General features: G+C 39.8%; 2 protein-coding genes across 10 annotated transcripts; both read left to right on the top strand.

Moving 5' to 3' along the window:
- The first annotated feature begins 14658 nt into the window (after window positions 1–14658).
- On the top strand, window positions 14659–28499 carry CCDC112 (coiled-coil domain containing 112). 4 transcript variants are annotated; one of them, XM_080371379.1, is made up of 10 exons: window positions 14659–17100; window positions 17742–17857; window positions 20137–20258; window positions 22461–22550; window positions 23814–23889; window positions 24462–24846; window positions 25657–26073; window positions 26809–26904; window positions 28153–28276; window positions 28354–28499. In XM_080371379.1, the coding sequence occupies exons 1-9, from the start codon at window positions 17050–17052 to the stop codon at window positions 28273–28275; spliced, it is 1476 nt and encodes a 491-aa protein (XP_080227505.1). In that variant the 5' UTR covers window positions 14659–17049; the 3' UTR covers window position 28276; window positions 28354–28499. The 4 variants fall into 4 exon arrangements, with proteins under 4 accessions (XP_080227505.1, XP_080227504.1, XP_080227507.1 ...); XM_080371378.1 differs by having other exon boundaries at window positions 14660–17100; window positions 28153–28271; XM_080371381.1 differs by having other exon boundaries at window positions 17059–17179; window positions 28153–28271.
- Window positions 28386–67053, top strand: PGGT1B (protein geranylgeranyltransferase type I subunit beta). Of its 6 annotated transcripts, none has more exons than XM_080371385.1 (10): window positions 28386–28505; window positions 35015–35133; window positions 42587–42654; window positions 48530–48681; window positions 52036–52168; window positions 57768–57813; window positions 59399–59583; window positions 59860–59968; window positions 65475–65514; window positions 66079–67053. In XM_080371385.1, exons 2-10 carry the CDS (start codon window positions 35052–35054, stop codon window positions 66230–66232), a joined length of 969 nt encoding a protein of 322 aa, XP_080227511.1. In that variant the 5' UTR covers window positions 28386–28505; window positions 35015–35051; the 3' UTR covers window positions 66233–67053. The 6 variants fall into 6 exon arrangements, 5 of the variants coding, with proteins under 5 accessions (XP_080227511.1, XP_080227510.1, XP_080227508.1 ...); XR_013924763.1 differs by lacking the exons at window positions 28386–28505; window positions 65475–65514 and adding exons at window positions 28536–28881; window positions 63751–64029 and having other exon boundaries at window positions 66079–66209; XM_080371382.1 differs by lacking the exon at window positions 28386–28505 and adding an exon at window positions 28536–28881.
- Window positions 67054–71475: the final 4422 nt, after the last annotated feature.

The raw sequence follows: 71475 nt of genomic DNA, 5'->3' as shown, positions 1-71475 counted from the left end.
AGACCCTTCCTGTGAGTCTCCTAAATAACTTTTTTTTTTTTTTTACCACATAAGACCATCTGTCTTCCAGTGCAGCCCAAGACATACTCAGCAATTTCTATGCTGGTTTAGAACAAGTCAATTTCTGGATGGAAACATAGGAAAACACATACTTCAAACTAAACACTAAATGTGTGCTTAAGATTTTCTCTCATGGTAAGTCTTCATGTTTCCCCATTAGCTGAGGATGTTTCCTTTGTTGGAAAATTAGTTTTTAAATCCTTCCTTTTTCTATACAAAATAAATGTATCTAGTCAAGAATAAATACGTAGCCACCCTGCGTAGGCCTGTGACATGTTCTTTACGAAGCTGTAAGCCTCTTCAGAAAATGTACAGGCTAGACTGCAGGGCAGTACCTACCAGCTTGCTTTCATGGGGACCATCTGTGATGCTCTCAGAGGTAAGCTGTCCACTGTCAGACCTCTGCTGTCTGCAGCTGAAACCTCTGGCCACTACAAACAGGCAGCAAGCATTTACAGCTTTACTACTATGATATTTCAGAACTGATGACTTCTTTCTGCCTCTGTGACTTTCTTCCCTGGTAGACAGTAATTTCTCAGTATATACACTGGAAAGGGTATTAAAGGCATATGGGAAACAGAACCTGTACATCTTTTTTAAGTCATGGTCACCCTTCATTAACAAAGAGACAGTTCACCACAGTCTGAAGCTGTACGGGCAGCTGTAACAGATGAGATTATTATTATTATTATTACTGCTATTATTATTGCTATTATTATCAGCATTGATACTACGATTATTCAAAGTAATGTTTCTCAAACACTTTCCAGCTATTACTCCTGTCTAAGGATCTGCTGCAGTAATGAAATGAGCATCACTTTGTCTAGAGCATGTGGGATCAGGCCTTCATGATATGTTCTCCTGTGCCACAACATTTGAGGCAGTGCTTGAAGAGCCCTGGCTCTTTTTTTTTTGGTCTCATTCACACTGCATCTGCCTATATAATCATCAGCTCTCTTCGTCGCTGCAGTATATCCATTCTTCAGCTAAAATTAAACTATCTCTAAACTAATCAAAGAGAAATTAGTTAGTGTAACACCTCAGGCCTCAGTCTTCAAATAGGATTTCTGGCAGATCTGTGCTTGCCTGAGATGCACCCTGCTGCAGCTGCATTGCTGTAGGTAACACACCCTTAAGTGTATGGTTTCTAGCGGGTTGCTACCAGACCAACTGTGTAGAAGTCAACAGGAGAACACCAACCAAAAAAGGTGTGATTAAATCACAGTTAGCCCACTGTGTGCAGGAAATGCTGGGAGGCCAGAAAGTGGAATATATACCCAAAAGTTAAAATCCTGATATTGGCTAGTCAAGCTGATGGAAGATACTGGGCATATTTGCAGCTTCCTAGGCCAGCAAAAAAACTGAGCTAAAGTAAATCATTACATGTCTTCTGTGAACTGCACTCAATCCAAGGAAATAAAAATAAACCATATTCAACTAATGCCTCCATTAATTTGCCATAAGTAATTTATATTTTACTTAGGAACAGGTTTGGCCTCCTAACTTTTTGCTCTGCTGGCACTTGGGCTCTGAGCTTGAAGAGACAGCCTGGGCTGTTCCCTGAAGCAGTGGATAGACACTCTGTATGTAAGTTCTCCTTAATACAGAAATCTATTTTTTCCTGATATTTCTTTTCAGAAATTGATTTGTTTCTTGATTTAACTTATTTTCTTGTTCTTTCTAAAAAATAAGGCAGGAAACCTGCCCCCTCTTTTCAACTTTTCTTCCAGATGTTAAAAAAATCTTCATAGTTTTTATAAATTCAGGCTTTCGTGGTTCCTTTGGAAATGCTGAAATTTGCATAGGAAGAAAAGAAACAAGAATTCTTGTTGCTTCCATTATGACTGAAATGCATCAGACCTTTTGTTACTCTGACGGTGCAACAAGTCACTTAGAGGCTGGTTAGCGAAGCCCTCACAGAAAGTAAGAGTGAAAGATCCTTTGCTGTTAGGAATGGAGTCAAAAAGAGAAATTGTGTGGGTTTTGTCCCCAAAAATCTTTTTGCACAGAAACACTGGTGACAGGAACATTCCTCAAAGTGCAAAGGGTTTGTTCTGGGAAGATTTGCTCTTTTTAACATTTCAGAGCTCCACTTTCCCTTCGGAAAACTGTCATTTTTGCAGATTAACCATTTGCTGAAGGACCCGCATATCTTATCTGCAAACTCAATCCAACCATCACTGAAGTTCCAGGATTTACTACTAACATTAGAAGACACACAGGATTTCAGGCGCCTGGGCTGGAGTCGGGTGAGAACAGTCTGAATGTCTCCCTGTGTTTCCCACAGACAGCCTTTGGACAGGAACTCATGCTCTTTTCAGCTCTACTTTTTAGGCAGTACCATGTTTGATCTAAGTTCTGAAGGCTGCAAATGGATTTTCACTTGACCAGTATCCGTGCCTTGTCTCCCTCAGGAAGTTTTACCATTCAAATGTTTGCCAGTCTATAAGCCCAAGCCAGAAAAATACCAAGCCAAAAAAAGTATCTTCTTCCTGTCAAGCCTTGCAGTGTAGAGCAGCTCCAACAAATAGGGACCCCATCTTCACTAGTGTCTTTGCTGAATGCTGCAGTACAGACAAAAGCAAGAGGAAGAGCATGGAGCTAAAACTACCGGAATTTATCTTTCTCCTTGTTAGCCCAAAGAGATCTGAGAACACCTCTTCAGCCAAAATCCTTTGAACAATCAAGGATAATTTGAATAGGGTCCAATCTAAAAAATTCCTACTGTAACTACACATTTAACAATTTTTATTATTTTGTGCCCACAAAATGAAGTATTGGAACTGTATGAGGGCATTGACAAGTTTACCTATTTGGAGAACAATATTTCCCAGAAGAACAAAGCCTTTTAAGGCACCAGATGGTAAAATAAAAAGCTAAGTATTTTTCTGTCAAAGAGATCAATAAGCTAAATTAAAAAGATGCCATTCATAGCAGAAGTTACATGATGCAGAGGACAACAGTGGAGTACTTTTCTGCAAACATCTGTTAGATGCATTGGCCTGTAAGGGGATACCTGGCAAGCATGTCTGCAATGCATTCATCAGCTCTGGCAGCTATTTTGAGCCTTGCAAGGGGGCAGCCGTGTGTTTCCAGGTGGTCACCATCCCAAGAACAGATTCCCACCACAACTCCAACACTACAGCCCTTCAGCAAGGCACTCTCTGGATTTGTCCCTGTGTTACCTTCCAAGTGACAGTGGACACTCTGCTGCATGATGGTTATTCCGCCTTGAGCTTTGGTTGTGTTTTACCAGCAGCCTTACCTTTTCTTATTTCCCTCTCATCTAGCCCCTCAGAAACTCATTCATTACCACTAAGTCACATGCTAGAGCAGGGGGCAAGTCTTGTCTTCTATGAACTGCCTCATGTGACCCTGGTATCATCATCCTGTTAGGACAATAACTTCTGTTGTTGACTCATTTAATGCATTTAACATTTTAGTGCATATTTTACATCTTAGTGTATTTTTAAACTGCAACAGTAAAAACAAATAAAAACTAGAAAACAGATACATGTATTTATGTACATAATTTGAGCTGCTGCTCAAACATTGTGATATATGATGTATTTTAGAGCAGACATTACAGAACCACATTGATTTTGTATAGATACCATGGAAGAACAATAAAGTGTGCTAATATTCTTCTAGAAAAGTTTCTGGAAGATATTTAATATATTGACAAAAGCCAAGAAAATGCCCTCAAGGCTAATGAAACAGACACCTTGGAGAGCAGAATTTAATCTTCCTCTTCCTGATTCACATTGTACTATTCCAGGTATTTTATTCTTACATTTATACAGACAGAACTTTAAAATGTATTTAGAAACCAAACTTTTGCTGATATCAGCAAGAGTTAGAGGCCTGTACATTTCTGGATTGTGCATAAAACTTCCATAAAGTGAAAATGCAATCTATTGGTTTAATTCAACATTAGATTAGTAATTAATTTCTGTATCAATATTAGATTACTTCTTATTTTTGTTTTGCAAAAGACAGCTAAGATTTTTTTCAGCTTTAATAATTTATGTTTATCTTTATGTTGGATTGTACCTTACCTAAAACATAAACAGTATATACTCTGGTCTGCTAATAATTTAGGCAATTATGAAGATAACAGAAGTTAAGTTCCCTAATTCCATATGCACCAAAAGTGTTCACTGTTTGGTTTATGGCTATGCCATTAATATTTTTGGAGTGCACAGTGTTCTTGACCAGTTCTGTGAGCAATGTTTAAAATTCGTAATATAGATCCATCTCTGGCTTTTAGACAACTGGCTTTTGCGCAGCCATTTCAAATGAAAATGTAACATTAACTCCTTTAAACCAGCTTTTAAATTATATCCACTATGAGTACTGATGCAAATCTAGGGAAATTTAACAGTATTGCTATTACTAGTCTTTATAATTAGGGAGGCATCTACTTCAGTTTAAATGGGAAGAGTCTGGTTTTGGAACAAAAGAGACCGAGTTGTTGTACTCTCCACAGTGCAGGTTTGGATAGAAATGACGCCTATGATTTAGGCCCAGATTAACGTAATTTTTCAAAAGGCTTGTGCATACAATATGCCCAAACACACTTAAAAACTGTATTTCTGTATTTGATAAGGATATTAATCCTTATCTGTTTAAGATAAGAATTTTGATCCTCATATGCTCTTAGTATGACATGGCATATCTGAGACTCACTGAATACTGTCCATATTTTGCAAGTAAACAGTAAATACTTCTTTTTCAAGTGAAGTCCAAAATGTTACATCCCAATAACTTTTAATCACTATAATAGAAGATATTTGAATTTAATTATGTTATACTTCCAGTAGCAGGCCACTTTTATAAAATAACAGAGTGAAATGTGAACCAGTATAACGCACACGTTATGTTTGTAAAGATAGACGTTGCTTCTGTTATATAGGTGTATGCACAGACAGTGTGGGGAAGGGCACATTCTAAAACTCCAGATAAATACTGAGAGTTTGGTGTAAAGACTTGACAAAAAGGGCAGTTTAGCACTCTGTCCATTTTTTAAGTGCTTTGTGCCTAGTTTTACAATCTGGTTCAGGAAATAGGTTTGAATATTCAGGGCATCCAACTCTGGGCACCCAGCTGTCATGTCACCACACCAGCCGTGTACAGGATTGCCCCAAGCCAGGACAGCATGGGGGAACTGCATAGGCAGTGCTCATGCCTCCCAGTCAATACTCAGTCAATGGCAGACATGTGCAGACAGTCAGAACGAAAATGTCCTCAGGACTGGAGGATGAGAGAAAATGGCACTTACTTACAGAAAACAGGTAGGTTTGATACTTTTTGCTGAGCTCTGACAGCAGCTGCCATCTCAGGTGCTTCCCACAGAAAGCTTTCCACACATGACGAGGAATGCTTAGACCACTCGGTGCTGGAACTGCCATGTAAGATAGCTACAACATAGGTCTGAGGTGTGCCCATTCAGTACAGTTTTGTATCACATTTACCTGTGGACACCATCTTTTATGCAAGACCTTTATGGTCAGATGGATGTTATCTCAGAAGTGTGTATTGAGAAGTATGGCCTGACTCACTGACAATCACCAACCACACTATGATTGAAACCTTCAAAATTTTGTAGTTTTAAATAAAAAGTATTTGGAAGAACTTGATGTTTGTGTTTTGAATTAATATTAATTCCTGTGCATTAAGTCTCAGGAGTTGCACTGAGATTACGCAAGCATCTGTAGATTCCCTTGCCACTGGTCTTTCCTCTAATTGCCGGTTGTGATCCAAGCAGTTATCTTTCTTTTTCTCTCGTTGCTCCTCTGGGGTCTTTATAGAGAAGACTTCAATGTTTCTGGCACACCAGACACAGCAGTATAAGGAAAGCACCTTGATATTGTACAATAAAGAGAAATAAGTTAGAGCTGTTAGATAAGGAATGATTGCTAAGCATGTTTTCAGGAGTGTTTAAAATCAGAACATATATATCTATCAGTAGGTTTCCACAAGATTGTGTCTTGAGGCTAGCAGTCAGTGATGCGGTAAGGACTGTGTAATATATTCCTCAGTACCTTGGAATCTGAGCCCACGAATATTTGTTTTATGAGGGACCTACTCAACCACGACAAGTTATCTATGCATGTACCTGGTTATGAGATTTGGCAATTGGATGAGGATTTAATACTGATGGACACTGCATGTGACATGACACAGCACACAGGCACAAGCTCAGTCTGAATGGGTGTCTGCACAGCTATCAAGCAGCTCCTATCCCCCCCAGGTTGTCCAGCAGCAGTGGTAGGGTACTGTCAGCATCTGCTGCCTCATCCACCTGTCTGATAAATGCAAAACTATGTAAAAGCTGTATGAAATGAAAGGGTTAAAATACATTTTGGTCACCTCACATCTGTATATTTCTGAGACTAAGCTGCGACATGACACTTAGAGCCCAATTTGAAAGGCCCAGCATTTCCTTTTGACTTCATGGTTGTGGACACACCACCATGCCTGCCCCTTTACCTTTGCTGGAACCTGTATCAGTGCAAACACGCTAGGAGCAATTGTGATGTGAAAACCAGCCTGGCAGTCAGATGCTCACATCACATTAATGGCACCCAAAGGGAGACTGAGGGCAGGATGGAAAGGCTAACTGTGGATGCTGGTCTATAGCTAAACCCTGCTCCCCATGAGGGTAACTCATCAAGCTAGATCCCCATCTAATTCAGCTCTTTCCACGTTATGTGGTCTCCTGCACTTCCAAACAAGCATACCCCCAAGCTGCTTGTCCTGAACCTGCAGACGGGGAATGGAAGAGACACAATGTCAGCTCTTTGCCACCTGGGACACGGGTGCACTGCAAGATCCTTCTGTCATCATAGCTGGCTTTGCAAGAAGACACAAACTGACCTTAATGCATGGCAGGATCTAATGCCACAGGCACAAAAGTAGAGTGTTAGGATTGCTTTTGTTTTGAAGAGGTACTGAAGTGTATGTGAATATGCTGATGTGCTGATAGATGTCTCCAACACAAACATCATGTTAAAGCCATGAATTTCTCTGCAGTAGAATTCTCCAAGTGAGGGAACTTTTCAAACAACCTTACATCAGCATTGCCAGAGAGTTAGTATACTTAATCACATGCTCATTTGCCACGAGTATCCCTGGGTTCTAGCAAATGGTGCACTCATTCGAGTGCTCAGTGTATTGCTGTGACAGAAAAACAACTGCTAACAAACAAACAAAACCCCAAAAAGGTCAGCAGAGGTCTAGTTAGAAAAAAGGACAATTCCTCTTATGCACAGCAGGGACCAGACAGCTCATAGTACCCTGTCATAAACATTAATTATCCTCACTGCTGCAGGATACTATTGGGATACTAAAGGTTCTCAACAGGGTGGCATACACTGATAGTATAATCTGACTTGCAGGAATATTCAGGATCCAGATTTCCTCTCCCTAAAAGAAAACACAATTAATGGGAATAGCTCTTGACACATGTCAGGGCAGGATGGAAGAGACAGCACATATCAATCTTACTGGAGTTCTTCAACAAAACAATACAATCACACTGGGAAAGAAAAAAAAGATTAACTTAAGCTTGGAAATAGAGAAAATTGCCTGAGAAGTTCTGTCACAGCGTGTAACAGTTTGCTTAATGGTGTGATTGTGTAGTGAATTCATTTTCAAGGAAAATGTTGAACTTGAGGGATGTTTTCCAGCTTTATCCCGTACCAGTCTAGAATACGCTACCAAATGGACAATTGTGTACTCCAGGGTTTAATAACTCTCTCAGCGTAAGACTCAGCTAAATATATGTAAAGGTTACCAATCTGTATATTGTTTCCCTTGGGTAGTAACTATCATTTATTTATAGGGCACTTACAGTGCATGTGCATTGCTTTACAGGCATATGCTTTTTGACAAGAGAAAAGCCCTGCCACCCTGCAGCTCATTGTGGGTTCCACCTGTGGGTACTGAAGTGACCACTCAGCTAGAAGGCAAGGAAGAGAGTGGTAGGGGCCAAAGTGGCTTTAAGCAATCTTTTGTGCTGGCTCAGATCTGGGGATTACCCATCTGAGTGGAGTTTGGAAGTGTTCTGTGATGTGGGAAGTGGTTGGTACATGTGAATAATACCCATGTGAAACACAGGAAAAAATGCAAATCTGTGAATGTTACTGTTAGCCGTGGTACTTAACAGCTTACATGATCACACACCTCTTTGACAGCTGGCTTTGTAAGCATACTACTCTCACCAGCATTTAAACCACTTGTAATCTCACCTTGACCTTTAGATTTTGGGCCATGCTCATACACAGCTAAAGCCATCTAATTATCCTGAACTGTCTGTTGATGAATTATCCTTGCAAATTCCCCTAACAGACCCATCTGCTTGTATTATTCTGGAACTATGCAATATACTGCTGTGTTGGGTTGACCTTGGCTGGATTCCAGGTGCCCACCAAGCCACTCTGTCACTTCCTGCATCAGCAAAACAGGGTGGGGCGGGGGAGAAAAGAAGATGCAAAATAACCTTGTGGGTCAAGATATAAGTCACGCACACGGAAGCTAAGGAAAACAGAAGATGTTATTTTCTATTTCCCATCAGCAGGTGACGTTCAGCCATGTCCCGGGAAGCAGGGCTTCAGTACCTGTAGCAGTTGCTCCAGAAGACAAACACCCCAAATAACAAATGCCCCCGCTTCCTCCTCCTTTCTCTTAGCTTTTGTATCTGAGCCGATGTCGTATGGTGTGGAATATTGCATTGGTCACTTTGGGTCAGCTGTCCTGGCTGTGTCCCCTCCCAAGGTCTTGCCCACCCCCAGCCCACTGGTGAAGGGGGGAAGGTCAGAGAACAGCCCTGCTGCTGCGGGACGCTGCCCAGCAGTGGTCAGAACACCGCTGTGTTATCAGCACCCTTCTAGCTACCAGTACAAGCACGGCCCTACGAGGGCTGCGGCGGGGCTCAGCCAGGCCCCATACAACTACATTAAATATTTTTCCCCAGCCTGCTAGACAGCTCTGTAACATATTGCCAAGTCTCTCACTTTCCTCATGCCTCTCATCTCCCAGAAGTATGTATGGCAGGCTACTTCCTCTCACAGGTGTAATCAGCAGCATTAACCTTACTTAGACACCTCACTAAGGGGAAAAGCTTGTTTTATGGCTTCCTGCATTTCCTTATGAATTGCCTGAAGCATGGCTCAGCCTGATACAAAAGCTAGTTTGTAAGGGGAAAGGAAGAATACCTCACCTTCTCTGTTGTGCCCCCCAATGTTGTTTTTCTCAGCCAAACATATTTCTGTGGATTATCTAACTAAGGGCTGCTGTGACCTGCAGGCTTGCAGTCCTGCCAAGGATAGGATATTACATGCATGCTCTACATATGTTTTCACAGGTGGGTTTTTTTCTAAATTATAGATTTTACAGGTGTAACTAAAATGCAGATGTGACTATTTGATGTTGTGTGCTGCAAAGTGAGCAGTTAACTGAAAGCTGACATGCAGTTCTCAACACTGTCATTCCTATCATATGTGGCAATACTGCAGTGCTATCCACACAAGCTCCCCAAGCTCTACACACCAGAGTGCATGTTCCAGTGTAGGGACTAGTGGTGCTTCTGTGACTTGCCTCAGGTCCCCTGAGCAGCTGTGCTGGAGGCAGGAGTGACATACTCTGAATCCCTGTCACCGTTCCAGGCCCACTGCATTGCCATGCCTGCACCATGAGCTATTCCACTCCAGCTGCCTCCAGCACCTTGCATACTTGATATCACATTATGCACGTAAGAATACTCTTCACCTACATGCAATTGACTGTGTTTAATAGATTTTGATAGTCCATTCATTACCACTGAAAGTAACAGCTTACATCTTGCTATTCTGCCAACAGGCAGCGACTAATCAAAATCGTTTTGCTTTAACTTTCTGCTTTCAAAAGGACAAAATTCTGACATCCCAAGAAAAGCAAAAAACCCAAATAGGAAAGAATAAACAATATAAGAACATAATACAATTACTGACCCTGGGATACTTACTGATTCTAGTGCTTTTAACTATAATCAGTTTATTAACACAACACTTGACTGACATTGAAGGTTTCCAAGAGAAGAGTACTACTAATATTCCTCAGATTCATTTTCACTTTTGGGTCACTTCAAATCTCTTATAACTTTTATCTACTGCAGACAGAAATCAATAATGGCTGTGTTGATCCTTCTAAGAGAGTTAGGTAGTAGTAGCAATCCAAGAAAAAAAAATACTTGTCACTTTATGCTTCTTGTTGGCCAAATATATAAGGACTCAGTGTCTTTAAACACACCTGCAAATCATCTACACAGAGCATTTTCCAGGTTCTCATCACAGCCTCAGCTTCCTGGAGCTATGCTTGGAACCACAAGACTAGTGTCGTGGAGGGTCAAAAGGTATTACTGCAGGTACAGTTTTGTAGGAATGGTATGCAGGCTAGCAGATCAGTCCCTGTAACTGGTAGTTTCTCCTTGCCCTGCTGTCTCATCTGTTTCTGCTTCTACAGTTTTTCCACTGGAGCTCTTCTGGCTCTAAATATTGCTTTAAAATCCAGGAAAATGAAAATTAAGACAATAGTGTAAATGAAGAGCTTTAAAGCCTCCTGAGCAACCCTGTTTCCTCTCACACTCCTTGTGAATGCTGCGTCTTTAGTATTTGTGGTTAAGATCTGACCACAGGAAGTCCTAAAACCTGCAGGCAGTGTTAAAAGCCTGAAAAACCTGTCCAAAACTTTAGCAAAAAGCATGAAGTTAGACAGAAATGGTGTTTGTGTCAACCTGTTCACACAGCAACATTTCTACTGACTTCACTGGGGCAAACAAGAGAGCAGAAGCCACAAGCACTTACCCTAGTGCCACACAACTCAAGCTGCGTGCTCCACATGAGAGATACCATGAAAGATCAATGGGAACGGTGCTGAGGTCTTCACCTATCTTTTCCTCTAAAATAGTACCAAAATTCTATCTTATAGCACAAAAACTTACTGCATCTTTTGCCCAACACTTATTTGACCTAATATTGATATAGACAGGTACATGCTTGCAGAGATATTGGAGAAATTAGAGGCAATGTTTGATGTCGTCTGGAAGGTGTTTCACTTTGATAAATGGATGTTGGTCAAATACTCAGTGAATGTGAATAAAATTTGCTAGCCAACTGCTTGTTACAAAAATAGATCTGTGAAATACAAAATGTTTAACTCTGTCCTACTGAATGTACAATATGTGAAACTGGGGTAGCTTTATGGTGGCCATGAAAATAGTAATTGTTGTCACTATTTCAAGTTTATTTTTTAATCTAATTTGGACAGTATGACTGTTTTTGCTGTAAATGGACTTTTTATGTTTTCTCTTTCTGATCTGCAAAGTCTTGTTTCCATGTTAACAAGCAGTGAGTGTGTCTTGCATCTTCCAGCCATATACCCAGCATAAAGGAGGCAAAAATTGTGACTGTAATTGACATATGTGTGTTGCTGTACTGGTTATGCAGTTACAGTTCCAAGTCACACACATGCTCAGTTAGCTGCTTAAGTGTAAGGACTTACAGGAACTACAAATGAAAAATGTAGAAGTCCAGCATTCTAAAAACATAGCTTTTTAATTCTGATTAAAAATTTAATTCTTATTACTAATTTAATCACTTTACTCTCATAGTGAGCTGTAGGGACTAGAACTGAGAAAAATAAAAGTAATCATAAAAGTTTAGAGCTCTAATGCACCCATTATGAAATCAGTGTCAAAACTCTTATACTCTTCCAGTTATAGCAATGCCAGGCCACACACCTGTGACAGACCAAGTGACTCTATTTGTGTATGGCAGTTTTGCTTTTGTGAACAAATATTCCTGCACTTGCTCCTAGTAACCACATCTTTGCCAGCCAGCCATTTTCCTCATACACCTAGGAACCCCTCTCTTTTCTGCAGGGCACACTTCCCTAGAGAACCTTCATTATGTTGGTAATGCATTCTCATCTGCCTCAAACTTATTTGAGGTTTCTGGAGTGCTGCTGAGAGTGGCCTGAGTTAGTAGACTCTTGGTCTTTATGTGACGGGAAGAAGAAAATCTCCTGACAGCCCAGGTCTTTGCAGAAGCCACAGAAAAGGCCAATAAAAAGCCATAAGAATGTTTATTGCACTTGACTGCATTAATAACCAGTTACTGACAAGTAGCACAGGAGCTGATAAATTAAAAACTCATGATGAAAAAGTGGCAGAGACAGCTGCTGAATAAGGTCTTGAAGCCCCAGCATGACTGATGCTGTCAGCAGTGTGACCTATGCAGTGTGCCAGTTTCAAACACAAGCAGCTGCTAAGGTTGTTGATTGAATATACAAATGCGTACCAGGGACAGCATCCAACTTTTTGCTGTGTTAAGGTTTGGCCAAAACTAAAACTTTCTGTAATTTTGCCAGAGCACATTTCTGTCCTCTGCTTGCCAGACCTAAGAAGGAAGGAATTTTGGAAGACTGGGACATGAACTTAAGACTATCACCTTCATCACATTCAGAATGATTTTAAGAAAACCTTTGAGGCTTAAGTAATACATTAGAAAACATTTGTGTTTTACTGGCCTGCCTTCAATCTCTTTTTCTTTGTTTATTTCAAGTACATTTGCAGGAACCATTCTCTTTTTTTTTTTTTTTCTCCTTTTATAACAGGAAAGGGAGATGAACAAGAAGAGCCGAGAATGGAAGATGATGTGAAAATACATGAGGAAATTTTAGAGAATGGAAAAAACAGAAGGAAGGAATTGGAGGAAAAAGGAAGGAATGGGATGAATTATTAAGACCTCAGATTCAGTTGTCATTTACACTTATAAATCAGGAGTGAAGAACACTAAAATGATGTGTTCATTTGGAACACTTGAATTTGTCACACAGATTTGTTAAGTTTTTTCATTTCCCTTCTGGCCTTCCACTTCTAGTGTGAAATCTGGACTTGAATCAGGATTCAAATAAAGGTTTACTTTCTTGAAAGACATAATCTGTGTTTTACAGAAAGGAAAGGAGATGGTAGTTTAGAAGAGCAGTTGTTCCTATGGCCATTATGAATACAGCTTTTTTATATACCTAATTTCTATATTCTTCTACAAGCATTTACAAAAGCTAAGCAACTGACTCCAGGCCTCTTTCTATATCTTGTGCTTTTAGTTTCTTTGGAGTTGCCTTCTACACAGAACAAAACATGAAAGCCAAGCACAGGTTTATTCAAAAATGAGTTAGGGTGAGTGGAATAGGCACTCGTGGGGAACAGAAAAGGGATCTTCTGTCTAGCCTGGAGTTCCTCAGCATCTGGGCCAAGTCAGGCATGGCAGAAGGTACTGGGGGACACTGACACTGGGGTGTGGCTGCAAAGCAACAAATCTTGCATGTCTAGGCTGTCAGAGCTGCTAGCACTCCAGGACCGTTCTCTGGAGAGAAAGGGAGAAGCAATGACCACTCTCTGACCCCATCAAATAAAGGGGAGCTGATGGGGCCAGGTACGATCATCCTGTAAAGAGGGCTTCATAGACAGTCAAAGGGCTGAATGCAGGCCAAGTTACCTGTAGACAGTAAAAGTTTACTGTTGGTTTCTAGAAAGGAAAAATACAGAATCTAGGCCTTTAGTAGCTATCAGGTGCTTCTCAGATGACACCTGGTGGACAGAAACTGAAGAGGTGAAAGCAGACTGCTTTCACAGCGCAGAAATACCAACGCTGCTTGCATCTGCACTACCGCATTTACTGCCGGTGTACCTATCAGGTGCCCTCCCTGCTCTGTTTATACCCCACCAGAGTGCATTATTATAGCACCCCAGAATAAGCACATACCAACTATGTACCTGTAATTGCTATTTTTTGCACTTGCTTCCATTTTTTTTATATTCTATTCTGACACATGAGTCTGAGGCTAGACTATAATGGAGACATCGTTTTCAGAAACAAAAATACAAGGAAAGCCTATGTTGTTAGCAGCAACTGGGTGCTTTTATAGGCTAACTAGACAATTTTATGAATGTCTCACAAGTGGATAGTTGTACGCATAGGGTTAAAGGCGGTGATTTTTATTGACCATCAGTTTACTCTTTTTCAAACCACTTCCAGTTTGCTCCTCTAATGCTGGCTGTCTTTCCTGCTTGATACTTTACAACTGCCCTAGTGCATTCCCGTTGAGGATGCAGAGATAAAGCACCAATTTAAAAAAAAAAACCAAAAACAAAAACAAACACCACCACTCTGAAGAGAAACATCTACTTAGAAAAGTCTTTCTTCTGGAGATTTGCATCCAGTGAGTGGATGCTTATGCCTCCTGGTAAGACAGGTGGTTTCCTCCTCAAGGATCTCATGTACAGGAATATGATGTTACTGTGCAGTTCTTTTTCTCTATTTGACTTGGAAGGTTTCAGGGAAATGGGAGGTACTGCTGAACTAATACGGTGACAGACGAGGCCTCTTTCATAAAGATAATACGCTGCTGTGATCAGTTCTTCAATTGCTAGCATTACACCTCCCAGGTTAACAGGGCTTTTTATGTTATTTGAGGGGTTTTGTTCTATGTATACCCAATTCCTCTAAATTTGAGGGGTTTTGTTCTATGTATACCCAATTCCTCTAAATTTTAACAGCTTTATTTTTTCTGTGTATATTTCCATGCTTTAGTTTTGTGCAAAATCTTGAAAGATTTTATGAAGAACATCATACACAGTAGTCAGTGATTTAATAACTTCAAACACCAAATGAAGCTGAGAAAAAAATGTGGGAGAGGTCAGGATTACCATATGTAATCATCTACCTTGTTTCTTCTGGATCTAGATTACCTGTTTACAAAAGGGACACAGAGGCCACTCAACAGTTGTGGCATTGTACATGGCCTGGCTGGAATGGAGTCAACATTCCCCACTGCAGTCCACATATGGCTCTGCTTGTGTTTGTAGCTAGAACAGTGCTGATAAGCGCTCCAGTGTCTGGGCTATGGCTGATCAGCGCTCACACAGCATCAGGGCTGTCTCTCCAGCACCACCCCTCTTAAGGCCCAGGGCAAGAGGCTGGGAGGGAACACAGCTGGGACAGCTGACCCAAACTGACCAAAGGGATATTCCATACCATATGATGTCATGCTCAGCAATAAAACCTAAGAGAAAGGGTGGGGGGCATTTGTTATTAAAGTGTTTGCCTCCTAAAGCAACCGCTACATGTACTGTGACAATACTTCCCAGTAAGTGGCTGGCCACCACCTGCTGATAGGAAGAAGAGAATGAACCTTTTTGCTTTCCTTTGCTTCTGGGTTCAGCCTTTGCTTTTATTCATTAAACTGCCTTTACCTCAACCCATGAGGTTTTAATCTTATTTTCTCCCCGTCCTGCTGAGGAGGGAGAGTGATACAGGAGTTTGGTGGGCACCTGGTGGCTAGCCAACACCAACCCACCACAGGCATATCTTGGCTTAGATGAGTCCTGCTCCACAGAGAGAATGAAGTAACATTCTGGCCCAGCTGAAAGCCAGGGTTCATCTTTATACAGCTTGATGCTTGACCTCCCCCAGTGTTCAGACCCAGAACTAGCCAAGCCTAGCCCTGCTCCAATACCTGAAACATCTCTGCACGTGGTTTCTAGGGCATCCCTGTAAAGTCCTCAGGATTCTGAGTAACTCATGAGTACACAGATTGACCATCCAGAAATTGGTGAACTATGTAACAGTATCTGAATTACACCATGACTGGAGTCACCTTGCTAAAATGCTTGTTGAAAACAGGTGCTTGCTGTGGAGCTGTGCTGACCAGTTATCAGTGGAAACTTTGGAAGTGCTGACAGTCACCAAAGGAAAGCAAATGCAAACAAGTTCTAGAAGACAGTTTTTTCTCTGGCGTCCAATCGTAATGGACAAGACAAAGACAATTTTGAAAGACTGCTGTGGAGAAAATACTTTTACAAGCCATTTCAGGTAGCAATCTGTGAGAACAATCTTGCTTAATCTACGCTGATTACTATTTTCAGGTTTTGAAATGTTCTCCTTTACTTGTTAATTCCTATTCAGTAAATACAAAGAAATCAAATGTAAGCACAGTCATAACATACAGAAGAAAAATATATCAGGAAAGTGCTCTTAAAAACATCAATTAGGCAACAAAATGCCCTCAGCTTAGGCCATTTGTTTAGCATCTGTGGATGCTTTTGTGCTCTGCAGCTGGGAAAACACCAGTTGGTAGAATCTCTTTAGCTAGAACTGCCACTGCATGATTAAGATTATTTCTATTCTGCAGAAATGCTAACTGGCAACTCATTAAAAGTTTGATTGGTATATGTGAGTGAAAAACAGTATCTTGAGAGTCCCAAAAATGTATGGAATAATGCAAAAGTCCTTATTTTCTCTCAGGTTAATGAGGATAAATGAGACCAGGCCCATTAGCAAGCATGCTCCATGAATTTAGAAAGGGCAAAAAAAAAAGTGTTAAGCCATATATGCAAGACAGTTAATCGGTCATAGTCAACTTAGAGCCATACACGGCTCTTCCCAACTAACAATTAACCTTAGAAGAGCAGGCCAGGGTGCCACCCTACAGGTTTGACGCATCCCTGCGGGCATGGCTCCTCAGCAGCCCGCCAGCCAGGCCCACTGCCCACTGGCTCCGCCGCCGGTGACCGTGCCGGGACGCCAGCATGCAATGCCCAACCCGCGGCCCCTGAATTTCAAGACAACTCACGGGGCTCTGCCAGCACCGGACAAGAGCGTGGGGCCTTCGAGGCCTTTCACCGCCCCACACCCGCACCGCCGCGGCCGCCGGCAGCCGCTGAGCACTTCCCCCTCCCAGGCGGCCGCTCGCCTCACACACGCACTGCCCGGCTCGGACAACGCCGGGCAGACCCTCTGCGCCTAAAGCACGCCTTTTTCCTGTCGAAATCCCAGGATTTCAGGAGGGTTGCACCGAGGACACGCCGGGCGCGGCGCCGGCCGCCCCTCAGCACCACCGGCGGGGCGGGGCGGGGCGGGGCGAGGCGCCGCCGGGGCCGCCGTCAACATGGCGGCGTCCGCCATGGCCCCGGGCGCGGCGCCCGCACGGCAGCGGCAGGTAAAGGCCGCGGGGCGGCCGGCCGGGGTCCCGCCGTGTGGGCCCGCGGGGGGGCTCCTGCCTGGTGTGAGGTGTAGGGGTAAACGTTAAATGTACACCTGTGGGAACAGCGCGGGTTTGTGGGGCCGGCCTCAAAATGGCAGCTTTGCAACCTGAGCAGGCGGCTTCCTCATCCGCGTTCGGAGCAGTGGTTGTGTTAAGGATGCTCGGGGCTGCAGCGAATGTAAGAGTTGGCAGTTTGCAGGAGTTATTAAGCATTTTTTCAGAAGTTAAGCAACGGCTTTTCTCGGACAAGATGAAATGGGGGTAATCCACTTAGTGTAGATCACATGCCGGTGGTCAGGCAGGTGGGTGACCAAGCCATCAGGGGTGATGGCCCTGAGGCAGAGCCGCTGCCCGGGCTTGGTGCTGCGGCATGGTGAGCAGCCTGTCTGCACTCTCCATTTTTCTGTTGAAAAATGCATTTTTGTATACAGTCATCACTAGTTTTACACCTATGTGGCTTAAAATTACTTGAAATGCACAGGTATAAAACTGAAGTAATGCTGTTACTCTGCACTGTGGTGTTGTCTGCTTAAAAGTAATGAGTGATTAAAAAATAAATACTGTTTTTCAGTAACACTTGATTTTGTTATGCACAGAATGACAGCTGTTCCAGTACTGCAGGTGCTGGTCAACAGTTTCAGAACTGGAAGATGAAAGCTGCACGAGCTAAAAAAGTTGAATTTGTAAGAACTGCAGAAAAGCTAAAAACTCAGTAAGTTAAACACTTAATCATAAGTATATTTTCATGTGGTTCTGGAGGTTATAACCCAAGGTTCGAAGTAAGAAGTTACGGTAATGAAACCTTTAGGCTAAGATTTCTTTTTGAGCTCCAGTGAGCTCAGGCGCATTATTGTGGTGGTTGCAGGAGTTCAGGATGGGCTCATGAGCTCCAGAATGCCCTGTTGTTGTAATTACCATTTGGACTTTCGTCAGTCATCTTCTTTGGTAAACCACTGCTGCACTAGATGCACAGAAATTAAAGTGCACGTGGCATAACTGAGTTCTCGGTTTTTCTGCTCAGCTGTGCTTACCCTTCTAAGGACCTAAAGCCCTTAAGACATACCACCAAAAGGGGAATTGCAGCACTGGCCTGGTTTCAGGTGGGGTAGAGTTAATTTTCTTCTTAACAGTTGGTGCAGCGCTGTGCTTTGGATTTGGTGTGGGAATAATGTTGATAATATACTCATGGTTTTAGTTGTTGCTAGGTGATGTTTAAACTCAGTCAAGGACTTCTCAGTTTCTTAGGCCCTGCCAGCAAGAGGGCCGGAGGGGTACAAGAAGATTGGAGGGGACACAGCCAGGACAGCTGATCTGAACTACCCAAAGGGATATTCCATACCATATGATGTGACATCATGCTCAGTATATAAAGCTGGGGAAGAAGGAAACAGGGGGATGTGGGGAATTACAGTATTTGTCTTCCCAAGTAACTGTTACACGTTATGGAGCCCTGCTTTGTTTTGCTTTGCTTGTGTGGTTTTTGCTTTACCTATTAAACTTTCTTCATCTCAACCCACGAGTTTTCTCACTTTTACCCTTCTGATTCTCTTCCCCATCCCACTCGGGGGAGGGAGCGAGTGGCTGTGTGGAGCTTAGTTGCCAGCTGGGACAAGCAGCATTACAACAGCTTCCTCAGAGAACACTGAAAGCACTTCACCTGGAATATCTAGGCCACTGCTTTGTACAGTTGGGGTTCAAGACAGCTTGAACATGAAAGTGATTTAAATCTGTTTCCCCTCATCTTGACTAAGTGCTGTAACTACACTGGCAGCTGAAAGAACAGGGAAGTTTCCTCTGGAATGGATGAACTTTATGAGGAAAAGCTGGTATAGCCACCTGGCTGAAGGAGAGCTTTGTAGTTATGAATACTGAATAAATAGTGACACTTAAGTCTCACAGCAGTGTTTTACACTGTCTGGCTAATCAAGCTTTTCCTTGGTTATTCTGGATGCTGGGTTATGTCTCAAAAATTGACTGATGGATAATGTAGACATTCCTATGCAGCTTCAAACAAGGTATGCCATTTAACTATGGCACATTGTCCTTCTGTTGTGCTTTGAAGGCTTCTAGTGCACCATGTGGGGAGATTTAGCACTTGGGTCTGGTCTGTGAATGCACTTGGGTCTGGTCTGTGAATTCCCATGGACAGCAAAGTATTTAAACAGTGAACCATAAACTGCACTGTATAGGAGTTTGAACCATATAGCAGCAACAGTCAGCTGAAGAACCAGGCTACTACTGAGAGAGTTTCTTGGGCTGTCGGTAGATTTGCTTATAGTTGGGAAACCTGCCAGATGTCTCTACTCTGGCACCAGTGTCCTCAGGACTGCAGTCGTTTTGCATGTGCTGTTCTGTAAGTCAAACCTTAGTATACTGCCTGGTTGTAGTAAGGGAAAGCACATCCTGCTTGGAGTTGTGCTCTGAAGCTTCAGACCTTAGTAAGAAAGTATAAGTCACCTGTAGCTCTCTGTACTGTACATAAAACAGTCAGCAAGTAAGGTAGCGGCTTTAATATCTTTAATACCAAAGTTATTTAACTGTAATTAAGTTGAATTTTCAGTTGCACTGGTACTAGTTAACGAGTGTTAAGGCTGAGGGAATGTACTTGTTTTGTCAGTGGTGGGGCTCCATCTATGTGTGTAACTGCATTAATACAGCCTGTCTATCCCTGCGCTTTCCAACGACAATTGTCAAAAGGCTGCCAGATAGGAAGCGTACAGATGAAGTTTCAGGCCATTTCAGCATGTGAACCACTGCCTGCCAGCAAAGTAATTCCCTTGTTGACTTCTTCACATTCTTGAGTTACTTTGGTGTGTAGTCTTTTAACTGGAGAAAAATTGTCCTTGAGAACAGCTGGAGGAACAAACCAGTGATTTGTATAAAATCTAAGACAGCCCTGTTGACACAGCCTCAGGTGGATACTAACACCGGGAAATCTTGGGGCTTTGCTAACTTTATGTCTTACTCAGAATGGCAACCTTTTTTTTCCAGGCTTGCAAATATAGAAAAAGGAAAAAATGGACATCTTTACAATAGGAGGAGTAATTTCAGGGTAGAATACAGCATGCTAAAGGAACTGGAACATAGCATGACTGTCAGCAGGACAACTGAAAGTAAGTTGCCGCGATTGAGAGACGGGATGCAGCTTGATGCAAGCAAATGTCACTTTAATTAGCCTAATATCATGATTATATATACACACAAGCAATTGTTACATCTTATTCTGATTGGTCCAAAAACTTGCTTATTCTATAACTGTGTGGCAACTCGCGCAAAGATCTCACGCTAGCTATTTAGCAATTCAGCAACACTTAAAGACAACAATGTCTGCAGTTCTTGCACCACTTCCTTGGGCAAGCTGACAAACCAACCGCCTTACTCCTTGTATAGTCTCAACTTGATACTTAGTCCCTGTTTCTGTACCCTTCAGTAATTTCTCATGTCCCTTATCACCAGGCCCTGTGACCCAAAAGCTGGAGCACATTCCTTTCAACTAACTGATTGTTCCTTATGGTCCTTTTCCCAGGCCCCCTCCTGCTGTAAGTGGGGTCTTATTTAGGTTTTTTGTTTGCTTTTTTTTACTTTACTGTTTGTTTAAATGGTTTCATAATCAGTAGTACAGAGAGACTAGCTCAGGTGGAAGGCAGATGCTGATAAAAGTGTAGTACTTCACCATGTGTACTGCTTATAAAGAAGACTTCCACAATTCACTTGCAAAACTCAGAAGCATAAACATTTTGGGCCTTCCGTGTCCTTAACTGTTTTCTTCTAATCCTGAATGTATCTGATACCACTCACAACAACTTTGGTGGAAAGTTACTGGCTTGGAAACTTTGAATCAATTTTGTGTGTATATTTCAAGATCTAATGTAGTCTAGCTAAAGTACAAGAAATATACATTTGCTGCTACAGAAGTTTTCACTCACTAATTGCTGCCTTTAAATGTATTTCTAAAGAGTTCTATGTTTGCATTTTTCAAATTCATCGGTAATAAATATTAATAGTCTAAATGGTCCTGTGAGATGGCGAACAGCCTGACCTACAGTATCTGTTCCGTTTATGAACCAAGTAAGTACTCCAGGGAAAAAATGGGACTCCCTGGTCACAGTACCTACATTCTTTCCAAAGTAATCAAATAAACTATTCTATGCCTTCTGATACAGAAGATCAAAACAAAATAAGTTGAAGAAAGGAAAGGACATGTAAAGATAACTAAAAACATACTTGCCTTACAAATGTGTATGTGTCCTAATGTGCATCTTTTAATTAAGAAAACTTATATCCTTTACATCTTGCAATCCTTAAGAAATTTAAGTATTACTGAAGAATGACTAAGATAAAAAGTTCAGAAAATTTTACAGGGGTAAGAAAGGATCTTGGAAGTATGGATGAAGATACTGGTGTGAGATAGTAAAGAGGACAGAGATGAGAGGCGTAAGGCACTGCGTGTGACATGTGAAGGAGTGTTAGCATATGATCTTTTAGGGTGTGTACTACAACCCCCAAACTTCCCATTTACTATGTTTAAGGTCTTTCGGCACGATCTGTGTGCTTTTACGCTCTCTGTGGTCTCAGCAGGAACTAGTAGGGTGATGTCGTAGCTGCGTTTTGTTACATTTAAGTCTTGGACTCTTCTACCCCTTCCTTAAACCTAATCTTTTAGGACAGAAGATCCAGCTCCTTAGTACCTAAGATGTATCCAGAACTACATCTTCATCAATATCGTATTTATGGACGTAGGAGAAGCCAAGTGGTAACAAAGCAAATAAGTGCATGCATGCGTGGAGTACATGAAAACATTGATTCTACTTTAGTTAATACAGCAAATAAATAAATTTTGCCGAAGTAGTACATTCACATACGCTTCCCAAATTTGCTTTCTTTTCATTGATGAGTGTTTTGAAGCCTAGGTCAGAGTCTCTGTCAAAATTCTAGATGAGTTGTCATCTGCCTAGGCAATATTCTCCAAATTCTAGTCACCTGATAAAAGGTTTTGAAAAACAAATAACCATATCAAACTGATCTAATCTAGATATGACTATCCTGTTGACCCCATTAGAAATAAGAGCTACTAATTTTAAAATCTGTTGCCACCATGTGGAGAGATACATGACCCGTGCAGTCAGCTACATGCAGTTACAGTCATGTTAAAAGGCTTAGTGTTACAGCCGTTTCTTATGATGGAACAGAATTCGTGTCCCTGCTTAGATGAAATCCCCGGTTTATTTTGGACACTTATTGCCCTTGTTCTTGTATTGAGTTTAATACACAAATAAACTGTTAGAATTATCAGCACTTTATTTTTTGTTTGACAGAAGCTAAAATCCTGCAGCAGCTGTCAAAAATACAAAATAATGTGAAGACACTTCAGCAACAATTAAAAGATGTGAAGCCTACCCCAGGATGTAAGTTGTGATGACAGATTTAAAAATGTTTTTCCCTGTAGATAGATTTCTTGCATAGCTGGGCTTGTGAACCTGCTGCAGACTTGGGATACTCCTCCAGTCTGCTTTTCCAGAAATCTGGGAAGAGAAGAACACAGAAGTTTAAGAAATGGTGAAAGATTGTGCAGTCTGTGTGGAAACTGAGAAAAATCCTCTGTCTTAGAAGTGGTGTTGGTTTGTTTCTTTACGCTGTTGATAACCAGGTATTTTATCTATGTAACTCTTTGCCTTATGTAAAATAAAGTTAGTATTCTAGTGCCATTCAGATATAGCTCTCTTTCGTCTGGTAAGAGGTCACAGAGCGGTGTCAACAGGGAACTTATTTTTAGCCATCCACATGACTTGAAGTGTAAGTTGGAATATTCTATGAAAAGTGCTGAAACAACTCATCCCGTTGGGTTGTTTTGAAACTTTTGGAAAATAGGCACTGAAAGGGCTTTCTGATGCTAGATAAAGTAAGTCTCATGTCATTTCTTCAGTGTCTATTCTATAAAAAAATACATTATGTTTTTAAGCTGTCAGCAAAGATACTGAGAACTAACAAGGAATGAAAGCTGAACTAAGTTTTTGATGATGTAACTGTATTAATTTAGTTTATTATCTTCTAAAGCCAGGTTAGTTAAACTATGTGTTTAATATATGTCCGTAGAGATATGCTCATTTCAAAACAGTTTTTAAAACTTTTTTCTACCATTGCAAAATATATCTTCTCTAGCAGCTGTCTTACTGTCTTTCTTCGTATCAGGGCTACAGCATGCTGACAATACAGGACAAAGTCTTTGATGTTTCTTTGTCAGCTTTGTAAAAGTATGTTAAATAGGATTGCTACAGCCTGGTATAAATGAAAAATTTGCGTGTACTTCTTAAGTCACTACCTGCATTGTTAGAAAAAAACAAAAGTGGAAAGTTTTTAGGATAAGGCTGTCTTATGTTGTGCAACAGTTGAATGTTACTCAGAATCAGACTTGTTTAATGGAAATAAACATTTATACTGGCATTTGCATCTAGTTAGCTAAATCACTGTGAAATCACACATTTTGAATAAATGAGAGCCTGTCTTCTAAGACAACGTGTTTAGGATGGAAATGCATGCTTTTTTTGTAGACTGAATTAAAAGTGTCCTGTAAGTCTCTGCAATTGCCTACATTTCTGGATAGTGCTGAATTAGTGGTAAATATTATAGACTTCTAAAGTTATATGCTCGTTTCTTCTTTTCCTTTTTAGTTGTTGACAGGCTCAAGGAAATGATGGAAGAAGTTGAAAATGCAATCAGTGCTTTTAAAGAGGAACAGAGGCAAACGTATGTTTAGACATACTTCAGCTACAAGAGAAAGTGCTTTCATAAGACACAATGAAAACTTTGCATTAATCAAGTAAACTGTTCTTTTGATTTATTCTTTTGCTAGTGATCCTGTGGTATGTAAATCAAAACTCAAGCTATCAATGTTAGAATCTTGATAAACAGCCTTTTAGCTGTTTATATAGCTATTGGAGTGATCCAGTATAAGAATAATTTGCTTATGAGAAAGGCTGAAGATGACATTGTGGGGGTTTTGTTGTTGCTGTGGTTTTGGGTTTTATGTGGGTGCCCCCCACCCCCCCTTTCTCTCTGCTGGTGTCAGGAGGGGATTGAGTTAGTTGTTTAAGTGCCATAAATGTGTGCTTTCATTAAAAGGGTAACTTAATTCTGATTGTGTAGTACTTTATTATGGGATCATTACAATCGTGCTGCCATTTGTGCTATCCTTTCAGTTCTTAATCTTTGAAGAATAGGTTTTGTCTGGCATTGAACAATTCCAGAATTCATTTTTGGTGAATGTACAATGAATACTGATTTTTTTTCTTACATTTCAGTGTTTGTTCTCTTTTCAGATATGAACAGCTTTTAAAGGAGGAAAAAACTGCCATTAATGAGCTCAGTGTCTTTGAGAGAAAAGTGTGGGCATCAGGCAGCTCAACAACAGAAAAAGTTCTGAAATTACTATCACCCAGGGCCTCAGTTGGTGAAACACTGGAAAATCATCTACCTGAAGAAGTAGTAGAGTTTGAAAGATTTCTTCAGCGAACAGGAGGACGGCAAGGAGGCTGGGATGATTATGATCACCAAAATTTTCTGAAAGTATGGACAAAACACAAAGGAAGGCTATCTTACATGGATGAAGCCCTTGGGTATCTCTGCGGAAGAACAAAAAAGGATATTGAACAGCATGACAAATGGTATCAAGAATTTCTAATTTTACAGGAAAGAAAGAAAGAGGTAAAATAACCCATCTAGGGCTTTTGTAACTTTAAGAAAAAGGACTTATTTTTAAAATGTATATATATCTTATTTTTGTATTTGCCTCGCTGGTGGTGGTGCTAGGTGGATTTCTATTATAGTTGATGGTATACAAGTGAAGTCCTTAGCATCCACAATTTGCCAAAAATATTTGTCTTGAAGAACTACCAATAAGCACAGACTTAACAACACACTGAAATGGACTGTGTATTGCCAAAGTATATTATAAATGCTTTTGGTGGCAACAGTCCAGAAGTTTATATGCCAATCCCAGAGCATTAAGTGATCCTGTGTGAAATTGCAGTCTTTGCGGCATCTGTCCTTAAGTCTGTCCCACTGTAGGGGTAGTATACATATGCCATACTGACATACAGAATTATGATTTCTTCCAGAACTGTATCTGAGTAATAAAAGACACACTGACAGAGTTATAAAATAGTAGGTGGATTTTTTAACTTGAAGAAAAAAATGAAGACCTGAAATATGATTGCATTAAAAAAAGCATATTGCGCTAACATTCGCAACTACCCAAAGTTAGTATGAATGCCACAACTTAAATAATTTTAGCATGCATGTATTAAACTTCCCTGTGTGATCCATAAAATAGGGGAAAAATACTGTGAGAAGGCAGCCGTAGGTGCTTCATTGCCTTAAGTTTTGCCCTTGGCAGACTTTTAATTCTTATATGTGGTTCGTGTCCTTGGAAGGTATGTTTTCATCTGACTTAGTCAATGGGAATGCGTGGAATTTTCATGAAGACCCTTTTTTCCCCCTGGTATTCTCTTGCAGTCAATTAGGAAGTGGAAAGAAAAGCAGCAGCAAGAAAAAGAAGGAAACTTGAAGGAGAAAAAGAAATCAGAAAAAATGCTCAAGGAAGAATGGCTACAGCATGAAGAAGCTCAGAAGCAAAAAGTGGAAAAAGAAAGAAAAAGACAAAAAGCAGCAACTGAAGCATGGAAGAAACAGAAAGCAATAGCATTTGCAATGGAGCAAGCATCACAACTGAAAATCGAAGAAGAGAAGGAGAAAAAGCAACAAAAAGAATGCCAGCGTCAATGCCACATTAAGTTACTGTTGGAAAGATACACCCTGCAGAAGAAAGAAAAGGAGAAACTTGAAAAGCTTGAAAAGGAGAAGAGAGAGGAAGCTGAAAAGAAGGAAAGGAAGAGAATTGCTGCAGAAGAAATAACTAAGTTTCAAGAGCGTGTGCGTAATTACATATCCATTTGTGCACATTGTTTGAAATATGTCTGCTTCCTCCTACAATATAATCTGTTAAACACTTTATAACATCTAAGTTTCATTTATGTAAATCTATTTTTGATTCACTATGATATAACAGCATCTGTTACGTACAAGAAACGCTATGAAACTATTTTAGACAAAGATGTTCCTTTTCCTCTAATGTCAGGATGATTCAAGCCACATGTTTATTTCTACATATAGAAGTGGTTTTATTTAGTTTAATGTGAAAATGTTTGGGGAAAACCAGCTTGGGCTGCATTGCTCTCCACGCTACAGAAAAAGTCGGAAGACCTTGTTGTTCTAGCCACACATGAAATAAAGAGATGTTTCAATGTCCTGCAGGTTTCACTAGCTGTAAGGTCAAGTTAGATCCTATATCTATGTAAATCTGGTTATTGGAGAACTGATATTATTGTCAGCATTCACATTTATATATTTCACGTTTATATATATAATTCTTATAAGCAGAGATTCTTCAACTACTATAATCCTTTTTTTTTACCAAAACTGTAACTATCATTTATGCAGGACAAGTGATAGCAAGTAGTGTAAATTTATTCTGTACTATGACAAAATAATGTAAAGACAAAAAAAAATTTAGATGTGAAAAACCTGCACATGTACTTTCAGAGAGCTTGTTTTACTTCCAAAGAAAGCTTGCTTTTACATTTCTAATATTTTTCTAATATGTTTCAGGATCTACATAAACTGGAGCTAAGGATTCTACAAAAACAAGCTAAAGAAGTAGAGAAACAAGAAAAAGAAAAAAGATTGGCAAAGTTAAGCGAGAAGGTAACCGGTGGGTTGACCTTGGCTGGATTCCAGGTGCCCACCAAGCCACTCTGTCACTTCCTGCATCAGCAAAACAGGGTGGGGCGGGGGAGAAAAGAAGATGCAAAATAACCTTGTGGGTCAAGATATAAGTCACACACACGGAAGCTAAGGAAAACAGAAGATGTTATTTTCTATTTCCCATCAGCAGGTGACGTTCAGCCATGTCCCGGGAAGCAGGGCTTCAGTACCTGTAGCAGTTGCTCCAGAAGACAAACACCCCAAATAACAAATGCCCCCGCTTCCTCCTCCTTTCTCTTAGCTTTTGTATCTGAGCCGATGTCGTATGGTGTGGAATATTGCATTGGTCACTTTGGGTCAGCTGTCCTGGCTGTGTCCCCTCCCAAGGTCTTGCCCACCCTCAGCCCACTGGTGAAGGGGGGAAGGTCAGAGAACAGCCCTGCTGCTGCGGGACGCTGCCCAGCAGTGGTCAGAACACCGCTGTGTTATCAGCACCCTTCTAGCTACCAGTACAAGCACGGCCCTACGAGGGCTGCGGCGGGGCTCAGCCGGGCCCCATACAGTAACTTACCTTTTTTTTTGTTTTAATCTGAGGTGTGTGCAGCTTGGTTGGTTAAACAACCTTTTCCCTCATGGATCTAAAAAGTAGTTATTTTATTTATCTAAATGGTTGACAAAGAAAAAAAATAATCAGTCATGTTTGTTATCAGGAGTCAAAAATCCAACAGGCATAGTTCTTCTGTTCAGAAGAAAAGAAAAAAACAAACAACCCAACCCAACCCAAACCAAACCAAAACAACAACAAAAAACAAATGCAAGTATTTATTTTCCTCCCAGCAGTATTTATTCTGGGAGGATGTATGTATGTATACATGTATGTATATATATGTATGCCTATAGGTCATACAGATGAGCTGCAATATGGGTGGTGGGTTTTAGTTTTTAAAATTTTCTACCATCAGTTAAATGAGCAGGCTGGCTTCCAGAAGAGTTTTGGGAACAGCGTTTGGGTTCTTAAAGAGTTTAACCTTTTAAATTACTGAAGTTTAATGAAAGCAAGCAGTTGTTGCCTCTCTACTGATTTCACGTTTCTGCTGTTTCCTGTGATAGTGTGGAGGGAAAAGTCTTGTTAGCCAGATGCGTTTCATTTACTCTGCGCCTCTTCGTATGATGAAGGCCTAATGACTGTATGTGGTGCATTCTGTGATCAATGAAAATGACCGGTTTGTCTGTTTGTTTCACTCTGAGGTCGAGATTCATGTCACCAGAGACCAGACCAGGCTGTACAGACCTACCAAGGGCTGGGAGGAACGCATGAAGGAGACGGTGCCATCTGCCTCAGAGCCGCAGTCCCGTATTCCTCACAGGTAAGGCGGGTACGATGGATGCGTTACGTGACAAAGGCACAGTTATATATGAGCTCCTCATGCTTTTTTGCCTCGTTTTCAGAGCTATCCCACCCTGGAGACAAGGGTTATAGATGAGCTGCTGCCTTTCCCCCTCACTGGGGGATGACTTCCTTGACTGCGAAGCGGCCTGCAGCCCTCGGGAGTTGTCACAAACCATGCTTGACACAATGACGTATATTACCCATGTATTTGGTGTGTGTGTGATTTGAAACGTCACCTATCAGACTGGGAGGGTTTGCCTGAGGGCATATTCCCGTGTGCATTAAAAGCGCCTTTCCCCGCCGGTTCCCGCCGCACGCACCCACGGGGGACGGGGCACGCCGCGGTGACGTCGCTGCGGAGCGAGTGACGCAGTCCGGGCGCGACCGAGTGCGCGCGCGGGCGGCGCCAAGATGGCGGCAGCGGAGCCGGAGCCGTGCCCGGGGGAGCCGGAGCCGTGCCCGGGGGAGCCGGAGCCGTGCCCGGGGGAGCCGGAGCGGCTGGAATTCCTGCGGGAGCGGCATGTGCGCTTCTTCCAGCGGTGCCTGCAGGTCCTGCCCGAGCGCTACTCGACCCTGGAGACTAGCAGGTTAGCGGGGCCGTGCTTCGGGGCCGCCGAGCCCCGTCGCCCTCGGGCTGGCGGCCGGGGTGTGGGCGCGCCCCCGTCGCCCTCGAGCTGCGGCGTGGGAAGGCGGGACAGAGCCCGTTGCATTTCGCTCGGCAGCCCCGTCTCGTCCCGGGGAGGTGGCGGCTCTTCCCTCTCGGACGGGCGGTGGCGTTGACGGGAAACCCCCCCTCCGCCCCGGAGAGGCGACGGCGGGCAGGCTGCAGCTCAGCACCGTGCCGGCCGCCGTGGCCCAAAGGAAGGCGCTGCCTATAGATCCGCCCACCAGCAGACGGCTCGTAAAATAGAGGTGTTGGTGTAGGGGTTTGGGCTGTGCTCGCCTGAACTCCCCGACATCCGTGAGGGGAGACTCATGGTCCTTTCAGTCCACATTCAGGCCTGTGATTCGCTTCTTGTAATCCACCCTGGAAGGCGATTTTGAAATAAATTACTTAAGCCTTTTGTAGCTTGTAATCAGCATGTGGAAAGTTTTTGTTTATGTAACAGGAATAGTTAACTTTATACTAGCTAGTGAAGATGTAAAAGTACTAGTGAAGTATGTGCCTTGCTTTGAATTAGGCTGACATGACAAGCCTGTAATGGCTTCTGAATGCATTTATTTCAGATTCTTAAGGTAGTCAGTTACATCTGAGGCACAAAAGGATCAGTAACTTGATTCTTGGGCTGCACTTGATAAAAAACTTCGAGATATGTAGAGGGTTTGGTATCTTACTGAACCACTAAACGCATGGGATGCTTTTCGCTTTGTAATCTGCAAGTCCTGCTGTGAAGAATGCTTAACGGCTTTGATCTTCATGCTAAATCAAGCATCATTTCAGTTGAGAGTACAAGCAAAAACTTGGCAAAAACGTGTAAGGACTAGTATGGATAGTGCCAGACTGTGTGTGGAATAGTACATAACTTAATGCTCAAAAGGAAGGTTATAAATTTTCTTTCAGAGTGTTACAAATACCGTACCCAAGAAAACTCTCCAAATCAAGTGACAGTTGAGAAAGACGACATTCGTTTATTGCAATGCTGGGTGCAGGGAAGATCTTTCCTCCTAACATGCACACCAAGCTACTCAAGGGTACACATTGTATACCATAGAGTATTTGCATACTCATTGTAACCAGTCTGTCAGTGAATGACAAGTTTCTTGCTTTTCATGCAAATTAGTACACATCTCAGATAGCTCTATTGATGCTTTTTACCATACTCCCCAAGGCGGGGGGTGAGGGTGGGGGGAGCTGTTTGAGTCGTAGGTCCGGATCTCCCACTGCCACAATTACTTTTGTCCTACTTCCAACTAACTTTCTGTTGGTGTGTGTGGATTGGAACACTTTATCAGTTTGTCTCTTCTTAGGGCCAGAGCTTTCTCACTTGAAGGTATCTTTTGCACAGCATAGAGGGCAGTGTTCTTTTCGCTTTCTGTCTTTGTTTCCCGACCTTGTGACATCAGCAAAAGGGGGGGAGCTGGTTCTTTGTTCTTTCTAAGTAAATTGTGTAAGTCTTTGGTATCAAGAGGTATAAATCATTATTCATTAAGAATTAGATGATATTTCAATGTACTTTGTCGTTTATTTTAAACAGAAAAAGGAAGTCTGGGCATGCTATACTCTTACCTCTTTCTAGGCATTAAGAGTTACAGTAACACGCAGACATACCAGAGTCCTAACACAAAAGGCCAACCTTAGTCACACTGACATACGGAGAAAGGCCAAAGAAATGGCATTTGTTCAACCAAGAGGAGGGAGGATCCCATCACAGTCTCCTATTACTGAGAAGCTAGTTACAAAGAAAGGTGAAGGTGTACCTTTCACAAGAGATCACAGTGATGGGGCAAGAGGCTATGGTAGTGAGGTGCTTCACAGAAAAATGTCTGGATGTAAGAAAAATGTTCTTCACTGTTAGAGCAGTTAACCCCAAAGAGGTTATTCAGTGAAGCGGTGGAGTCTCCCTTGAACAGTTGACTTGTCAGGATCTTGGGACCTCTCATCTAAAGCCCCACATTCTGCAGAAGGTGACATCAGTGGTCCCCAGAAGCCCTTGTCAACCTAGACATTTCTGTTCTGTGATTTACAATGCCAAGCTGTTGCAGTTTGCCACTGAGCTGAAACAGAGAGTCTAGTTTACATGTGGTCTTCCCCAGTCTTACTGAATAATCCTAACAGGAATGCAGATTGTTTTGAGAACTCTTGAGAAATTAATGTGCTGTCTGAGCTTAAATTTAATGTGTGGTCATAGTAATTGCAATACATTAAATGACCAGTGCCCAATGTATTGTACATAATGGCTGTGCAGGACTGAAAAAACTGATTTCTGAAAATTGGAACCATCAGTCTGAAACTATTACAGGATGCCTAAGTTTTTGATTAACGAGCAGTCTAAGTCTTCAATTAAAATAAAAATTGTCATTGTCTAAAATCATGCATGTTTTGAATTCGTGAAGTTTTTACTCAGCCAGAGTTTTTTTTACTCCTGTTATACTGATTTTTAGATCGGTGTTCTGCAGGTGTGCGTACATGTCTGTTAACAAGCGGGGAATTGAACCATAAATGTGTCATCCCCCAGTTTCACCTTAGAGGTGCTTTTTGTGTGTTTTGTTGTTGTTGTTTGCCTTTTTGACAAGTTCAAGCAAGGTCAAAGAGTTCAGCAATCCTCCTTGAGCTGGTACTGCTGCAGAAATAAATACTTTTGCTCTTTTAGTCTTACTTTCCTTGTTCCTGCATTTATGTGGTTCCATGGTGAATTAGATAGGGAAACTCAAGTAAATTAAAGAGAGGCTTGTAAAAAAAAAAATCAATAATTTGTCAGTGAATTAGTTTTGGCTCACTGCACCAGAAACAACTGCATTTGTTGTCATCAGGCAGGGTGTAGAGGATGAAATTCTCCACAGAGTGCTGGGCTGCTCTGACTTGAGCTGTAATTTGTCAAACAGTAAGGAAGTAGATGCAAAGTTAAAGAAATCTGGGCTTACATTTGTTACTCAACTTACTGGCTCAAAGCCTGCATAAATATTTTTGTCTGTAGTTACTGCATGTAGCATCAGCAACAGTAGTTTTTAAGTGATCTGATTGGTAGTTTCGTACATACTGATTGTCAGTACTGTGACATTTTGCAAGGAGAGTGCAAGCCGCCTAGTCTCTGAAGTCTTTCAGGTTGCTCCCTGCTGCCCTTTTTGGCACGCTTCTTCAGTTTCTCAAATCGGTCACTTCAGATGCTTTCTGAATTTTGCTGAGAAACTATAGTCTTTGTCCATGCCTGAAGATGAAGAGCCTTGAATCTGTCATCAGAAATGTCTTTACTCGCTTGTCTTGGAGGGGAACTTAATACAAATCATACCTATATTGTAAGCTTTCAGTAGGTCAGTTAACAAATAAATTTCAGCCGTCAAGCTTTGATACTTGACTTCCTAAATTAATACATGTGCAGTAACTAAAGTGGTAGAAGGCATGAAGAAAAGATACAGCAAAAATTATGCCAAACGTCGGGGTTGTCTTAAGGGCTGCTCTCTGTTGCAGTTGCTATGTAGAAAGTTTTTACACTTGATGGTGTGTGTCAGCTAAGGTGCTGCAAAGAATTGTCTTTGTTAGTCTTGGAACATGTGTGTGTTAATTTTCTGTGAGGCAGAACAGCTTATAGAGTAAGGATGCAGCATATAGGTGGCTATATCAGGACCTGTCAATGTCCAGTGGTGCCAGATGTTCTGGCCCATCATATATGAATTCCAACACACTGTATGGGCTGTTCCTTAGTCTGCTGGTACTATTAACACAGAGAATCAACTGAAACCTAACAGTATGTTAAACCACTGTTTACATTAATTTATCTGACATACGTATTTTTAAGTATGAATGAGATTTATTGTCTGTCTTGTCTGTATAGTCTTGTGGATTTGGACCTAGTTTGCAGCAGTTTCTAGTGCTGAAGTTGGCATGTTTGTGCCTCATTGGAAGTAGCTCTAGCTGCGTAACATGGTGTGAAAATGTCTTTAAGTACTTTCAGTAAAATATTGCCAAACTTACTGTTTGTGAAAATAGGAAAATATGTGCAAGGTTTCAAAGAAATAATTTACTGTAACTGAACAGTGTGGGTTTTTTTTTATAAAAGTAGTAGTTTTACTTGAAATGGTTATTATGCGGAGACAGTTTGGGTTACACAGATCTGGTCAATGGCAAAAGTTAGTATAAGCCTTGAAGTATTAATTTTGCAGCTTGAAAGACAATTTTTTAGTCATCAGATGGCTTAAAAGATACTCGTTCCACTTAAAAAAACCTTTGTGTGCAACATACTTTTTTGGGCTTTCTGTACTCAGAATTTTTATTTGTTACAAGAATAGTAAAGAGACATTTCAGAATCCAGTGATTACAGAATAAGTTTACACTTCTGCTACAAATACTTGCAGTAATGGATCTGCACGCTATTCCATGTTTGATATTTTTTTTTAATTATTTTATTTTTTGTTTTTGCAGGGACCTTAGAGCTGCATGGAGGGATTTTTTGAAAAAGGAATGTTAGTGTTCAATATCCAAGCATATTATAAATTAAAACCTTTTGTTTGTAAGAGTGGTGTGAAAAACAATGTAAAAGCTGAGGGTCAAAGTAAAAGATAGTGTAAAAGCAAGTAACCTCAGTTTAACAGTACATCATTCAACTGAATTGTGGCCACTGCTTGTGCTATGTAATCCCAGATGATAACAGTTTTGAAGTAGAAGTTGTTGACTTAAATTCTGCTTGGGAATGGCCAGATAATGATATAGCAGCTGGTCAGGCCACTGGTAGGAGTGTCACCCTTTGACATTGTGCCATTGTATTGAGATTAGCGTTTGCTGCATTATTTTTCTGTGATTTAATCAGAAGAATTCTTTTGGAGGTGTGTTTTAGGTTGACTCACATCACCATTTTTTCTTGGTCTTACTATTTGTGGTTCTGATGCAGAACCACATGCAGAAATTAAGTGGTTGTAGAGACTTCTGTCTACATCTGTCTCCTCGTCTTCAGAGGTACCTAATACTTATGGTCAGGGTGGCTCACCAGCTTGTGAGGTAATTGGAGATTATAAATCAGTCTGCTAATGAAAGCTGGCATTAACTTTTGGGTTTCTTTAGCATGCTGAACTGTAGTTCATGCCTGTGTAGCAGCTGCTTCACAATCCATCATCTTATCTGGTGAAAGGAGAGCAAGAATTTCTAGAAGGAGAAGCAGATGCAAGTGTGGGTGGCAAAATATACATCCAGCTAATTTTAACCTGAGTCAGAATTTCCAAGGTACCATCACATGAACATTTTCTCTCTTAGGAAGCTATCTGAAGTTCCTAACCCAGTGCTGTTGCTTCAGTGCTTTGTTAGAGCAAGTAGTGCAACTGTTCGAGGGGCCGTGCTGTAAGCTAGGTGACTGCAGTGGTTTGAGGTAAAAAAAACTAACTCCAAGGTATTAGATAACAGTTAAGGTAGAACACTTTTATGGAAGGAAACGAGCTGTGGGCAGGAAGGACATTCAGCATACTAGCTACTTCACTCCTGTAATGGATACTTGGAGTTGGTGTGTTTAATCTACGATTAAGTTAGTCAGTTATCTAGGCTCCTTTATACCAAAGGACAAGAAATAAGTACCTCTAGATGGTAATTCATACTTTGTGCCTATTTATACATTGACTGGTTACAAAGGAAGCCTTGCTGGTTGACAACTAACTTCTAAGCCTACAAAACTGGGTTTGGGACACAATGAGAGGCAGCTTACTGTAGTTCAGGGTTACCTTGCACTTACTGCGTATTTAGGGATTGATTCATCAGGGAGAGCTAGGGGTCCATATGTTAACAACCTAGTTTAGTTTGTCGTATGTTTTTTTCAGGTAAGCAGCCCTTAGTTTAATGTCTGAATTGGCATGTTATTACTATATAAAAGGAGGCGTGGCTTACATGAAAAGAGAAATGTTTGTACTACAAATAACATAATTTTGTCCAGTAGATAAATTTCACACTTTCTGAGCTAGTCTCTATGCGTTGCACCACTATCATAGGCTGAGAATTCTCAGATATATCTGTTTCTGCAACTGTTTGTTAATTTCCCCATGATATTTATGGTGGGAAGTGTAAGTCTTATCTTTTTCTTTTAGGTTGACAATTGCATTTTTCGCACTCTCTGGTCTGGATATGTTGGATTCCTTAGATGTGGTGAACAAAGATGATATAATAGAATGGATTTATTCCCTGCAGGTCCTTCCCACAGAAGACAGTGAGTGAGTTTTTAGTTTTTTTTTAATTTATATTAACACCTTTACTTTTGCTTTTCACCTTGGGGAATAGTGGATGGATCTTGGTTTTTATAAAATACAAGGCTGATTTTCCTGAAGGAAGAGTTGCACCTTTAAGCATCTGAGAGGATGTTTCACCTGGTTCTGAAAGAAATGCATATGTTTAAGTATTACAAGTCTAATGGTGATAATATTGACTTCTGCTAATTGTAGCTATGCCAGGAGCTCTGAGCACAGGCATGGTTGTTTGGAACAGGTTTTGGAAAATGGGAGATGTAAGGTTAAGCAAAACGGATAAAACAGTTCCTGCTTTAAAATGAAAAATCTGTCCCTTAGATCTGTGAAGGTTAAGTTCACGTAAGGTTTTTAGAAGGAGTAATGCTGTTGCTACATCGCAGCTGTGCTCAGATTGGAAGGTGCATAGCAGATCCAAGCCGGAGAGGGAGCTCGTGTGCCTTTCCTTGACAGAAGTCAAGGAGATGCTGTTTCTGTGGGCTAGTTGGTATTGCCGACTTCTTTCTGTGGCAGCGCAGGTGAAAGGCTAGTAGTAGTGGAGGAGTGGAGTGGGTGAGGCACCTGCTGCTTTATGGAAGGTGGTGCTGGCGTGTTAAGTGCTGCTGTGGTGATAGCTCCAGGCTGGGTGCTAGAGAAGAGGTAATTCCTGTTGCCAGTCTAAAATCGTGAACATGCGCTTTGTATGTTGCATGGTTGTAGAAAGAAGATTGTGTGTTTCCTTATATCTAATCTAATTATATATTACAAATTAGGTCTTTTCCCCTAAAAAAAGTTTTATTAAATGAAAGCATTTTTATTAAGTACGCATGTGGAAGTCAAGATTGCTGATGCTTTATTTTTACAGTTATAAGAAGATCTGTTCTGGAGACTTACAAACAATCAGATTCAGCCCAGGCACTAGTTTTATTAGATCTGGGTTTCCTTGTGTTATGTTCCAGGACTGATTATAGAAAATTAGAGGATTGGATCACATGATTATTCCGACAATGTTTTTGATCATGAGGAGATTCCTGTCCTTTAGCAGTAAAAAAAATATCCAGGGTGTACATGCTTTGGTTTTAGGAGTTAGTAATTTTCTGATCTTTATCCCAGTCTTCAGGAATGTATTCTGGAAGAACAGTGAAGATTGCAGGAACAGAGAATGGAACAGGCATTTTTTGTTTGGCTTTGATAGTATGCAGTAATTCTCAGGGGGGACTTAGCCAGTGTTTGGAGTAGTCCCATTGTCAAGAGCCTCCTAGGGAGGGCAGTATGAATCTCAGCATGCAGGTGTGGAAGCTAACACTCCAGGGCAAAACTGAGATGTGCTGCTTTTTCTAGCTATCATCCCATCATATAGCTACAGGAGAGTAGTTCTGAGGAGGGTGCTTTTGACAGTGCATTCTGTGCTTTTAAATTATCAGTCTCTCCTTTTCACCAAACTTCCCACCAATCCTGATCTTTATATGACATGTAAAAGCTCTGTTCTTCTTATTATCTTACGCTTTTGGTAATAACACTACTCTGTCTGGTCACTTGACTGCTAAAACTTCAGCATTATTTTTACTCTTCTTTTTTCCTTTGTCTAATGGACAATAGATGGTGCAAAGCGTAAATGATACAAAAAGCAGCAAGTTGGTTATTGGATGAAAAAATGTACAGAAGGGAATGTATACCTTCCTGTAACATCTACTTTCAATAAATGTATTGATTTTCACTTCTTTAATTCTGGGTGTATGCAACGTTTGTTAACTAGTAGCCTCCCAGCAGTAGAGCTCTAGCTCCATCTTTAGCCCCTTAGAAGAAGTAGCTGACTCTGATAGACTGCAACAGTGAAGTTTTTTGTTTCAGAATGCTTGTGCATCTCTAGTTAAAGAGAATGGTTGCTAGCTTGATGCATCAGAATCCTGCGAGGTAAAAAAAACCCCACAACTTTACTCTGTGTTTAAAGAAAGATCCTATTGCAGCTTATTTTACATGCATGCTGGTAAACCTCTCATTCTGTGGAAAAGTGATTTTTAAGCATCTAAATTACAACACTGTTTTACAATATAGTTTCTGGAATGATGAATTCCAGTAATCTTCCCTTAAGTACCTATATTGTATTTAATACAAGTATTTTTATTTGTTTATTTATTTATTTATTTAGTTATTATTTATTTAATACAATTAATTTTGGCTCTGGGACTGAAAACCTGTTTAAAACTTACATTTTAAATTGGAATATATTTTTACAGAATCTTGGGATTTGTTCTTGATCATATCACTGTTTGAATTCCTAAAATGAGGAGCAAGACAATACCCGTAATTCTCATCAGAAAAATAAATTTCTCTGCTGTTCAGGTTTGTACCTCCAAAGGTTCCATATCCATAGCACTTCAGTTGATTTTTATGTAAACCACTTTTTTAAGATGGAAAATTCACTATTTTTTTTTTGAGAACTACTGCTACCTTACAGTTGCTTTTCCAATGGATGGGAGACAGAGCAGTTGATATTCTGAAAAATTACTATCTGTTAATTTTTATCAGTGACTGTTATCTTAGGTGTACTGGCTGGGATATAATTCATTTTTTCCATGACAGCCTGAATGCTGCTGTGTTTTGGGTTCATGGTTAAAACAGTGTTGGCAATACACTGGTGTTTTAGCTGTTGCTGAGCAGTGCCTGCACAACGTCAAGGGTGTCTCTTCCCCCCCCACCCCCCTCTGCACTCCTTCTCCCCCACCAGATACAGCCAGGGGACACAACCAGGACAGCTGACCCCAAATGACCTGGGGGATACTCTGTACCATCTGCCATCGTGTTCAGCAGTAAAAGCTCCAGGAAAGGAGAAGGGGGGTGATGTTTGTGGTTGCGGTATTTGTCTTCCTGAATAACCCTTGCATATGCTGAGGCCCTGCGTTCTGGGAAGTGGCTAAACACCTACGTGGCTGATGGGAAGTAGTGAATGAATTCATCCTTTCCTTTGCTTGTGCCCACAGCTTCTGCTTTGCCTATCAAACTGTCTCTGAATCTGTGAGCCTTCTCCCCTTATCTGTTTTCTTGCCCTCCAACAGGACAGGGATGTGAGTAGGTGGCCATGTGAGTGTTTAACTTGTTGGGGTCAATCCACTGCAGCAGGGCATTACAGAACCTGGTAGAAAATTCAGAATTTGGTGGTTTAGAATACTGCTTAGATAGGGTCTCACAATATGCTGTCATAGTTTTAGGTAACATGTTTGTGTTTACAGGTGTGTGATATGTGTGATGGTTAATGAAAGCTCTATTCAAAGTTTGTAGCCTTTGTAATTTTTATGTGGAACTAAAGCTCATGAATGCAAAGTGGTGACATCTTGATCTTGCTTAGTAAGAAAGCAGATACATACTCTGTGAGCCTAATTGAAATGCTAAAAGTTAAGACCTGTCAGGATAGAATATATTTCTTCTGTGGGTTTATTGTAACTGTGATTCAAACAAATAATGTGCTTTAGGTACCATAATTCCAGCTCAAATGTTGTAGAGAGAGACTCAATACCAAATCTAATTAGAAGGAATGGCATGCCACTGATGCCTCACACAGAAACCTGCCATCTTTAGCTGAATGCTTGGTCTCATTGCTGTCTTCTGCTTATTTGAAAGGCCCCTGCATTCTGTAACTCGTGCAAAACAGTTTGGCTTTATATTTCATAGATTTGGGGTATTGTTACTTTTCCTTCACTTTTAGTAAATGCTCTGCTTAGGTGCATGTCTAATACATGTTTCTGTTTTGTGTGCACTGCAGAAAGACATCACTGTGTTTGCCTTTAGAAAGAATCTGAAATCTTGCATAAAAACTTTATTCTTTTTGTTTTTTTCATTTTGAGGAGGGTGGTGCTCTTCTACAAGCTTTATCAGAAATTATACGTGTTTAGACTAAGACATACTTTTAAAAGTGTTACTGAAATTGGAAAAGGGTTGACAAAAGACCCTGTTTCAACTGCTTGTTCTTAAGATTCTTGTCAGAATAGAGCTTTACTGTTTTTCCTCTCATAAAGCAGCTACTAGACAGAATTTCAAAATTGTTTTAACTATCCCATTTTCTTGCAGGTCACATTTAAAACCAGTTCAGCACTTTTGAAAGAGTGAATCTGGAGCTCTGTACTAAAGTAATCTAATTACAGACACAGTGGGGGCAAGCTCCTTGGCTATATTCATCCACCATCCTTCTCCATAGAAACACTGACACTTGTTTGACCCTGCTTGAGAGCTGGTTTAGTTTGTTCAAGTGGCAGAAAAGCATGCATTTATTTATCTAACAGAAGGTTAGCTTTGTGTCATCTTGGTGAGCTGTGGTGGCTGGAAGTGCTATGCCAGTCCAGGAGAAGATTGTACTTTTTGACAACTGGATGCTTCACTAGCTTTGCTGTACTGAAGAAATGGCACCAAAAGGACTAAGGCAAATTTCATTTATGAGTTTGAACCCCCAGGACCTGTGCATAGCAAGCTGAAAACCATTACACCACATCCGGGACCTAAAACTTTCTTCTGCAGAGTCTAAATTTAGATTTGTAGTAATGGTTCTTGTTTACTTGTGTGTCAGTACTGAAAAAAAATGGATAAAATGTTGTTGACTGTTTTTGAGATCACTGTTACATATGAACTTTCTAATCATGAGTTTCTTGAACAGATATACGAATTTTCCTCCAACATAACATAACATTCTTTAATGGCTACATTTGAAGTATTTATCTGGAGGCATAATGGACTTCCACTTTAGAGAATGCAACTCTGCATTTCATGACATATTCTGGTGCTCTGATTTATAAGAATAATTATTTTTTTAACCCTAGTTCAGTAAGAATTGCTTATACTTACTTTTATCTGAATGTACTGACTCTGTCAGCCTATGTTAAAGCTGTGTTGTTGGGGTTTTTTTATAGTAAAATTTTAAAGATGTATGTAAGCTTGCTTCTGTACTTAGCAAAATGAGAAAAGCTTTGGAACCAGAGGAATGCATAGGTAACATGAATGGGAAGAAGTAGTGGTAAAAATTACCAATCTTCCCATGCGAGAAAAATCATAAAGACATAAATAACAAAAATTTCCTGCCCATAACAAACGAGCTCCCAGGATAAGCCGTCTCTGGTTGTCACTTGAAGCTTTGTTACATGTCTTAAGGACTTTCTGGCATGCGCACACATGAGTAACGTGATTTTCTTCACAGGGAAGTTTCAGCTTTTCTGGTTTGGGCAATGGGTCAGTTTTCTTTAGTTCTGTTTCAAATGTGAAAAGCATTTCCAGGTATGTTTTGTTCTGCTTGCGATAGTCACGCAGCAGTTAATGAAACATTTATTACTTTCTGCTCTGTATTAAAATCCTTTCAGAAGGTGGTTAAATATGCTTAACTCTGAAAGTGAACACCAGGTGGTGCCACTTCGTAACTGCAGGTACACTTGGTGTTTCAGCATGCTGCAGCCGAGTTAATCATCCCAGCAATTTTTTACAAGGGACATAAACTATGATTATATCCTTTTTTCTTTTTTTTCCAATGAGGACATGTTTATTTTCTAATTTCTGATTCTGACAGTCTGTTGTTCAGGAAAGTAGGCAGGAGTTTGACTGGCACTACTAAGCTGTTACGTAAAGTAAGAAGTTCAAATATTTTGCAATAAAATCGCAAAACCAGCTTCACAGAAGGTGAGGTGATGTGCATAAACTGGAAGACAGTGGTTTTTCCCTAATTTCCCTTTGGTTCCCATTTGGTTTTGAACTTGTATGTTGACAGGAAAAAAATATTGGAGAGGTTACATCGAAGTACTGGAGTTAGAAACGAGCTGTTTTCACTTCCTGTTTTAACATTTCCTTTATAAGTCAGCATTCTGGTTTTTAATACAAGAATTTTAATGGAAATTTAGCAATTCACTTGTAGAGCAGAAGGTCTAGGAAACATCTATTGCATGCACATTAATGGCAAAGGTTTTTTTGTTTGGAGGAGGGGATAAAATTCCCTCTAAAGATTGTGCAGTATTAAGGGTATTGAAAAGCCATGCAGTTCTTCTGTTTCTCCTAGGAGCCAGTGTGTGAAGTCTAGGCTGGGAGGTTAGAAGTCACTGATGTAAAGAGTCAAAATAGATTTTAAATCAATGATAGCAAAACAGCTAAAAATCCAGCATTTTAAAATTACCAGTGCTGGTTTTTTAGTTGGTAGCTGTTTAGTAGTACAACAGAAGTTTTAAAATATTGCATGAAAATTGAACAGCTAAAGGGAATAATAGATCCTGATTTCATTCATGTACTTTGTTTTTAATTTCTTCTTTTCATAGCAGCTGTCAATTCAGAAGCCTACCAAAGTGACCTGCTAACAGCACACTGCATTTGGGTTTCATACTGCCATTTCTACCTTGAAATAAATTGAAGTGCTTAGACTAGTAAAAGCTTCTAGCTTAAAGGTTGCATACATGCAGAATTTATTTAAAATTACAAGCTGATGTTTTGATAAATTATATCAGAACTGGTAAGACCACATTACATAGTAATATTTTTAGGACTTTCCACTTAACTTTCTTGTTTGGTTAGTCTGGTGCAATTTTCCCTGATCTCCATGAGGATTTTTAGATTGAAGGCTGAAGAGCTGAAAAAAAAGGGGGGGAGGGTTGGGGAGAGAATTTTGGAACACCCAAGTGCTGTTGAGTCACAGCAGTCATTAGACTTTTACTTTCAGAGGCTGAGGAGAAAAGTAATTGATTTTTGCTATGCAGAAGCAGATCTGAGCCCTGCAAACCTGTGCTTACCTCTAGACAGTGTGTGGTGCACACTTCTGTATATTGCTTGCTCAGGTATTGTGACATACTTAAAACAAGTTACACTGAATCACTAACAGAAACGTTTGATAGCTAGTGTTCTTGTATACCTGTGTTTTGGGTGAGAGAAAAATGGCTTCAAGTAAAAATTTGCCTTTCATACCGTTTTAACTATTTCACTCTGACAATATTGAGTTTGATCACTGCAAGCTTAAAACTGTGAACAGTTTGTTTGTACTTGTACATGTTGCAAAGTATCTTAAAACAATTCTGCTTGGAAACAGATGGTATTACCAGGCAGGAATCCAGAAAGGAAAAAAATCTGTTACCGCAGGGCACTTTTCCAGGGGAGCAATCCTTTTTTATATTTTTTTTTTGAGCATGAAAGGCAATTCTGTGCTGATATGAACGCTGTATTTCCACCAATAAAAAAAAAAATCTGCTGCTTTGTCATTATAGCAGAAAGTTTGCTTGTGGTTTCCTTTGTTTTGGTTTGTTGTTTTTTTTATTAATCAGAGTGATAACAAACTGAGGTCGGGAACATACTGACAGACACATGCAAACTCTAGTAATAACTGTGAATAGTGTTAAACTAACAGATCTTGATCTGGACTACAGAGTTGTGGTTTATAAATGAGTGTTTCAGCAAAGCAAGTTAGTTGAGTCTTTTTATCTTTTCCAGGATCAAACTTGAATCGCTGTGGATTCAGAGGCTCTTCATATTTAGGGATGCCATTCAATCCCTCCAAGGTCAGTTAACTCTGTGTGTGTGAAATATTTTCAATTACACGGTAAATGATCTTGTGTGTTTTATAATGTTAACTGCACAATTACAGAATATCTGGAAGGCATGGATTTTTGCACTGTTAATACACTGAAATGTTTGCAGAGTTTTTAAGAAACATGCATAGGAAACGTACTATACTAAAATGGTACAATTTCCAGAGCAGTGAAGAAACTGACAGAAATTGTCTCAGTGCATTCTGCCCCTTCTCTGATCTGTTACTGAAGTAAGGAAGCTTCTCTAACTCAGGAACTATTACCTGGTAGAGAAGGGCAGAATGAGTCCTATTAAGTGAAGCAGCACACGCTGTTCTTCAGTATTCCTTTTCCTGTGACGAAACATGCATATTTGGTTGTACCTGGTATCTGATCAAACATAGGCAAGACTTTGTTCATCCCAGTTTGTCATGACTGGAAGAGAGGATGCTTTGAAGCCCACAGAACTGAGGTTCAAGACAGAGAAATCTGTGTATGAAAAGAAAGTGCCGTTAATACAGGAGAGAAAAGAGGTTCGCAGAGGCTGATAAAGATGGTGCAGAAGGTCTGATATGGTTGGAAGAGGGAAGCCGAAGCCAGTGTGTGGGAAGGGCTGCCCAGGGAAGTGGTTGAGTTACCATCCCTAGAGGTATCTAAAAGACATGTAGATGTGGCACTTAAGTACATGGCTTAGTGGTGGACTTGGCAGTGCTAGGTTAATGGTTGGCCTCTATGATCTTAAAGGTCTTTTCTAACCTAAACAGTTCTATGATTCTAAGGACTGCGAAAGAGACACAGTAGTTTTGTCTGGTGTTGGAAAGTGAAGAGTCAAATCTCACTAAAGTGTGGATAAAAGATCTGGAAGAGCACTGAAATATCACCAAGTATTTTATTTTTGTAGTGGACAGATAGCAAGATTTTACATATAAATGAATGAATGAATCTTCAGATCTGAAATTGAAAGCAGGGATGGACATCAGATACCCTAATAGCTGTAGCTGAGTGTAAAAACATTTGAACTAACGAGTATGAAGGTAGTGCAGCAGCCTGTTTTGGCCTTATTTTTGTTTTACTCTTTAACAGCATAACTTTATGCTTCTGAACAACTTGTTGGAATTTTAATCTACATTGGAATAATAACTGCGTGTGCCTCTTAGCATAGCAAGTCAGCCAAGTACTCATAACAGTAATATTCAGGGGTTGGGCTTTCTGACAAGGGGAAAAAAATTGCAAAGAGTGTTTATGTTTCTGCACTGGGTTGCTGCAGCAGCATGTGACAGGCAAGGTAATTTGTCTCTTTGTTTGCTTTGGTATTTATTCTGTTTCACACTACAGATTGTGTCTCAGTGAGCTCACACTGTAGTAGCAAGATGAATTCATAATCTGTTTTAATTGGAATTAGCCTCAGTGGCAATCCAACCACCCACTGAGCTTGAAGGAAAAAAGGAAAACTTCTGCTTAAAACCTTAAGCAATTTAGGTTTATATATAGTGGTGACTTACTAGGATGCTTTGTTAAAATGTGAAGACAAAATAGTATGAAAGAATTTCAGTATAATTGTGTAAAAAAACCCATACAATTATTCTCAGAAGGAAGATGGTAAGTCATCTAAAGTAGTTGAGGTTACTATTGGTGGCATAACATTATAAGCATTGTAAAATGAATAAAGATATAATTTTATCAAACTGAGATGATACAAACGTATCAGTCATGTTTCCTGAAAGGTTTGGGTCAGAGCTGTGTGGTGTATTAAATCAGTGTGTGCTTTTGGGAACCTTTTTCAAATCTTCTCCAGTTTATAAAGCTTGAGGAGTAAGTTACGGATGTAGTTCTGAGCTCTTGTAAAGGCCCCTGAAAACAAAAAAGTCCATGAGATTGGCAAAGCATCATTATACCTTCCCAGTGCTTTCCAGTGTTTTAATTTAACTCTCAACTTCCAATAGTACATGCTTCATACTTAAATATTCTCTTTTCAGGAAGTGTGTTGTAACCCATAGGTGTCTTATAATGTGTTAGCCAATTTACAGAAGGGACAAAGAGGTGGAATCATATAACCTGTGGACATTAGCTGCAAGGCCATTATCTCTAGAAAACTGTTTGCAGGATGTGCTTTTTATTCAAACTTGCAATACTTTTTTCATTGCATCTACATTACAAGGATGAGAACTGCTTGATTTAGTGGCATACAAAGGTTTAAAGTATTTCCAGCACTGTTGCCCTGAAATGTTCTGAAATAACTCGGGAAGACTTGGAATTCCACTGCAATGACTTTGAATTATGTTTAGGGTCTTGTCATTTTTCTTTATTCATCATTTTATAATGTTCTATTAAATCTATGTCTTGAAAAAGTATTTTTTAAAAAGCCTGGAAGTGTTTGGGGTTTGCATTGACAATTACTATTTATTACATGCCACTACAGTGTTTTCATTCTTGAGATATGAGAAAGGTACCATACTGGAGGTAGCCAAATGTCCTCTGTCACTAGGGACCCTTCAAAATAATAGAAGAAAGCAAGGGATATATTAGAATTTACAACTTCACTAAATTGTTACCAGGATAGCTCATTTGCGTTCGGTTTGGGGTTTTTTTAGATGTTACCTTTTCAATGTTTGATGGTGTTGTTTATGCAGATCATTGGGACTTTATGAAAAGTAAGGCAAAAACATAGCCACTTGACCCTCTCAGCACACACAACCTTAGAAAGTCTTAACTGTAAATTAAAGCTAAGAGTGCTGCTTCTATCACTGCATTTAAACATGAATCATTTAAAATTGGATAACAGTTTTCTGAAATGGCTCCAGGTTCTGTAGTCTCTCTTGATTTGGTGTTACTGGAGTTGAAACTAGCTTTTCAATTTAGGGGTGAACAGTCTCCTTAGTCTTTTGGATGAACCTAGGTCTTTTCAATCTCTTAAAAGTGTTACAAATCGGTTTTAGGGGCTAGATTGAAAGCAAATACCTGGAACTTTTATCCAAGATGTCAGTAAATAACATATGTTTTCACTTAGGGAAAAAAAGATCTGTTTCATGTTCCTGACATAGCATTGTATTTTCTTGAGGTTCAAACAATCCATGCTTGTAACATGGGTGCCTGGTGTGAGAAGAAAGTTTTTTGAAAGTGGGACCCTGCCTGTGTGGGAATATGTTGAGTATTTAATTTAGCTTTCTTTATTAGTGTTTGGAGAGGTCTTGCCCATGCTTCTGCAGCAGAGAGGGTTCCTTAGGCCTCTCTGCAGTGGTCAGCAGGAATTGCTGGTGACCATGAGTTATGTTTAATTAGCCTTTCTGGATAATGTGGTAGGGAACATCATCACATCACTGAACCAGATTTAAATGTTTGAAAGCTTCCCCTCAGCTTGCATCTTTAAGTGTTAGTTCTTTCATGGAAGGCTCAGACTGTGGAGACCATGACAGTAACGCCCATAGAGTAGAACCAGTTTACTCCATCGCTGAGATCCAAGTTAAATCTATTTTCTGTGTGACCTGAAACATAACTATCCCAAAAGGTAAGTGTCTAGAGAGAACAGGACCTGGACATATCCCCGTTGTTGTCTTCTCAGAGTATGTCTGCACCAGTGTATTGGTTCCGATCAGCAGAGAGCACTTTATAAGAGCAGTTTAATGTGCTCGCTTCAAAAGAGTGAGACACACAAACTAGGCTCCTTTTGAATGGAACTGAACCAGAAGGGGCACTCTGAATGAGCTTCTCCATTAGTGGGCTGTCAGTCCATGGAGCCAGACTACAGCTGGCACAAACTGTGGAATGCAGTGTGCACACCAGTACTGCGGTACCTACTGTTGTGCCTTCCAGACCCACACCTGTTGCATTACTTCTTCATGTACACATAACCTTCATTATGTGTATATTTCTTCTGATGGATTATTTTTAAGTGTTTAACAATCCATCAACAATTGGATTGAACAGTTGGACAGAAGGTATTCTGAAAAGAAGATATTTGGTTGTTAGATTGAAAATTCCTGAAATTGGTACAATAAGCCAAATTGTTTCTTCTGGGATTAGAGCCTGGCATCCATGCAAGTTAGAAAAATATGTTTCATCGCTACAGTAGCTTTTTCTAAGCTCTTTGAGGGCGTAACTGTCCTCAGTGTGGGGTGCCCTGTGGGCAAGTCTGTCCGGGATTGGTGCACCTCTTCTACAAGGAAAGGCTGAGAGAACTGTGAATGTTCAGCCTGGAGAAGAGGCGGCTTAGGGGAGATCTCATCAGTGTATATACATACCTGCAGGGAGGGTCCAAAGAGGTTGTAGCCAAGCTCTTTTCAGTGGTGCCTGCTGATAGGACCAGAGAGGCAATGGGCACAGACTGAAACACTGGAGGTTTCCTCTGAACATCAGGAAACACTTTTTCACTGTGAGGGTGACTGAGCACTGGCACAGGTTGCCCAGGGAGGTAGTGGTCTCCATCCTTGGAGATAATCAAAGGTCATCTGGACATGGTCCTGGGCACCCAGCTCTAGGTGGCCCTGCTTGAGCATGGGGTTGGACCGGATGACCTCCAGAGGTCCTGGCCAACCACCACCACTGTGTGTTTATTATGTGTGTGTGACCGGGGGATGCTCAGGGCAGGAGACAGTGATGGGGGCACTGGCAACTCAGGGGTAGGAGTGGGAGTTGTTGAGAATGTGTACCCTTCTCAGCAGAGAGTCCAGAGCTGGAAATGAGGGAGAGGAAATGCAGCTCTCTGTGCCCACTCCCTTGTTCTCCTGCTCTGTTGCATAGCTAGAGCTTTTTCAGTGCTGCCCCATCCACTTTCACCTTGTTTTCTGCCTCCCTTTCCCAACTGTGATCCCCTAGTGTAACAACAGTCCTTTGCTGTCTAGTAAGTAGTAAGTATTTTTCTTCTAATTTTTCATTAGAAGCAAAGCTTTTTGGCTTTGGAAGTAAATGTGACTTGCCTGAAAAATACCAATTACACATAACGTAATCTTAAATTTGGGTTTATATTGCTTTTTGCATGTGTTTTTGGATGAATTGCAAAATAAAGATGGCAACTGACTAGGCAGTAATGCTAGTAAAATGTAATTTAGAAACTGGTTTGTTTCTGCTACTCAGTATTGAAATAGCTTTCATCCTTTTTAAAATAGTTGTCTTCCAGTTGCTCCAAGTTGAACCATCCCAAGTATCCACAGTCATCTTGTTACATGTGGTTTCTGTTTTACTGAAGTGGTACAGTCCAGGATGTTCCTGTAAAATACTAGAAGGAAAAATAATAATTTTAGCACAGCTGTGTCAATCCCCCACCCATTATTGTGATTTGTGTCATGTGACTAGCCAGCATTTAACTCATATTTTAGCTTCTCAGTTGATACTTGCCATGTAAATACTTTGTTTAAGCTCTGATTATTGTTTTAGAATAAGAGATGAAAGTAGATGAGAGGCTAATGTGGTATTGCTTCAATTGACAGAGAGATTACTAATAATCCCTCACACTGCTTCCTACTTGTAGATCATTAGATTGTAAAATCTTTGTTGAAGGGACCTCCAGAGGTCTGGCTGTTTAACAATACTCACCCAGCTGCCAGGAAGCTAATGCCCAGTGGTGTGTCAGGATAAGCTTAGGTACAGGTGAGCACATCCCATATTTTTGCTTAACTCCTGCATAAATACCACTCTTGGCAAAACTTTCTTCCAAAGGTTCCTACTGAGCAACTGTTCACAAGGGTAGCAGAGCTGTGCAATAGCTGGGTTTGATTAGAGAAGCTAAGTGGGATGCCTTCTGTTTAACCATAATGAGCGAAGGGAAAAGGACTTTGTTTACCTCTTAATTTTTTAAAGAAAAGAATGCTTGACTGTAATGTTGGATCTCAGGATGTTTAAATATTTTTTTTTTTTTCCCCCTTTTTTCTAGGGTCTGGGTATATTTCATCCCTATGATAGTGGTCACATAGCAATGACTTACACAGGTCTGTCCTGTCTGGTTATTCTTGGAGATGATTTAAGTCGAGTCAATAAAGATGCCATACTGGCAGGGCTGAGAGCTCTCCAGCTGGAGGATGGAAGGTAAAAGATATTTTATATTCTGCAACTCTTCAAAAGGTTAATAGAAAACTCAGATGTGGAATGAAACATAAGAAATGTGGGTTTCATGAAAGTAGCTATATAATAGTTTTCTTTCAATTAGAAGATATATTGGTGGGTAATCAGTATCAGTCATAGAACACATACTAGTTTGCAGGACCAAACAGCACTTCGTATGTAGATTTGCTTTTATATTGTAGAATGATGGTATTTGCTTGTAACTGTAGATATTTATTACTGGAAAGCTAATAGGTTATTTATGTCTTGAGGATAGTAGTTATTCCTGCTCGGTCCTTCAGGTAAGTGAACTTTTCAGTGTTAATAGTCTCTGTTTTTTGCAGGGCCCTGGAACACTGCTATGATGATATTTTCTTTTTTTGTGGGAGGACGGACTTCAGTTTTGGGAGACTCAGGATATCAATATACAGAATGAATTAGGCTATGTGTTACATGTAATAGGAGTATGATATTACTAAACATAATTTTGGAATCTGTCCTTTTTGCATGCATTTTTTTTAATACATGGTATTGTACCCCTTGATCTACATCTATTGGTTGGATTTTTTGGTTTTTATGCTGGCTGAAGCTGGTAGCTAATGAAAACTTCTGCTAGTGCACATGAACTGTTGTTAAACTTTACTGGGTGTCACTTTTCAAAGAGTAATTTATGAAATGCAGAATCATAGATACATTGTTCCTTAAGGAATTATTTTTCACTTCACAATGAAATTGCTGTCAGCCTTTAAGAGTTAAGAAAGCTTTTGTTTTGGTCAAATGGCTCTGTATTGCCTTAGACATGTGTAATGAAACATTTTTGCTGTAACACAACTAGGAAAATGCAGTGTTTGTGTTTTTAGAAAGAAAAAACAAACAGAAAACTCCAGAATGTTCAGACTGTAAGTGGTGAATATGAGCTACATGCAGTACAGTTTTCTGTTAGATATAGCACCAGACTGACGTGAATGGGCCAGGTCCTAATGCATGTGTACACATATACATGTATTTGTTGATCTGCTACAGTTTGCAGTTTCTTCAAGCAAGAGGTGCGTGTTCCATTGCTCCATGCATTCCTGTTTTATGTCAGACCATTTTTATTTTTAAAGTATATCGGAAAGGAAGGAGTTGATCCCAACTGACTAGCATTTTGAAATGGTTACTTATCATCTTGCCTGTTTACAGTAATAAGCCACATACAGTTAATCTCTATGTTCATATCTTGTGTGTTTTTAATGTACAGACTGATAGCTCTTGCACATGATCCTATATTTTAGATTCCGTGCTGAAGAGTGCCTATAGGGAGAGTGCTTTGCACTGCTATAGAGTTTTGTGTTGGCAGGAGTCAGTTTCTAGTGACAGACATTTTCATACCTATGAAAATTGCTTTTACTGCCCAAAAGAGGAAGGATGTGGGAAAACCAGAACTTGAGCTAACATCTTGTCCAGATGGAAACCAAGTAAGTTCAGTGAGGGAAAGATACATTTTTCTGGTGTTATCCCAGTATAAGTATGCTAGTCTTAATTAATAAAAGAAAGGTGTGAAGAAACAAATATTAAAATTTAAAAAATAAAGTTAATTGAAATTATATTGCCTTTTTTTACATTATGGATAAACGTGTATTTTAATTTCTACTTTACCTTAGCTGAATGTGATTTGAAGTATCTGGGTAACATACAATGCAGTTGTCATCTGAGGACGGGTGAGACTAAACCACAGTACTGGCACACGTTAAGAGGTGTCCTCATTTCCCAGAATGTCCTGTGCCATATCCCAAGAACAAGGGCGTTCACTCCTATCTGAGCTGTGGAGAGCAGGGCCTGGCACCATTGAGGTTGGAAGAGATAGAAGTATCTTTCAGTAGGCATTGGAGGTTTTGTTTTGCAAGAAGATAACGGGGTATATAGTTGAATTGCAAGGTCAGAGAGGGAGTCTCATAGTAGTGATAGTCCCATATTTTTTCCTTCTTTTTGGAAGAGATTTGGCAGGTGGACTCACCAAAATACTCATGTGCTGCCTTGTTGCAAGTGGTTAAGTCATCAAAATAGAGTAACTAGCTCTTTGAACCAAATGGAGGCTTGTCAGGCAGCAAATCAGAACAAACAGTTAAAGTTTTATTTATTGTTACAGGTAATTACACTTATTACCTATTTCTGTTTATCATAGAATTGTTTAGGTTGGAAATGGCCTTAAGATCATGAGTTTCAACCATTAACCTAACACTGCCATGTCCACCACTAAACCGTGTCCATAAGTACCACATTTACACATCTTTTAAACACCTCCAGGGATAGTGACTCAACTGCTGGCCTGGGCAGCCTGTTCCAATGCTTGACTACCCTTTCAGTGAAGAAAATTTTCCTAGTGTCCAATGTAAACCTCCCCTGATGTAGCTTGAGGCTGTTTCCTCTTGTCCTGTCACTTCTTATGTAGGAGAAGAGACCGACCCCCACCTGCCTGCAGCCTCCTGTCAGGGAGCTGCAGAGAGCAGTAAGGTCCCCCCTGAGTCTCCTCCAGACTAAACACCCCCAGTCCCCTCAGCTGCTCCTCATCAGACCTGTGCCCCAGCCCCTTCCCCAGCCCTGCTGCCCGTCTCTGGACACGCTGCAGCCCCTCAATGTCCCCCTTGCAGAGAGGGGCCCAGACCTGAACACAGGATTTGAGATGCGGCCTTACCCATGCTGAGTTCGAGGGAACAATCACTTCACTAGTACTGCTGGCCACAGTATTTCTGATACAACCATCCAAGCCACAGCATCCATCTTCATTTTAACAGTCTCTGAGAGAGCCCAGGGTCGTACCTAGATAACCCAGGTATAACTTTCAAATGTTTGTAGAGTTTGCAAAGATTGTAGCCATAAGAAATGAAGAACTGGATTGAAGGTAATTTTTACTGTTTGCATTAGAAATGGTAGTCACAGCAATTACATTTATGTATACATAGGACACCAATCTTCGAAGTTGCAGTCAGGAAAGAAAGCCTTGTGAGCTGTTAAGATTTCTAGGAAGGCAAAAAAACCAGTAAATGTTAAAATGGTAAGTCATACATTGGTATATATTGTCGTAAGTGAGACTGTAAGCATTAATGTCTTTGAAAAAAGACCAGTGTCATTACATTGCTAGAAATAAAGTTACTCAGGTTCCTAAATATCCATGTTGCTTGGCTTAGAATCACATCTTCTAAAAAGAAAATATAGCATCATTTTGGGATATATTTATGGGAGTACTGTCAATAGAAGTAACTATTTTTAGAGGAAAAATTCCACAATTCCTTGAACTGCTCTTTGTGTTTCCTGACATAACGGGCTATACAGTGTATAATGACAGAAACTTTCTTTCAGTTTCTGTGCAGTGCTGGAAGGAAGTGAGAATGATATGAGGTTTGTGTACTGTGCTTCCTGCATCTGCTACATGCTCGATAACTGGTCAGGCATGGATATGAAAAAAGCGATAGGCTACATTAGAGGAAGTATGGTGAGTATTTGCAAGTGTTATTTCTTACTACATGTTAAAGGTACTAGATCTATTTCTCAGCTGTAACTGAAAATCTCTCCATCCAAATTGAAATACTGTGGTAATTTCTTTCTGTTCTGTTCCTACTTGAGTAAGTTGAAAACTAAAAACTATGTTGTTCTTTGGCATTTGTATTTTCATTGTAATGCGTGTACTAGCAAGATAATTTTATTCGTTGTGTTTGTTCACTGCAAATTAAATCTGATCTTTTTTCTTTAAAACTCAATTTAAAATTCAGACTAAGTTTTTTGAATACTGGGGCCTGATGTTCCTATGACTTAAAAAATGCATAAATAAAGCACTGAATCAATAAAATTCTCACATTTCAATGAGCTGTAGTTCTGCTTTTTAAATTATATACAGAATCAAAGGAAAAACTAATTGTTGACAACAGTTCAAGTAATAAACCAGTTATGCGCTTTTGGTTGTTTATTCGGTATTTGGAATGATGGAAAATGTAAGTGTATGCACATTTTTTTTCTGGTCTGTGCAAGCTGTATTCGTAATTGGTTGGAGTAAATGAGTTACCAGTTTTTTTCATGATGTTTCATTGAGTTTCATTTTCCAATATTAAAATAAATGCTTTTGAAAGAAGCTAAGTAAGCTTGAAAAATACAGCCCTCTGAATGGGAGTAAACATACATAGTAAACTCTTCTGGTCCACAAAAAACCAGCCAAATTTATGACGACATGCAACTTCTGTTGTAAACCAGTATGTTTTAGGAGTTGCTGCCAGCAGTGAGATTGTAAAATTTAAGTGAGAAACGGGTCCGAGGAAGACTTGATCTCCTGCTCTAGACCAAATTGGGGTTTATATTTTATTTATTTTTTAAGGAGGTAGTAAGATGCATATGCATTTCTTACTGTACTTCACAAGAAGCTTTCTGGCATACTGCTATAGCCTTGGACCAACTGAGGTGATCAAGGGCAGGGCTCAGTTATACAAGCATACAGACTAGCAGTTTGTTCACACTCTAGTAGGACCCTTTTCCCCCTCTTATCCCTTGCTTGTTCCTCCCCTCTCTGCTTTAATCTTTCCCTTTCTCACCATTAGTCCTTTCCCTAACCATCCCATAATAAGTTCTGCACACCCTTGCGTTTCCCAGTAAACACCCCATAACAAGTTTTATACAGTCTCAGGGTTTTCTTCCCCTGCATCCCTTAAGAGCCCCTATATCTCAGTAGTTGGCAGCTGTCTCGTTTTAGCATGGGTCCCAACCGTGAGAATATCCCTGCTGAATCCTCTTGGTGGGTTTCACCCAGGGACAATTGTTTATCCGATCTCCTCTCACAGTCTGAGGGAGTAGCTGAGTCAGAGTGCTCACTTTTCACTGATTAGGTCAGGAGAGTTCTTTGTCCTCTGATCCTTGCTGGACCTTCATGTTTACTGAGGTTAGTCTTTAATCAGATAGCTCAGCAGGGATACCACAGGAGAGTAAAAAAAGAATAGATAACAAAACCAAAGAGCAAAATCCTCATTGTGTTGTTTCGTACATCCCATCAACCAACCGTTAGTTAGCGTTTTGTACACTTGAGTGCAGTTTCGGTCTGAAACTGCATGGTGGAACTGTGGAAGGTACAAAGAAGGTTGAACTGAATTGTCAGAGGTATGAATCAGCTTGTGTAAAAGAAGCATTTAATATACTAGAACTCTTCATTCTGGAAAGAAGGTGATTAAGTGGACTGTGACAGAGGTATGTAAAGTAATAGGTAGCACCGAAAAGATGAAGTAAGCAGAGAGCAATTCTAGGACAAGAACTAGAAAGTATCATATGAGGCCATTGGTAGAGCAGGCAAGTGGAGATTTTTTTGAAAGTTTGGAGCTTTGAAATGGCACTGGAGATTTACTGGCTACAGTGATCTTGAACCAAATTTATAGTTTGCTTCTAGAGCCTTAGCATTAATCTATGTAGCTGCAAATTCCAATTGTAATGTTTGTATTGGGAAAATAAACACCACTTAAATAATAAAATTTAAGCCTGAACAGAACAAGACCTCGTGGAAAAGCTCGTAGTAATAATTTGGTTGACCAGCGAAGTAAAGCTGTAGTACAGGCAGGGTCAAAGCCCAGAAGACACTGTGGCTTATGAAGACTGTCTTTTCCTGGCTAGCTTAGAGAGTAAGTTAAAGAGATCCTGTAAGCAGTGTTCTTGGCATGTGCTAATGTGTAACAAGAGATGCTGCATTTTTATCCAGGTTTACTGTGAATTGGTATACACTGTGTTTAGTATGATTTTTAGAAGCATGGTGTACGATTAGTTCGTTGCAGAGTTGGTATGCTCATATACACTAGTTTTGTCTGGGTTTTCTGGGTGTACAGTGCTTGGTCAAACCAGTATTTCAATGCACTAAGCGGTTGCGAAGTGTCTAGCACTTCTTGGCAAACACACAAAATCTTTGCATCCTGCTTAGTCATGTTGTAGAGCTGAAGATGTGTCTGAAGAAGTCTCAGACATTTGGGGAGTTGCCTGTTGTGAATATCATTTCACAGTGGTGGTGGTGGTTCCTACTTCTCATTGATCTCTTTCCACAACCCTCAGCGAGGTGTATTGCAATTCAATTACCTATTACATGAAACAAGGTTTTCTTGAAAGTGTATTTCTTAAATAAATACAATGAATGTGAAATGTGGTATCCAAGAATGTTAGCTTAATTTCTCCTCTTAAGATTTTGTAGACGGTGCTAAAAATAACCTATATATAACAAAGTAAATTATATTTGAGATTATTTCATGTTATTCCTTGTGTAATTAACTATACAGTGAATATTGCTATAGACTTTCCTGCAGGTGCTTATTGCTGTTTTCCTACAATGTTACTTCTTTCCGGTACTTCCATTAATTCTGAAACAAGAGAGACGCATTGCTCAGTAGTAAACTGCTGTGACAGAAACGTATGGTTTTGTTTTACTATTGTATGTTATCATTTGGATATAGATGTAGCAAGTGATAGTTAACCAACATTTTTTCAGTAATTCAAATTAACATATGCGTGAAGTGCAATCTGAATGGAGAGTAACAAGACCGGATAAACAGAGTAATTTTTGTAATAAGCTTCTGGATTTTTTAGCTTATTCTTTAGAATTTATTCTCTTTAGTGATTCAAGAATTGTGACAGATACAACTCAGTGCAGCTGAAGGAGGGAGCAAGTTTGTGTACGTTGGGCATGTCAGGAACAGCAGAAGGTTGGAACATGAAACAATGGTGTGCTTTATTCAGATAAGTAACTATGTTAAAAAGAAGTGAATATTCATACACAAAAGATAGCCTTCTTGTTACAACTTGACTAAAAATTGTTTATACAATACTGATCACAAAAAATAATTCTGGATCAGTTCTATTGTCAGTAGACTAGATTCCAATCACACAATTATTATCAGCATAATCAGCATAGGTGTGACTTTTGGCTTTCATATTTGAAAGTCAGATGCATTACTAATCAAAAAGCAACAGACACCTGAGTTGCTGAAATTCTGAATTACTTCCACAGATTCTGAAACACTGGTTTTTGCAACATTGGTTTACCGCAGATGTGTTTCTTTTAAGTAGAGATACTGCAAGAATCTTTTTAAGTATAGCATCTGCTTCTTCTAGTATCATAGAGCCCTCTTGAAATGCAGGTATGAATCTGTTGATATAAGTAAACTTGTTGTGAAACTTTTAGATTGTGAAGCGAAGATTGTACCCAACTGGATTTACACATTTCCTGAGGATAGTATTTCATTATGCAGTTTTCATGTTGTAGTAACCTAGAGCCTCTTTTGCATATAATTTCCTGGGTCTATTCAAAATAACAAAGGAACAAAAATTTCCTTGTTCTTTAATGCACACAAGTCCCCAAAGAGCAGCTGTTGTCTGTAAATAAATAGGCACCAGTCAGCCAAAGGTCAACTATTGTATGTTAAAATTTCAAGCTAATTGTATAGCCCAACATAGTGCACTGTCTGGGATGCAGGCTTAACAGCTTTTCTCCAGAGCTAATTATGTTGTCATACATAAAGCAAACCACCTCCTTTTACAATTACTGTTTGTAAAGTTAATTAGCTTTGCCAGCGTAGCTTTGCTAATCAGCTTGCCTTTGCTTAGCAGTTAATGGATCTGCGGGGTGTGGTAGCACATTTGCATTGCTTCTCAAAAGGCAACATGAAGAGTTTGTGTGTTTTAACATTCAGATATTCATAGGTATTACTTTAAATGACTGGCTCAAACTTTAGAAGGTCAAGCTGCAGCTTCAAGTGTATGTGTCAGATGTTAGTCTTTTTAGTTGCTTCAGCTTGCAGCTACAATTAATAAAGTGAGGAATATAGCTTTAACATAGCTTCTGTGTGTGTTTCCTTTTTACTTCTCAATGTCATCTTTAAGAACAGATCTACAAATTAATCCTTCAGGACATTCCTTCAGAGTTGCTAGCTCCTGTAGCCATTCCTTGGTGAGGACTATTGAGAGTCATTAGTGGTCTTTCAAGGTATCCTGTGTCTTCGAGCCACTGTTAAATGTTTTGGAGAAAACATGAGAAATTCAGTCGGTGCCTGGTGGGGGAAAGTTGAAATCTTTTTCTAACTGTCTGATCAGATATTGAACCAATCATTAAATGAGCAGTTAATATAGAAGATGTAGGACCTGTGTAATTTAACTTCAAAAATTAAACTTAATTTTTGTTCCCACTAAACAGTTTGGTATTTGTCCAGTGATAATTTATTAAATATTCTATGAAGTACTGTAAGATAAACATTTTCTATTTTAGAATAACTTACTATGATCCTTTGTTTCTTATCATGCAAAATGATTTAATGAATTTTTAGGGAAGAAGGCTTGATATTCCTACATATACAATATCATCTGCTCCTAGATTGCTTGTAACAGACCGGTACTGTAATATTCTTGGTACTTTGCTCATCAGACTCCACTTAATTCTTTTTTTTATCACTTAACAAAGTGACTTTTCAGCATTGTTAAGGTATTTTTTAAAAGGAATATTTTATAGGGCATGTTAAGTTTAGTCCAGTAGTATGCTTCATTGTGTTGTCACTTCTGGTTTGCTTCGCCTCCTGTCTTCATTTTTTTTAAAGGCTGATGTTCTTGCTCCTTACTGAAGCATTTCTTGTACTTGAGTGTTGTACACACAGTAGTACCTTGCATTTTGCCTTTTTGTATGTTAACCAGGTTCTAGGTTAGATATCATTTATCCATTTAATTTTGTTCAGAAAGATATATCCATTTTCTCTTTTTATGAAGACAAAAATACTGTTCTTTCTTTTTCCTTAATCTGCATCTCGTGCTTTCCCTTTTTGGCAAAGACATGTTTACCCATTTTCAGATTTCTAACGTACGTCACAACTAAAATGAATTCCATGAAAGTCATAAAAGATGCCTGCATTGAAACAAGGTTCGCTTGTTAACTGTTTTGTGCTAAGAGCTTTTTGAGGCATAGGTTCAGAACTTAATCAGGTTAGGTGGTGGTCGTGGTCTGATGATAATTTTGCTAGTAAATTGAGAAATCACTATGTCTGTGAAAGTGATACGGTTTTAAAGTAACTGGTATGTGGGGTTTTTTTCTTCAGTCTTACGATAATGGCCTGGCACAGGGAGCTGGACTGGAATCTCATGGTAAGAATGTTAGTATGTTCTACAACTATTCTTAAGACTGGGATTGAAGATGCTGTAAAAGATGCAGGGTATGTTATGCCTCTCTTTCTTTTCTGATTTTTAAGGAAGTGGGATGAGGAGGAGCAAATCAAAAACATGCCTCAGAATATCGTCTCTCTTCTTCCCTTAGTTCCAGTTTAATAGCAGACCAGATGGGCTCTTAATATATCTTCATTAATCTTACCTCATGAATTTTTTATTGAAAGGTGTTGGCTGTAGTTCTCATCTGTCACTGGGAGAGCAAACTTTTCCCACATGTACTATTGCTACTCTCTGGATTTATCTGTCAGAGATTTTGTGCAATGCACCTGATAATCTCCAATTTCAGCAGCTATTAGTAAAACATAGATGTGTTTCTTCTGATAGATTACAGCATCTGTTGGGGGCTCAAACTGTGAAGCAGCAGTTAATTTTTGTAAACAGTAGGTAGTTGTGAAGATAGGGATTCTCAAGGGACTGATATTTTTAAGCAAAACATTTCTATGCCCTAAAGTAGTGGTCTGCTGACTTTCATGTGACTGATTCTAAATCTATCAAATGTTTGCAAATTTTATCTTTAGTGTTGAGCTTTGATAGGATTCCATCTGTTTTCTTTCTGCAGGATAGATAAAATCGTTAAACTTAAATTATACCACTATGTATTAAAAACATTAATTAATTTGCTGTAGAATGCTAGTGATAACAGACAGCATTACTTCAGCATCCTTATGCTGCGTTTCAGCATCCAAATAAAGATAACCTTAACGTTCCTGGGGTCTTCTAGCAGCAGGATATTGTAAGGAGCTTTGAGCCTCAGGTCTTGTATCAGCAGCTTGCTTATGGTCTTTCCCAGGCTGTATTTTTATCATACCAGGTAATAGGCTGAGAATGAGTTTTGGTGGACTTTAAAGTGATGGCCATGATATATAAAGAACATGAGTTTTTCCACTAATTCCAAATTTTACCATGCAGTTTCCTTGACAACAAAAAAATTCCTTAGAAGTGTAATTTGTGTTTATTACAACCATAAGACTCCAGAAGTCTTTTCACAGTATTAACTACGCCTTTTCTCTTTTTTTCCTTGATTTTTTTTTTTTTTTTTTTTTTTTTTTTTGGCTTTCTGCTCACCAGACTTCTGTCTGTTTTGTTTATATCCTCTGGGGTATTTTGTCTGAGACTGCCTTTGGCATCTCTGCTTCAGTCTGATTGCTGGCATCCCAATAGCTTTCTTTTCGATGTTATATAGGAAGAAATGTTTTCTGTTACATTGCAATATACTTATTTCTGGACTGCTGTGTAATGTAAATTGTGCATCATTGGAAAGCAATCCAGCTTTAAGAAAATGAATTCAGGTTTATTTGTGCAAGACTTGGCTGACCTAAGTGCTGAACTAAAATGTTTTTATTTATTTGGATTTTAGACTTAAAATTAACAGCTTCATACTTTTAAAAAATCCATTGATTTAATTGTTACTACCCTAAAGTAGTTAAAGTTCTGACTGATACCGTATAGGTTTCAGGAAAAATCTGGGTATCAGAATATTGCAAAACCAACTCTGTCTTCACAGGTGGCTCTACATTTTGTGGTATTGCGTCACTGTATTTGATGGGTAAACTGGAGGAGGTTTTTTCAGAAAAAGAACTGAACAGAATAAGAAGGTGGTGTGTCATGAGACAACAGGATGGCTACCATGGACGACCCAACAAACCTGTAGACACTTGCTATTCCTTTTGGGTGGGAGCAACATTGAAGGTAGGGTACAAAACAGCTACAGGATAGTTACTGACATGTTTTGATTTCTTTAAGCATTATATCTTTTCTTTCCTTGTAAGAGTTACATATTTGGCACAAGTGCATGAATATGCACAGATCACTATAAAGGTATTTAATCTTGCAAAAATGCTGGGTATGCAGGTTTACCAGACTAGTGCTAGCTCTGCTAGACTGCTTCTTTCAAATAGGCACTATATGTTAGTATTAAAAATATGCTATTCAGTATATTACTGTAATGGCTTGATTTCTTTTCAGCTCTTGAACACATTCCAATATACAGATTGTGAGAAAAACCGAAATTACATCCTGTCAACTCAAGATCGCCTTGTTGGTGGATTTGCCAAGTGGCCTGATAGCCATCCAGGTAAATGTACTTTTCAAAATTATGGTGAGTGTATTCTAAGCTAGAAATACATTCCAGCACTCAGACATCTGAGAGTTGTAAAGGAAGCTTTCTCCTCAGTCTCCTTCAAAAATGGTAGAGTCCCACCTTAAAACGTAATGAGATTTTCATTATCTGAGTGGAAAAAGGTTTAGTTTTCCCTTGTTCACCCACAGAGCAAGTGAGCTGTTGTTATTCAGACTACTGCTAAAAGAATTATCACTGTCTATTTAGGGTTAGAGAAGCCTTTCTCTGTGTGTTTAACTGTTCTAGTTTAAGGCAGTATTGTACAATGTGTATCTTTGTAAGTCGTCTGAGTGAATTATTTCAAAACATTTGTTTCCTTAATAAAGGAATCCTTTAAGCATATTCAGAAGTCATTGATGTATGTAAGCACACAGTTTACATAGTTACATATTATGATTTACAGATTGTAGTTACACATAGCAATTGTATGTATTACAGCTGAACATTACCCTTTCGAAGTGGATAATTTGAAGTAGTGAGAAACTTGAAAAGATGCTAAAGACTTTTAATTTGAAATAATTTTTAAAGATGATAGAATTCAATGAAGTATTGCAAACTTGTGAAAACAAACCTGTGTCAGTGCAGTTGCCCAATGACATTTTGCACAGGGAGATAAACAGTCCGTGAACTGTAGAAATATGGTGAAAATTTAGTCATAATAAAGGGATGAGTCTGTTCAGAATCTGTGCCCCGTTATCTCATCCTTTCATAATTTCATTTTGAACATCAGTTGAGAATTTTTCAAGGTGGACCTACACTGAAAACAGTACTTGTGATAGATTTACTCCCCCCATTCCCCTGAAAGCCAGCTTGGGATTCCTGAGAGCTGTAGGTTTATTTACTCTGCATTATATAGATGTCAGTATCACTTGTTTCTGTTTATCTTGATGAAATTTACCTAGGTAATTTTTTTTTTTAATCCCTAGCTCACTGTTTAAAACCTCAGTCTCGTGCAAAGTTCCTTAACCTGTCTTTTGGCATAGCTGTGATTGGTTGAGATAAAACCTAAGAAAAGGCAAGACTAATAGTAAAGCTTTTTTCCTTTGATCTGTGTGGTGTTCCAGCCTGATATAAAGCAAGCTTTTCCTCTCTCTTTTGTTTTGTGGTGATAGCTTAGCTTATTGCAGCATTCTTTCCTCAGGCAGATGGTGAGATAAGTCTGTGTTCATGTTTTGGAGGAAAGAGTAAAAACTTAATGCAGTTCTAAGGTGAAGAATGACTATAAACACTACATTGCCAAGATTGTTCCTGTGGAAGTGTGATTTCATTGTCATACGTACACAGCTGAGCTCCCTACAAGCTCAGTATAGTATCTGGAAGGCAAGCTGTCTTTTGATCATTGTGTGTTTTCATAATAAAGATTTCACATTTTACTATCATGAAGCATCTGTGCAGCTTGATTGTTCTCAAAAGCCTACTGTTGCTGAAGTGTACACAGTCCTCTTCAGTGTACATTCAAAATGTGAAAGTAATGAGAGTGGTATGGGTCATCTTGCAAATGAGTTAATAGTTCTGTTTGAGGTTGAATATGGACAGAAATTATTAATTCTTCTTGAAGCATTTAGCATTTGTAAAGCTGGTAACAGTGGTCTCAGTTTGGTTTTGTTGCAGAACTCAGATGTGACAGAATATGCCAGGGAAAGTTTGCAAAGTAAGAGCACGCCACTTTTGCAAAAGTGGTTTTGAAGATGTATTCAGATTTTGAACTTCTGTAGCTTCTGTGTTATAAATTTGTTCTGTGTTTAAATTTGGATAGTCATCTTCTCTCTGCTGTGCAGTAATTTTTTTGGAAGTAGACTAGAAGAAATTGCAGAAAACAGTCAACTGCTTGTGATAATCTGTGTTACATGGATTTCAGAGTTGCAAGTGACTATTCTTCTGGTCATTCAGGGGAATACTATCCTGTAGTCCTGATGGTCCCATGCTAACCAATCAATGCATTGTTGGTTCTGGAGACCAGTAGCATTATTTAACACTTTTTCTTGACTTAGTAGTGTTTGGACCAGCATGCTTATTGAGCAATGAGTTTACAAGGCGTTATTGCCTTTGAAAATAAATCTAAAAAGTCAAAAGACTCTTAAATGCTAGTAATCCTCTGAAAGCATGAGCATAACAAAGTAAGACATGACTTGTTTTGTTGATAGTAATTTACAGGTTGTCAAATACAATAAGTACTTTTATCTGAAAAATCTTATGAATATCATTATAGTAGTAGTGGTATTACTTTTTTGTAAAGCACGAAGTGACGCTGGCTTAGTATGGAGATTCATACTTCAAAACAGAACTGAACATCTATATATTTGTTCTGTTCTTTGTTTACAAGTGACTGATACGGGTTTTTTTTTCCCAGGTGTTTCATGTTAAGTGGTTAGAACTGCTACCTTGTGAGATCATTTTCTTCCTAGCAGCCCATATGGTGCTGTGTTTCCGATTCATGAGCAAAACAGTGTTGATAACATGCTGATGTTTAAGCTGTTATGAAGCAGTGTGTACATGCTATCAGTGCCTTTCTTCCTTCTTCTCACACTGACACAAGCATAAATTACTTCAAAAAAAATTACAATCTTTATCTATAATGAAAAACAAGAAAGAATTTGCAAAACAGAGCATGTTAATCAGCCCTTAAAAACAGTTGTTAAGACATGGCCTTGGAAGAAGGAACAGACACCACAAATACATCAAAAAATAACAAAATAAGCGTAGGGAGAACCAAATGGTTGGGTCTGTACATACTTCTTGGAACCACTGGAAAGCGGAATACCTGTAATCAGGATTCCTATCCCTGCTAATGTGTCTTGAGCAGTATTATAGCCTTTAATATAAGCCGAGGATCTCCCGAAAAATTACTGCACTCATATCCAAAGATGCAATCCCCCAGAAGGAACAGGTAAATTAGATCAAAATAGGTTCGGAGGTTACCATTCAAAATAGAATGGCTCTAGCTAAGCAGGGGTGTGTGTACCAAAGTGGTAGAATATCTACTGACCTTAATGAGATAGAAAAACAAACTACAATTTTACATGAGATGAAAAAGGATGACGCTTTGGCTGACTTTGCTGGAAGTGGCTGGCCTCTTGCGTACCAGATTTAAGTTCATAGATAAAGAAGGTAGGCATACAATTCAATGTACATGGAGATGTTCTTCAATCTTGAGTGGACTGACAAACGAAAATGTAAGACTAGTACAAGGGGAGAATGTAAATTTTTCCCTTACCATCTCAAAGGAGGGATTTGATTTCAGAATTATTTACTTTAAAAAAAAAATAATATGTAAATATCTATGATGAAAAACAAGAAAGAATTTGAAAAACAGGATGTTAATCACCCTTACAAATAGTTAACAAGACATGGCCTTGGCAGACAGGAGACGGAACAGACACTATGAAGTACGAAGTTAAGAAATAACAAGATAAACATAAGAACCAAATGATTAGTGAGTGAGACCAAACAGAAGATTACTGGAACTGTGTATGAACTAGCCTGATTAACATACTAAAAGATCCACCCTGGAGCAAAGAAAGCCCTCTACTAACAAAGACCCTCCCCACAGAACATGCTGAGTGAAAAGAAAGGACACTGTACCTTTAAATGGAGATGAGGCTCCTAGGAACCCATGAGAATTAAGTGTGGCTAAACATAATTGTAAACATTTGTTCAAAGTGTATAAAATGTTTTGCTGTGTGTTAAAAGGTGTGCGAGCTTTGTGGATTTACCACTTAGCACACATCTTTACACAGATATGTAATAAACATGTATCATGGCTCTATGTGGGGATCGGCTCTTGCACCCTGGGTGAAGAACACACATTTGGGATAATGACGCTACCCTGCCAGCGAGCAGTCTGGGGGCACACCAGAAGCTGGGACAGGGCACTGCTGGGATGGCTGAACCATGCTGGCCACAGGGATACCCCATACCGCATGGCATTGTGTTTGGCAAGAAAGCTGGAAGAAGGCAGAGGAAGCCGGGGAGACATCTGGAGTTGCAGTGTTTCTCTTCCCAACTAATCATTACATGTGAGAACAGCCTTGCTTTCCAGGATTTTTTCCCCATATACTATAACAGCCTCGACCTGTAGTTTTCTCACTTCTGCTCTTTTTTTCCTCTTCTCAAGCTAGGGTTGGAGGGGTAAGAAGTGAGTGAGCAGTTCTGTGGTGTTTAGCTCTCTACCAGGGTGATTCAAAGAATCTATCACCAACATTCGAGTGAGCGGAGGTTATCCTTATTTGGCAGCGCTGGGTGCATGGGGGATCGCTCCTCCAAAGCCATGCACACCGAGGGAAACTTTCAGCCCCCTCTTTATACAAGTCACTCATGTCTATTCATTAACTGTCTGGGAACTCATTAACATGTCTCACACCTGGACAGTTAGCACACTCCCTTTTAGTATATCTTCAAGTTAACAACATTAACATATCTTGTGCCTGGACCACTAGCACACTTCCGTTCAAGGATTTAGTGTATCTTCGAGTTAACAACAAGGGTCTCCTCAGATAAACATGAGCACACCGTTCTTTAAATAAATCATATATGGCTCATTATTCAGGGTTAATCCGTAACATTTTGCTAGAACACATACCTAAGCCATTTTGTTTTTTTCAGTCCTGTGCGTAAGTCATGATGACATTTAAATAAACTTTCCTTTTAAACTACTAGATGTACTGCTGCGTGCTCTAGGAGGTTGTGCAGCAATTTTGATTTATCTTGCTTTTTATCTTCAAATGATACACAATATAAAAGTATTGGAAGCACATATGAAGTACAGGTTATGCAACAGAAAGATCGTAGCTTGAAACAGAGGAGGACACAGGCTGCATATATGTGTTTTGGTTAGAACTGATTTGAGTATTAAGTTAGCATGGAATTGTGCAGCTGTTGAACTTTGAACTTTGTGGTTAAACCCAGCAAATAGCCATATACAGGTAATTAGATTTGTATATGGTATCAATGCAGCTGTCCCCAGGGGTTGGTACACTGTACGTCCTGAAGTGCAAGTCTTCTTGCCTGACATCTTTCTGCAAGGTCAGTAGAGGCTGTTTTTGTTGAGCATGCTTTTGTCTGCATGTTAGTACTTGTAGGCAGAAGCCTTCTTTCAGAGTCTCTCTATCCAGATACCTTGTTGTAATATTTTAGTCAGATATGGCTGCCACCTCCAGAAGATTACGAAGCATTGAGAATTTGTAAGGGGCACATGAAGTTTGCATCCTGTTCCCATCTTTAGCCTATGATTTCATGGGCAGATAATCCAATACAATGGCTTGCTGCTGCCCAGAGGAATCGGGTTCAATTCTCTTCCTCCTGGCTTCCCCAGGTACCGCTGTATGTCCTTTCTGCTCTTAGCACTAGCTTTGGTGTATCTCAAAACCTTCTGCAAACCAGTTTAATTCACTGAAATGTCAGAAAACTATCCATTTTCTCATGCTTGAGTTAATTTTCTTCCATGTTTTTTCAATTGCTTTAGGTCATGGAGGGTGTTCAGCAAGATGTAGTGCTGGTATAAGGTAGGGACAGGGGGAAGAAAGCATTTTTTGGTGGCGATTGTCTGTTGTGGCTGATAAGCCACCTCATGAATTCCTAATCTTAGGGTATTCTCTCATGAAGGGGAGGAAGCTAGGTAAAGTAATGACTTCTTTCATACTTGTAGCTGTTCGGTAGCTATTGGCATTAATTTTGATGTTTCAGTAGTCAGCTGTTCATCAAGTAATCAGCCAAAAAAGTCTTCCCTGTTTGGAGAAAAAAAATTTTCTTTGTGGACTGAAATTATTTGCAGATCCTCAAATTCTTTTGCTATTTGGTCTGAGCGCTAAGAAGAAATGAATTGTGGGCTGGGATTGTTAGGAAACAGAAGTAGACTGTAGTTAAAGAGATTGCAGACTATTAGTTCATGGCTGGTGGCTTTAGGCAGCAATTTATTTATTCTGTTAAAACTCTACTTTAAAATTTAGTGCCTGTGTGTTTGTTTTCCTTGGCTGTAGTTATTCAGGAGTGTTGGAATCCAAGAAAGCTTAGCTGTTACAGCCTGATAGACTGACAATTTTCTTTTTCCTTTTCTGTCCTTCTTTCAGATGCTTTACATACCTACTTTGGGATCTGCGGTTTGTCGTTAATTGGAGAACCTGGTATTTGCAAAGTTCATCCCGCCCTGAATGTAAGCACAAGAACCTCAGAGCGCCTTCACCACCTTCATCAGATCTGGAAAACAAGGACTCTAAACACTGATCAGACAACACACACCTCTCTACATGACTGATTTAGACTTGAATTTAGTTCTGGTAGCGTAATTGTAGCCCAAGGTTAAAAGCCATGCATAACCAACGTGCTCTTTTAAGTGCTGGAGTCATACAATCAGATCTGTGTTGCTGGCATAACTTCAATAGGGAATTGCCTTCAGCAGGTTATTCTGCATTGTGAAAAAAATAAATATTTTGATTATATAGAAGTTTGTCACCGCAGACTGTAATTGGCTTTTCAGATGGCTTTACTTCTAAGAAATCCCTTGAGGCGTTTAAATTTCATTTTTACTTTATTTTTCTAAATTTGTGCATACTGTGTCAAAATATATAATAAGAAAGTATTTTCAAAATCTGTTTTACATATCCTACAGTATAGCACAGATCCTTGGAGTTCTTTATGATCTTAATGTCTTACATACTTCTGGGTAGACAATCTCCCATATTAAGTCACAGTTAAAAGTTACCTTTCATTATCTACTTTCAGATTCCATAAAATTTGTTTAAAAAAAAATACCAAGTAAATACAAGTAAAATTATTCAATATACTGGACTTCTAAAGTTATGTGGCCTTACTAAATGGATTCCATAATTCTTTTTGAGTATCTTCTACACAGATGCAGTTTTCATCTGAAATACTCTCTTCATGTGAAATTGAATGAGAGTGATGTATTGATGTATTATGTGATGTATTATGTCAATAAGACATACTCAACACAGTCTTTTGGAAGAATAGCTGTGTGCGAGAGTAGCATTAGAACCTGTTTCTGACGTCAAGCCTTTGCAATAAATAAAAATCATACAACTGCACTCTGGTTTATTTTTTTTATACTTATTTCCTTTTTAGTGTGAAGTAATTCCGAGATTCTTAACCATTCTGTGTAAAGAATGAAACAGTGGGCTTTAAAGTAAGTGGCAGTGGTTTACTGTTAGAGAGGTGATGAACATTCTCATGTTCATTATTTAGTAGTGGTGCCTTACTTCGATGTTTGACATGCTGCTCAGCATCAAAGCAAATAATTTTGCAGCTGTTGTGTTTGTGGCAGGTGATTTCAGACATATAGTAGACACCAGGGTGTCTTTCTGCTTGCCAGTTATTAAGGCATATTCTTTTTTCTAAAGGACTTCCAAACACCGGTAACTGAAGACCAGTCAAGACAGATTAAGCACAGCATTTGCCACCACTAAGCCCAAAGAGGCAGGATATAGACCCCTAGTCAGCAAAAAGAGCTCCAGGAATATCCATGGTTCTGGTTTTGCGATACAGTGCAAGTGGAAATGGTAGAGTTGTTGCACTCCTCTCAGACATGTCAGAGGGATCCAATGGGCATCTTCAGGCTACCAGAATAATCCTGGTGTCCAAATCTGCAGCAGCCTTCCTACTTAAATTGTTCTTATTTCTATAAGCAGACTGATTTCCATGGTGGCAGTAGGAACACCACCAGTGGTGGTGGTCTGCTTGGAAAAGCAGAGAAGGAGCATGGGGCAGGGCTTGGAAGTAAGATGCATGATCTAGGCAGGTCCCAGCAGACACCTTCCTTCTAGAAAGAGAGGCTTACATAGCTGGCAGAACTGTAAGAAATCAGCAGTGGAAACAAGGACTGTAGGGTTAGTATTTGGGAGGGGGAACGAGGTGCTTGAGTAGGACTGGTGCAGAGTAAGAGAATATTAAATTAATAAGAATATTAAAACTGGGATATACAGAGGGTTGCAGCAAGAGAAAAATAGGGAAGGGAATATGGAGTAAGGGGGGAACCAAAAAGGTGGAAAGGATTTGAGTTGTGAAGTGTTAAGTGCATAGATTGAGGAACAGGAGCAAGAGGGAGGTACTGACTCAAGCAACATGAGGGAGTGAGGAGTGAGAAGGGTAGAGTCTGGGGATTGCCTTTGTTCCCCACATCCTGACATCGACCTGAAATTCAACTGCAAATAAAAACAAACAGTAGAGATCCCTAAAAGAGAGGACCTACCAGGCTGGGGGTGCACTACAGCAGCCCTGTGGGAGTCTGTTTTCGTGACAGGGCGTAATGGAATGTTGGTCAGCAAAGGCCGAGGTAGCTTCCCTGAACAGAAGATGGTCGGGTCATGGGCTTCTGCCTAGCTGAGAATCCTTTAAGAAGAAACAAACAAAAAAAACTTTGGAGTGAAAATAATTCAAAAGTACAGTATTTTCTTGTCCTTGATAGCAGGTGAAGTTACAATGAAAATGAGATGTAATTGTAGCTATGTGTCCCTACGTGTGTCTCTGCCTTGCTGGAGAACTGTCTACAAGTTTTTTAGCATTTACTACATCACTGTTAGAGGAAGTAGTGTTGAATTTCAGAAGTTGAATACGGTGCTTTAAGTGCTGGGAAACAGCCCAAATATTGATTCTTACTTGACTTCAGGGGAATGATGTATTTGATTATCATGGGGCAAATCCGTACTTGCAAAATCCTAAACTATAGTTCCTGAGTTTCCCAAGTTTTCATGATGTGAACTCACCTTCCCTTATCGGTGAGGGGCATCAGGGTAAAGAAGCAGAAGTAGGGGGACAACAGCGAAAAATCTTGTTCAGTGAATAACAAGTTAATTTCTCATGGCAAATAATTTTAACAGTGTTCTATTTTGAAAAGTGGCTAATATTTCTTGCTTTGTTTTCCGTATTCATAAGCTACCTTGGGTTGTTACAGATGTTACGTTTCATATCTCCTTGGTGCCCAGTTATTCTACAACTTCTTTTTCTTCCCAGCTATTTTCTTTCCCAGCATTTTTTCAGGCTGAATGTTGACAGCAGAGTTGCCTTTTTCTAAAGGTTGCAGGAGGTGCATTTGTTTCCCATTAACTCCCAAAGTTTGTTCTGAAGCCAGCAAAATGTGTAGGCCTTCACCCCGCACTGAGAATCTAATCACTTTAATTGGTTTGAAATCTTTAATCTTTTTTAAGTTAACAAAAATCTGTGCTAATAACGAACTTTGCATGCATGATTTGCCATTCTTAATGCCCCAGCTGATGTCAGGCAAACAAACGGTGATCACTGAATGTTCCTGTGTAGCAGACGCTTTTGATTCTGCCTGTGTAGTTAATGCTAGACTGCACTACCTCTCCCATTTTTATGGTTATTGTGTTTTCTGATTAGACAAATTTAAATGATAAATTGATGGACAACAGTTTCACAAGTAAGTAGAGTCCATAACCTAAAATCACTTTCAAAACAGATGTCTATGAAGCTTAAATGTGGCTAAAAATGTAAATGGTGTGATTACTAACCACCTATATTAATTTTGTGTTAACCATAGCTTTACATGTCTGAGGCTGAACGTAAAGAAATTAATAAATTAAATGGTTTTATCATGTGCTTGAGAATGCATAAAGTCTTGGCTGCCAGGGACTGCGCTATGCAGAATGGCTACACTGCCACAACCTTTTGATGTTCCAGCAGTGGTGTCATACCACAGACCTGCTCCCTATTTCTTACCGTTTCTCAAGAATGTATTTACAATATTAATGCCTTCTGTAATCCTCAGCAGCACTCAAAGCTTGCTGATGTTGGCTAGGGATGACAAATATATACAGCTGGGTGCCCCTAAAGGGCTCACAAACTATGTCTGTGATTCTGCCTCCTCTTCCAGAAAAACAATTTTGAACTGACTTGTGAACAAGGGAAGTTAAGTATTATTCTTTCAATAGGATCTGAGGACTGAGCATCATTGGGGCTTTCACAGCAACTTGATTTGTACGGAGCTGCTGGCAGATACAATAACACTATTTTGGAAGACCATTGTTAATTACCTTTAAGTTTATGAACTTTTAATCTTGAGAACTTTTTTTCTAAATGAAACAGTTGTCAGCTGTGAAAGAAGCTAATAGTTAAATTGGGTGTTGAAGAAACACCAAAAATATGTATTTTGAAGCACATTATTAGGTCTGCCTTGCTCCATGCTCTTAACGCCCTGTAACAAAGTAAAAGACAACCTGAGAGGAGCTGAAGAAGCTACATCAAATATGCAGTTCTCCATGGAAGCCATTATTGAAAATTAAATGCCCTGTAGAAACTATAATATTCCCAGAAAAATGCATTTCATCTTTATTGCAAGTCCTCAGCCATCCAGTTTGGGGTTACCATTTGTAGAAGGGGAAGGAACAACAATTTCCGAAGTCGGAGCCTTTTTGGAGAGCCCATCTCTTTGCATTTGGAAGAACCTTGCTATTGGTGCTCCTGTGGAGGTAAAAGATGTCAGGATGTAAGAAGGAGAGAGACCCCCAGAAAGCAGATCCTATTGCTGCCACTAAAATGTGAACCATCTCCAAAATTCATCAGTTGAATGAAAATACTGGTCTGTTTGGGCTGGTGTTAGATACTGTGGTGGTTATGGAAAGCTCTTGTTTTGTTGTTGCAAGTAGAGACCACTTAAGTTTTTCTCACTTTAGATAAGCACTAGGTGAAAGAGAAGAAAGCCTCATCATCCTTATACTAAATGGTTGTTAAATTACTCCACTGAGAGGTTACAGATTTACACTTTCAGCCCACCATTTTAAAGCTTTTGTCTTCCTGGTCTCAATTTGCTTGATTAGTTTCTAAATTTAATAGAAATCAATTAACTGTTTCTTTGGGAATTGGGGAAAACTGTTACTCCTTATGAGCTGTAGCAGTTGTGGGGTGGGGTTTTCTGCAAGCCAGACCAGTGTTGTGGGTGAAGAACTGCCCACACAGTTCCCTCTGAAGGGCACAGAAACAACCACCTCCAGAGGCCTTCCAGCTGGACCCACCAAAGGCAGCAAACCCCCACGGTACCGCTTTGTTCTTGAGGCACTGACAAAGTGCCTTGTTTGGTAACCACATTGCAAGGACATCCTTTAAGATGTCCATCTGTAGGTACAGGCTCTGTATTTAGGAATGGGACTGGGCGAAAGTGGCCGTTATCACTGGAGATGCAGGATTCCAAGGAAGGAAACAGTCCCACCTCTCAATAAAAAAGGGGAAGTTCGTTAAGGAGGAGAAAGTCTGTGTGAGAATAGTTCGCAGCCTCTCACTTCAAGAATTTCAAAGTGTGCATGAGAGGGGAAACGTCTGTGATAAGGAAAGAGCTTTCAGCTTCCCAGATTGGGTTGTTTATGTTAAACCCACCACTGAAAGGAGGGAGATAATGCATGTGGAAGCCCGTGTTTGACAGTTTTGGTCATCTGTGTGTGTGAAGGTGGCTTCTTCCATGTGAACTTGTAACAGTGCTGATAACCAGGCTCTGGTACAAG

The sequence above is a fragment of the Falco punctatus genome (genome assembly GCF_963210335.1).
Source record: "Falco punctatus genome assembly, chromosome: Z".
NCBI lineage: Eukaryota > Metazoa > Chordata > Aves > Falconiformes > Falconidae > Falco > Falco punctatus.
This window is presented reverse-complemented; position numbering and strand designations above follow the sequence as displayed.

Excerpts from the sequence above, each read along its gene's own strand:
- CCDC112 (XM_080371378.1), top strand. The coding sequence starts at position 17,050 with ATGGCGGCGTCCGCCATGGCCCCGGGCGCGGCGCCCGCACGGCAGCGG. Across the intron at positions 22,551-23,813 it reads TGTGAAGCCTACCCCAGGAT|TTGTTGACAGGCTCAAGGAA; the intron begins GTAAGTTGTGAT and ends TTTCCTTTTTAG. Across the intron at positions 26,074-26,808 it reads TAACTAAGTTTCAAGAGCGT|GATCTACATAAACTGGAGCT; the intron begins GTGCGTAATTAC and ends AATATGTTTCAG.
- PGGT1B (XM_080371382.1), top strand. The coding sequence starts at position 28,706 with ATGGCGGCAGCGGAGCCGGAGCCGTGCCCGGGGGAGCCGGAGCCGTGC. Across the intron at positions 42,655-48,529 it reads TGCCATTCAATCCCTCCAAG|GGTCTGGGTATATTTCATCC; the intron begins GTCAGTTAACTC and ends CCTTTTTTCTAG. Across the intron at positions 59,584-59,859 it reads GGGTGGGAGCAACATTGAAG|CTCTTGAACACATTCCAATA; the intron begins GTAGGGTACAAA and ends ATTTCTTTTCAG.